Source organism: Silene latifolia, chromosome X (assembly GCF_048544455.1).
Source record: "Silene latifolia isolate original U9 population chromosome X, ASM4854445v1, whole genome shotgun sequence".
Taxonomy (NCBI): Eukaryota; Viridiplantae; Streptophyta; class Magnoliopsida; order Caryophyllales; family Caryophyllaceae; genus Silene; species Silene latifolia.
In genome coordinates this window covers 126,592,308-126,664,396 of record NC_133537.1, presented here as the reverse complement: position 1 = coordinate 126,664,396, position 72,089 = coordinate 126,592,308, and the positions used below count along the sequence as shown (strand labels likewise).

Sequence of the window (72,089 nt, the reverse complement as noted above, 5' to 3'; positions counted from 1 at the left end):
AAAAGATAGGTGATGGGTAAAAAAATGCAAGGATTCATAGGCTCGCATTTCATCAAACATAACAGTGCATAAGTTGAAATCACAACAAGCAAGCAATTTAATTATGAAAACATATTAGATTAAGCATGAATCATTCCCCATGTTTGTTTCCCCTAATTTCCCATTAATCCTAGCTAAATGACTACTCACTCATGATCAAGTTTAACATGTTAATAAGGTTGTCAATCATACTAACAGAGCAAAACATGATGAATACATGATGTGATTAACAATAATAATTAAACAAGAGTAAAAGAGATTATACCTACTTGAGATGATCCAAATAATAAAGCAAAGAATAAAAGAAGAGAACTTGATTGATTGATGAAGAGTTGTCAATTCTCCAATAATAACCCAATAATCTTCAGTTACCCAATAATAATAAACTTGAACAATGATTAAGGAAAGATTAATATGTAATTTTGTGGAATAATTGAGATTAATCTATTCTAATCTACTCCTAATGAAAGCTTAATCTAATCTAAGAGAACTTGGTCCTTTGATTATTACAAATGGAGTATATATAGTGGTACATCATTAGGTAAAGCAAGGGTAGATTAGTAAATAACAATGCTAAGTGTTGAGTACGGAATTGCAACTCCCGAGGGATATGCGCGGATCACGTAGCAAGGAAAAGCATTCTGTCAAGCAATCCGCTCATCTCGATTGAAAAACGCGCAACCTGAGCCTCAACCCGAGCGGGTTGAGCTGTATCCCGCTCTACTTGAGCTTGACCCGCGCGGGTTGAGCTGCTGTTTCCCTTTTTCTTGCATTTACGCTTATGATGCTTCTATATATTCTTTATTCCTACTTCCTTGGTCATCATTCTTGCCTCCTCTTCATACTTAGTCCATCCAAGACCGTCAACAAGCTTCCGAATATGCGCGAGAGACAGGAATTCCGCCTCATTATCTCCTTTCCTATAAGACATATAAAATGCACTAGGTAAGCAAAATAGAAAGGATTTGACGGATAAAATGGCCATGAAATGTTATAATAGTATGCAAAATAGGTTCAAATAAGGGACTAAATATGCGCAATTAAGAGTCACATCACTTTCTTTAGCATAAAATGTGTAAGAAATAAATAAATAAATAAGGGAATGACAAGTTGAAGGCTTACCATGCTCCTCGCCGTCCTATACGACAGGTGGCTCTCCGCCTTCCAAATGAGATGTCTACCATCCCATTTCTCGGCCCACTCAGGCGCTCCTGCGAGCTGACGGCCGCCTCGTCCTACATTGGCCCTCCGCGGGACCTCCTCCTCCATCTCCTGGGTCGCTCCCGTATGCACTAGGAGAGCGGTAGAAGGGTCAAAGTCAGTGTCCATGGGGCCTCTCCCCAACGTGGAAGGAATATCCTCTGCAAAATCGAAGTAACAAACAATGTTAAACACATTTTCAAGCATTTTCAAGCAAAACATATATTTAAAAACGGCCTTTCTAGCCATCTTTGGCCAGATTTTCCAAGCCCGACCACACATGTGGTAGGTTAAGTTAAGATGACTCTAAATTCAAGCCTAGTTGCGGGTTTGAGTCGAAAATTCGGCAGCATTTCGCTACAATAGCAATTATGCCATACAAAAGTGTCCCGGAGAAGCTGTCACAAATTGAAAATCCGGCATAACAGCAAGTTTACCCATTACTCAAGGGTTCCAAAACGTCAAGCTTCATCAAAAATGGACAAGTATAGGCCATTTTCGAAGGGTTTTGCGGTTTAGCAAGAAACCGTCACATTTCGCGCTCAAATCCTTAATACTTGACGAAAATTCGAAAGAGATACATGGTTATGTTCCTAACATGTTCAATTACTCATTTCTATATCAATTTCATGAGACGAATTCATTTGGGACGAAATCCCCAAATTTTCGAACGAAATGGGTATATAAACCCTAATTTTTCGACCCAAATCAAAGCTCAAATGCAAAATAAAGCAAATACAAGACACATACCTCGATTAGTCATGATTTATGGCAAGTTTTGATCAAGTTTTGATGGAATTTGGTTGATTTTTGTGAATAAAACAAAATAGGTTTGTGTTTTTGAAATAAAACCAAACACGGCATAAGTCGAGTTTTACCCAGACACGGGTGAGCTCGGGAGAAGACGCAGCACTTCATGCGCCTCTTCCAAGGGTCGCAGTTTTTGCTGCGCCTCTTCCTCAGCGAGTTTCCAGCCGAGATTCGTTAAAATTCGTTATAAGTTCATTATATGTGGGCCCGGGCTTCATGCGCCTCTTCCCCGACATCTTATCTTCAACATATGGCTCCTTTTTTGGCGTTCTCTTCGTCCGAATCGGCATTTTCTCATCAACAGACTATAGACAACCACGACATTTTGTTCCCCGATGAGAATTCATGATCACTAAATACAGTTCATGGGCTTCTCCTCTTTATCAGAATTTCGCTTGCGACGACCCGAATAGATTTTCTCCTCAGTGGTGCCAAGGACGCGCCATTGTCGATCAAACACCTTTATCTTCCTCAGCGATGCCAAGGACGCGTCATTGTCGATCTATTTTTTTCTCCTCAGCGGTGCCAAGGACGCGCCATTGTCGACTCAACATATAATTCTTCCCCACAGAGTTTAAGATAAAATTCTCCGAAGAGTATTTGTACCTTCGAATCCTTCACCCAGGGGTGTCTCAGGTATGGTTTCTTCTTATGGATGGCGAGCTTCCTTACCTAGTCTAATAGACTTTAAACGACCCTCCGCGATAGTCGACAGACTCTAAAATGTTCCCGACAATAGGTCATTGGTTCAGACCCCTTGAGCCGCCTCGCGTCGCCATAGTCGTCAGGTTGTAATCTTCGATTGACCTGATGGCTATACTTTGACTTTTGCCTTGTCCAAGCCTCAGTCAAAGTGGGGGCTCTGTAGATACCTCATTTCTACACCTCTCGCCAACCACCCCGTGATGATTGGGCCACATGTTTGATACGCGAAATGATTTATGATAGTCCGTAACTTCATCGTCAAGTGATAGCTCAAAAACTTAAGTCAACCCCTGGGTCGTCATCTACGCACCGATACAGTTGTTTTGACAGTAATTAGAGTTAATTTGGAGTCCGGGTCAAAACCGCTTCATTTTCTAAAAACCGTTTAAATCCCGAGTCGAAATATTTCGGAATGTTCTAGAATTCTCTAGATATTTATTCCTAATTAGAATTAATATTTTAAGTAAATATCTACCACAATATTGTGTTTCATGAAATAAGGAAGTGTAAATATACCTAAATTCTATAATAAAATGCGGAAATCTTTATTGCCAAGGAGGAAACCGCTGGAGAAAACAAGCAGCAAATGCTGCGCCTCTTCGAAGAAACGCAGTAGTTACTGCGCCTCTTCTTCAGTCCTTTTTTCGCATTTTCAAGAATATTTTCGAGATTTGTTTCTAAATCCGTGTCATTCCAAAACTCTTCCATATGTTTAGTATAAATAGAGGCCTTCGGCCTCCATATTTGGCACGCAAGTGTTCCGCCCTTTCTTTCTCTCTCTTGGCATTCTAGACTACGCTATTGCCTTTCGACGCTTGCGTGCTTGATCAATCGACCATGTAAGCTCAGATCATTCCGAGTCCCAGTCACGTTGCATAGACCGACCAACTTGACCAACTCCACCTTTAATCAACCTAATCAATCTACTAATCCTATAACGAGGGCACTTTCCACATATATTCGAGTCGAGCAATCACTAAATAATAACTTTAGTCAATCTCGTTTCGTCAAACATGTAAGTCTGAGGGTGTAAATCCCATTTTATTATTGTACTTTTATTTTGTATCAATTAATGTAAATCTATATCAAGAGCACGTTCGAAAACCGATTTAAAATCCACCTTTTAAAGCCATTTTTACGAAACAGAAGAGGTCAGACGACGAGAAGAAACGCAACAGCAGTTGCGCCTTCAGGAAGGATCGCACTCTTGTTGCGCCTCTTCCAGAGGCTGCCTGCTGCTTCTGCTCTTCTTCTTCTTCCTCAACTTCCTGCAAATTTCCTCCTTTTCTTATTCTTTCATTTTACTTCGTTCTCTTTGTTATTTCAGTATATAAATCATATTTTAACAACTCCCTTTTAATAACAATGCTTAATTCGTCCTTAATCCCGAGTAATTCAATACTTGCGGGTTTTCGCCGTTTTAATTCAAATCGATTCTTCGAAGTTTTGACTTGTTCATGTCGAGGTTCTGGAGTCCCAATTTGATACATAAGTTTTTTCCAAATCTTATTTGTCCAGTTTCGTCTTAATCTAACCTCAAGTTCCGCCTTTTTGTATTTTCAACACGAGTTCATCGTATAATCATAATCATGTAAACCGCTGTAATTTCTCATCTTAATTCGTTTTATGACTTACCCAGATACATATGATCGGTTAAAACACTTCAATTCGAGTGTAATATCGACAATCCAACTTAAATCTACCAACGAACAATAACAGTGTTGCGATTCTGACTTCACAACCAGAATCCAGCTCGAGAACAGACGCATGAAGTGCTGTGCCTCTTCCAGAGGACGCAGCAGATGCTGCGCCTGTTCTGGGTTGGTTTCCGCCTCAAAACTCTTCCTTGCTTTGACGTAGCTCCTAATTACGGTTTAAATCAACTATTATTCATATTATCACCTCTAATCTGACATATTTTCATATTTTAATTCTAATTTTATTTTCCTTTTATTTTATTCTTCGAAATCCCGTCTTTGAGCGTGCTTTTGACGTAGATCAAATAAAGCTTGTAATTTTTGTAATTTTAATTATTGTAATTTATTTATCGTAATTATTATTATGTATGATTTAATTGTATGGCATTCACATGTATTGAATCTAACATTTACTTCGACCAAATTGTTTGCTAAAACACGTGTTAACCAACATAGTCTAATTTCACATGCTAGGATTAATCCATGTTTATTGCATTGCATGCATTACATCGACGACATATCAAATATGAACGACTTCCCTAATCATTAGTAGAGGCCGCTATCGAGGCGGGCGGGATTAGGTGTTCGAATTAAAGAACTTCCTGATACGGACCATCACCCCTTACTCCAATTATCTCTGGACATCCGTGTCCATTGGCATCTCGAGAGTCATTCTAGACATAGAATGCTATGGGTAACGAGTTCTTAGTGTTCATGTCATTACTATGTGTCTTGACATGACACGAGGTATTCGAACGGTTTCCAATTTTCCACAATAAATTGGTGGCGACTTCACAAATGCAGGCTTATTCAACCTTTCACCGGTTTCAATACCTCACAAATCGGTAACGGCCCATGACGTGCTTTGGCAAACCAAGGTTCCGTTGGAGAAGTGTCGCCGCTTCAAAACTAAAATGCGCGGGTGCGCGCGGTGCGGGTGGCTTGTCCACACCTACCCTCCATAATCACTATGACACCACCAACCTCACACCGCACCAATCTTTAGCACCACTGCCGCACACCACGCCACACATCTAACATTCTAAATAACCGCGCACTGCCACTCTCTCTCCTCCCTTATCTCTCGCATCGCCCTTAACAAGTCTCATGGCAACACTCTCCATGTCTCCCTCTTTAACTGCCGCGATGTTGGAGAAGTTGTTCAAGTGCGCCTTGGCGGCGGCGGCAATGACGGTGTTGCTGATGATGATGCGCAGTGCGGGAGAATCGCTTCGTACCTATTTGCGGGTATGAGATTTTGCATATTACCCGGAGCTTTGTCTCACGCAGACGGGTTGATGGTGGTTTGGATTGACGGTGGTTTGAGCTGAGTATGGTGATTGCAGCGGGTTGATGGTTATTCGGGTTTTGGGGGTGAGATTATATGGGGGTAGGTAGGTAATTTTGTTGATTTTCTTAATTCACTCCCCTCAAAACAAAGGGAAGAAAATAGTGGATTGGAGGAAGTAGCATTTAGTCTATTTATACCCGAAACAAGTAGGTATGAGATCATTGTGCTTAATAGGATCGAACAACTAACTAAATTGACTTGATGGTCCACCTTATTCTGTTTTTTTTTTTTTCGATCTTTGCCACCAAAACCGCTTCAAATCACATCTTAATTGACTTTAAACAACATAATTTCTAATCTAATATCAACCTAACAACGAGTACTACTCTACATTATTTTAACAAATTAAAACTAACTAATTACAAATTAAGAACAATAAACATGCCATATATTCTTGTTAGTGTTCAATGACTTGTTATTCTTTATTTCTATAAATAATTTAAATTTCTTTTTGTTTTTGTTGTTGTTGAAATTGTATTTGGAAAATAGGTTTGAAAAAATAAGAGAAAAAATTTAGATTTCGAGCAAAGTAAGGAAAGGGAGATAAGTGATAGTGTGGGAGGAAATTAGGTTTTATTTTACTAAGAGCAAAAAGGTAACTTATAAGAGCGTGATATAACAATTTTGTTTTTATGTTTGCTGTTTGAATTTTCTTTACACTTGGCATTTTCACTTATTTATTTACTAGTATAGCTAGTATCTAAGCTTCTATAAAAAGAAAAATATTTTTCGCGTTTATGACGTTGTTGTTGCCTTCTAAGTCGCCCACTTTAAAGGTAAAGGTAATGTCTCACAATTTTATTTTATTTTTGTCAGATTGAAAAAGGGTACCTTAAAATACCCGCTTTAAAGGTAAAGGTAATGTCTCACAATTTTATTTTTGACTGTCTCACAATCCACAATACATGGACAATGATCAAAGTATCCTTCAGGAGAAAAATAAGCATAGTAGTCAGGCCACTCTATCAACCATTCAGTGTTCACAAATACTCTATCTATTCTGCTATATACCCTGGTTACAAGGCAACAACAGCGTCATAAAACGCGAAAAACATTTTTCTGATGTGGAGATGAATACAGAGATAGCTTATGCAGCTCTGCTGGAATGTCAGAAGAATCTGTAATCTGATCCAGGGAACAGAGTACTTATGAATGTGGAGTATCAATCTAGGGAAAGCTACCTAATGCTAACCCAAGGACTATTTGAGGCAAAAAGCCAAGGTTTAATGAGCTAAAGATGGGGATGATAATACTGTTATATTTCATAGAATCATTCAACATAGGCAAATTCAGAATAAGGTGATTAGAATTGAGGATGCTGCGGGGAAATGTTGTTCTACCCCTGATGATATTTTACAAGGTTTTGTGAATTATTACAAGGATCTTCTGGGGACTCATGCAGACACAACTGGCTTTTAGAATCAGATAGTTGAGAAGGGTGAGAGGGTACATAGTGAGGATTGGGAGAAATTGTGTCAACTGCCTACTAATGATGAAATTAAAAAATTTGTGTTTTCTATTCCTGATGAGAAGAGTCCTAGTCCTGATGGATACTCTAGCTGTTTTTCTAAAGCCAGTTGGGACATTATTAAGGAGGACATTTGTAGGGCAGTCAAAGATTTCTTTTACTTTGGGAGATTATTGAAGCAACTCAATTGTACTTATCTGGTGCTGATCCCTAAGACTGAGAATCCCACTTTTGTCAAAGAGTTTAGGCTACAGCCTGTTGCAATACTTTATACAAGGTGATATCAAAACTTCTTTGCAACATATTATCTATGATACTACCTTATATAATCACTCTTACTCAGTCTGTCTTTATTAAAGTGAGGAGCATTATGAAAAATATTCTTATCAGTCAAGACCTAGTAAGACTCTATACTAGGAAGACTATTTCCCGAAGATATATGATGAAGGTGAACTTGAGGAAAGCATATGACACTATTGAATGGAGGTTTGTGAGGCAAATGATGACTAGCCTTTATTTCCCAGTGAAAGTTATTGAATGGATCATGCAATGTGTGACTACTACTTTATTTTCAATTGTGCTAAATTGTCAGACTCGTGGATTTTTCAATGGACAAAGAGGCCTCAGACAAGGAGACCCTTTGTCACCTCTATTGTTTACATTGTGTATGGAGTATTTGAGCAGGCTGTTGACAGAGGCTAGTGGTTTCCCTGGCTTTAAATTTCATCCTTTATGTAGAGGCATCAAGCTTACCCACCTTATATTTGCTGATGACCTGCTTCTTTTTTGTAGAGGGGAATTTAAGCATGTATTCATAATGCTGGAAGTGTTTCATTGCTTTTCTGGAGCCTCTGGTTTGAATATAAGTAGTGAGAAATCTGACATAATACTGAATGGCATAGATTCAGACATTGCAGCTGTTATTCTGGAGCACGCTGGTTTCAAAAAGGGTACTCTACCTTTTAAGTATTTGGGTGTGAAGATTTCTCATAAAAGACTATCAAAAATTGATTGCAATGTTCTAGTGGATAGAATGGTGCAGAGGATAAGAGGGTAGAATAAAAAGAAAATCTCGTACTCAGGAAGATTGGTTCTGGTCAAAGCTGTTTTGTCAACAATCCATAATTATTGGTCACAAATTTTTGTTCTTCCTGTTGGAGTCATGGACAGGATCCAAGCCCTTTGTAGGAAATTCCTTTGGGAGGGGGTTGAGGAGTACACCAAAGCTCCCTTGGTTGCCTGAAATGTACTTTGCATGGGGGAAACAATCTGGAGGATTGGGACTAATTGATACAAAATTATGGAATGTGGCAGCTATTGGGAAACTTGTATGGTGGATTGTAAAAAAGAAAGATAATTTGTGGATCCAATGGATAGACAAGATATATATGAAAGGTAAACCATGGATAGATTATCAACCAACTGCTTCTAGTTCTTAGGCATGGAGGAAAATATGTGAGGTTAAAGGAAAATTCAAGAATGCATATATTCAGTGGAAATGGATGGAAGATGGTGATGAGTATTCAATAGCTAAAGGATACTCTTGGCTTGCACAGATTTTACCCACTCTACAGTGGCATAAGAGTGTTTGGAATCGCTTTAATATCAACAGGCATTGCTTTAACCAGTGGCTGATTAAGCATGAAAGGCTGCTCGCCCTTGACAGGTTGAACAAGATGGGGATTACTCAGCTGACTTGCTGTTACTTGTGTGGGGAGAAAGATGAGAGTCATCAACATATCTTTCAGGATTGTGTTTATGCGTAAAGTTGTTACCAGGAGTTGTATGATTGGTTAGGTATTCAAGGTCAGATGAGGGGTGTGGTTCATGCTGAGCAAATGTTAAAGCAAAGAGGATGCTCAGGTTTTACTAGGTTGGTACTGAGTTCACTGATTGTAGCAGTGCAGTATAATATATGGTAGACCAGTAACACTTGCAGAATTAAGGGCTATGTTATACAACCTATCAGCCAGATAAAGAAGATTCAGAGAGAGTGCATAATGCGCCTGCTGTCAATGGCCATGGGAAATCTAAAAATTCATGATGTAATTTGGTGTAAACAACGGGGTCTCTTGTAAAAGCAGGTGTTGTAGGATAGGTGTTGAGTTATATCTCATTTATCTGTTGGATGGAAGGAATAGGTTGTAATGGTGCCTAATTTTTGCCCTTGAAGGGATGAGCTATAATATCACTTACATTTCCACAAAAAAATAAAATACCCCAAAAATTTCAGGACAAGCTAGTCGACTAAATTGCACTAGAAACCTGACTAGCAAATGGAGTACAACAAAGCCAAACTTACATATTACATAAACATTTATTAAATTACAACAAAGCAAACTGGAGTAACGAGGGCAAGATGAGGAAGAATAGATTGACAATGAGCAACCTCGTCCAAGTCATCAGTAGTACTAACAATTCCCATAGGCGAACGGGACTGATCAGGTGCACTTACGCTACAAGAGCGTAGAAAGAAAAGAGGAAGAACGAGTTGAAACACCTTATCTTCAGTGGAGAAGAATCTCTTACACCGTGGTGATCAATCCCAACAGTCCAAAGAACAACAAACCAAGGAATCGAGTAATCTGATAAGAAAGACTATATAGCTCCCCCAAGACAAAAACCTTGGCGGAGGATTAAAGGTGAACCCACCACCAGCACATACCATGCTCAAAGTCACGTCCAATGACACCTTTGAGAGGCCATTATTCGATAGCATATAACTAATCCTATCAAAGAGTTTCCCATTGAGGGAGATTATTAGTAAAAACATGACAAAAATTAAGCTAAAAGACGGCATTGAATTTGGGGGAGAACCACCGCATCCAACCCTCCCAACACCACAAACTAACCCGTAACAATGCAATCCAAACCAACATAACCACACCGATTAACACAAAGAAACAAATAGGAGTCCCAAACGACCAGGGTAGAGAAAAATCTTCTGAACGCAAGACAAACTTCTCACCAGAAAGACATCCGACTTCACTGTCTACACTCAAAAGTCGTGAGCAAAACCATAAAACTGACATAACAAAGACAACCAGTCAAATCACATAAGCCATCCATGCCACAACTTTACCCCGGACTGTGACACCCCCATATACCAAGGAGCCTTCAGAAGACCTTCCCTAGCATATAAGGGAATAACCATCTCGGTTGCCCGAGGTAAGTAATCATCAAAAGTCGATAAAAGAACAATTACAGTTATGTTACAAGTGTTACATCTAAACTATTAAAACAAGGGTACAACTCGCCAAAGCTATAGAACTACTTCTGACATTACTCGTGAGGACTCATCCCAACCCGAACTCCAGCTAGCATCCAAGTCAGCACCTGCTAAGACGGACTGCTCACTATAAGGGATCACGGCAGACACACAAGACAAACAAGACAACCACACAAGGTCAGTAACTACGGTAAGACACGACAATCAATCGTCACAAAATACAAACACAACCAAACACACACCCACAGTTACACCCACTCCAATCAATCTCCGTCACCGACTGTCCACTGGACCAGCCCTGCCAGTGAGGGACCGCAGCCGTACCCACCAAATCCCCGCTCATCATACCGAGCGATAACCCTGTCCCATTAATGTGCACATCCCCTCCCGTGGCGGGTTCCACGGAGGGCAAAACTAGGGCGTGAAGCCACTCCCGAAAGTGACTCCACTCAGCCGAGGATGCACCTCGAGAACCACAGACAATCAGTCACAAACAGCTGTATCACAACAACGACGATCACAACGACAACAACAACAACCACAGCAACGACAACAATAATCAATAACAACAACCGACACTCAAAACAATCAACAGAGACTGAGTAGGCGAACCTACCTTTAACCAAAAGCAGCGATTCCTCGATCAACCATACAACATAAACCAAGCAAGCAATCCCTAAACAAACAGTATACAAGCCTATTACTACCAACACAACCCTACAAAGAACAACAAAGACAAAGATGATGATGATGACATACCTACGCATCCTAGATCGGCGCTAAGACCGCTACCCGACTCAAGCAACTCATCCACAAGGCACTAGCATCCTCAAAGGCTCCCATGGAAGGAATTAAGGTGAAGGGAAAGGAAGGAGGCGACATCTAGGTCTGAAGGAAGGAGGCGGAAATAATTCACAATTTCTCGAAACACGATTATAAACCCTCGCTGAAAAGACGCTACTCGATCGAGTAACCCACTTACTCGATCGAGTGGCCCCTACTCGACCGAGTACCCAAGCTACTCTATAGAAGCATTACCCCACTATGTCATCATCATCATGTCCGACACACCACATACACCGACTTCTACAACCCACAACTTGAATTACCAACTCACAACATGTCCCAACACGACCAACGACTATACTATTACTCCAAGCTTTTAACCACTCAACTACGAAATTATACTTTCACTAGCACACAACTACCAGCATTAAAACATGCCACACAACGATGCTATTAACCGCGTGATTCAAAAACTTCGTTACCATTCCCGATATACTTATCTCTTTATGACTATCTTTTCATTGTAATTTACTCAACTTTTACTTAAAACATACAAATTACTCATCAAATGATTAAAACAATTATAACTTCATGCTAGAATTATAACAGAGACAATAGAGAGCATTACAAACAACCAACGAAATTAGTATAGTATACAACAAAATTATTATAATATCGGCCTTTTTATTTCTCGACATTACACTTCCCCTCTAAAAAGGAACTTCGTCCCCGAAGTTCACCATCAAGCAATTGTCCTACACGTAAAGCACCTTGTCGACATTACTCACCAATCACGACGAACATAATCTTATATATGTATATACATATGCTACCATACGAGAATAATTATCAAGAACCATAAAAGACATGCACATATCAATTGTATATAATGTAGTTATAGAAATTCTGCGCAAAAAGTAACAAGTCTTTTCGATAATAAATAAGTTAGGCTTGCTTGTGAAAGCAATAAAAGAAACCTTTGTGTGACATCAATTCCCACAAAATATCATTTATAAGTCAAGCATGGACCCCAATCATAACTAATAAGTCGACCCAGACATGTTCCTAACCTTCAACAACCATTAGAAGTATCCAAATATGCAAAAATAGAAATAATCAAACAATTTATCTTCGAAAAGTTTCTGTAACAGTGCTACTCGATCGAGTGGGTTAGGCACTCGGTCGAGCTGGCCCTACTCGATCGAGTATCTTAGCTACTCGATCGAGTAGCCCGAAATCAGATTACTCTTTAGCCTGCCATACCTGCAGCTACTCGATCGAGTGCGGGGAACTCTGTCGAGTGGCCACAGGTCAAAATGCCTCGAAAACTCCCTTAACACTACACAAACTATATAAATATATGATTGCATAACCGTGAGTCGGATGGTAACCCGACCATAAATCCTGCAACAAGTCTAGGAAAACAAATACGGCCTTATGGCCACCAATACAAACTGAACATAAAAAGGTACAAAATGGAATAACTAATATCCAACATAACCAACCACCATAATCAAAAGAGAAAGAAAGGAGTATCACTCCTGCTGCTGCTGCTGCTCATCCATAACATAATCCTCTGCTCCGTCACCACCTGAGGTACCTGCCCCTGAAGTCCCAAGACCCGCATCAGCCCTTGTTCCAACCTCTGGACTCACGTACCATGGGGTCAAACCGCCGTAAGGATAAGTCTGTGGTGCTCCCCATGTGGACATATCCACCCCGTAAGAGTGGAAAACCCCGCTGTAATCCCCAACTCCCCTCCACCAGACTGGATGAGGTCCCGAGGTCCCAATACCCTGAGTGAATGCCATCTCGTGCATGTTCCGGAGCGTTAAGGTAGAGGACACTCTCTCTGCCAGATAGCTGTCACGTGTCGCCGGGGTATCAAGGTAAGGGTAACAAGGAAACGAGGGCTGTGGTGGTGCTGCCGGCTGTGGCTGGGTCTCAGCCATCCTCTCCCTCACTTGGCGAGGCCCTCTCCCTAGTCTAGGACGATCCTCCTCAACCCTCACGTTCTCCCCCTTCTTCGGCTCAGGCATGACTTGGAGAAGCTCCGAGTCAATGAAGTATGTCTGCCACGCAGGACGTGCCTCCTCATCAGACTCTGCAGCTACTACTGTCGCAGGTAAAGGCTCTGTCGGTGGAAGATGCTCAGGATCGGGTATCTTCATCTAGCTCATGCCCCCATACTCTCAACGCCAAACTGCCATCCCCCAAGGTTCTCAACCATTTCAGGTCGAGGAAATAAGCTCTGTCCAAGGTAGGTACCGGGGTAGCTAGAGGGGTGTACTCCGAAGAAGCCTCAAAAGAAGTCAGCTTCTCGGCTAGACGGGTGGCAATCGCACCACAACTCAGAATCCTAGTACTAGAAGAGGCCATCAAAGCAAGACTGGCACAAACCATAGCGGGAGCATTAAAGACCACTCTCTCCGTCCTCTCAGGGTTAAGGTAAGCCATCAGAAGCAACAACTCATGGGAGTTTAACTTACTCATATCAGACCTCTCATAAAGGAGACACGACACAGCACGAAGAAAGATCCTCAAGGTAACATGTTGTACATCGTTGATCAACATGTTACTAGCAGTGGGAGCAGATTTCCCGGTAATGCAGAGCATAAAGCGGCAAACCCCGCACTCAGACGGTATGTCACGGAGGGCATCCTTGGGAGGCTTAGCCAAACCAAGGTGGGAAGCAAACAGGTCCATGGTTAACATAAAACTGGTGTTCATAAAACGAAACTGCATAGTCTGCTCAACCGGCTCGTATTTAAACGAGCTCATGAACTCAAGGGTCAGAAAAGCATAGGAATGTTTACGTAAACGGTATAACCCTGTGAACCCCAAAGTCTCAAATATGTGACGGACATCCGTCTCAATACCCAGGTCCTCTAAGATAGTCGTGTCAACACAACGGGTCGGCCTCATCTTGCGAGACTGTAAAGCTACAAACCTCTTACGTTGGTTAAAGTCTATAAACATCACTGATGGGTACTCGGGTACCGCTGGGACTACTGGTTCACTCCCCTCTCCAACCACAAGTTCAGCAGCCCTACCCCTCTTACTCTGACGGGTTCCTATGTTCAGCCTCGGCATCTGTTTTAACATATAATTTAAATACACCACATATATGCACCAAAACGTACAAAGGACACATATTTACTCATGAAAGGATCATCTAAGTATACACTTTCACCAACAATTCCCAATTGACAAGTAAAAATTCCAATTTTCAAAGTTCAGACGGTCTTTACAGCTGTGAAAATTTGGCATGATTAACATAAATTAACTCAACTATTACAACTTTTAGGACTCAAATCTTCAAATTACATTCATGTACTACTCAAATTTCCAATTATATGAGGCGAATTTCAGGTTAAGGCACTTTTAAGACGGAGTTTTAAGATAAATTTTGAGGTGAAAATCACAAAAATCAACTTTCCACATACAACATAAATTACTCAAATTTCATCCTTTAACATGTAAAAGACAACCAAAAATCAATTCAATTTCTCAAACCCTAGAAAATTCGGTATCTACATATGCAATTTCTATTTGAGTTTTTTATTATAAACAACAATATCCATAAAAGGGAAGCATCTAAATCATATTACAACAATTATAAACGAATTTTATCACATATAAATCGAATTTTCAGATTTTTCTAGCATCCTAATTGTTTCTAATTGATGAAAAACATTAAAATAGGAGGAAAATTCATACCTTGATCAAATAGGAAGTAAAAGAACAATTATAAGCAAAAGGAATCACCCGATAAATCACCACAAGTACAAGATTTGGAAGCAAGATGAGAGATATGGAGGTTAGGGTTTGCGAAGATGTGAAAAAGAATAAGAAGAATGAGGAAGAAAAAGGGTTTATGAATCCCGCGGAAGTTCCTGTACTGTAGCTTACTCGATCGAGTATGTTGGGTACTCGATCGAGTATGCGCTATTTAATCGAGTATCCGTAGGAAATTCCTACACCCTCGACGTCATAGCTTCTTAACTAGATCGAATGAGGTCTACTCGGTCTAGCGGGCACTCATACTCGATCAAGTAAGGTTGGGTACACGGTTAAAGTTACGAGATTAACTGAAGATTCCTGCAAAACAACATCACGTGTCGATTCCAAACCAAGTTCGGAAGTCGTCACTTATTATCATATTCATTCACATTATACCCTTACTACTCAATTGTATCGCAACGGTTTCACCAACTAGGACTCATATCATATTATTCTATAACGAACTTCACACGACATTGTTTACCACATTATTAAATCGTTCATGTATATATATATAATGTATTACCTCATAATTAAACCTTTGTCTACCATTCCGCTAATAAACTTATAAACACATTACTCTAATCGCTCCTTTAACATCAAATTTACAGGCATCATTCAAGTGTACTAGAAACATGATTATGCTTCAACCTAAGCAACTAATCTACTCAAATTAATCATATCATATGCGGAAGCTTTCAGCCATACATGTATCACATTCATCCATTAACATTTGGTACTTCTCATTACAATTCTACAACTCTTTAACTATCATCCTTAGCACTATTATAAAACTTATAAATCCGTATAGAAACTATCATGACTAACGACTTCAAACGAACACAGTCATTACCACATTTCATATCGCATCACACGTTTCTACTCTTGTCACATACTTCTATCGTATAAAACCTTTCACATTCCTCATCATCATCACACACACACATACTAACTCCATCAAAACTTTACCAGGTAGGATTCTAACTTAACTATTACGCACATGCTGACTTCAACAGAGACTCGACCACAACCAATTCCAACATAATCACCATACACATAAGGTACATAGTTGCCGACTCAACATTCCCATACCCAGTGACTGGATTAAGCACAATGGGGCCAAGATTTTGAAATGAGGGCGCCTACTCACCCAAAATCTAGCATCAGCTGAGGCTCCCATTATACATACACCAGGTTCATTTTATTAGACTCACTACGTTCATTAGATTCATTTGTTACAGGTTCCAAAATCGTCGCTCTGATACCACTTTGTGACACCCCCATATACCAAGGAGCCTTCAAAAGACCTTCCCTAGCATATAAGGGCATCACCACCTCGGTTGTCCGAGGTAAGTAATCATCAAAAGTCGATAAAAGAACAATTACAGTTATGTTACAAGTGTTACATCTAAACTATTAAAACAAAGGTACAACTCGCCAAAGCTATAGAACTACTTCTGACATTACTCGTGAGGACTCATCCCAACCCGGACTCCAGCTAGCATCCAAGTCAGCACCTGCTAAGACGGACTGCTCACCATAAGGGATCACGGCAGACACACAAGACAAACAAGACAACCACACAAGGTCAATAACTGCGGTAAGACACAACAATCAACTGTCACATAATACAAACACAACCAAACACACACCCACAGTTACACCCACTCCAATCAATCTCCGTCACCGACTGTCCACTGGACCAGCCCTGCCAGTAGGGGACCGCAGTCGTACCCACCAAATCCCCGCTCATCATACCGAGCGATAACCCTGTCCCATTAATGTGAACATCCCCTCCCGTGGCGGGTTCCACGGAGGGCGAAACTAGGGCGTGAAGTCACTCCCGCAAGTGACTCCACTCAGCCGAGGACGCACCTCGAGAACCACAGACAATCAGTCACAAACAGTTGTATCGCAACAACGACGATCACAACGACAACAACAACAACAACCACAGCAACGACAACAACAACAACCACAGCAACGACAACAACAATCAATAACAACAACCGACACTCTAAACAATCAACAGAGACTGAGTAGGCGAACCTACCTTTAACCAAAAGCAGCGATTCCTCGATCAACCATACGACATCAACCAAGCAAGCAATCCCTAAACAAACAGTATACAAGCCTATTACTACCAACACAACCCTACAAGGAACAACAAAGACAAAGATGATGATGATGACATACCTACGCATCCTAGATCGGCGCTAAGACCGCTACCCGACTCAAGTAACCCATCCACAAGGCACTAGCATCCTCATAGGCTCCCATGGAAGGAATTAAGGTGAAGGGAAAGGAAGGAGGCGACATCTAGGTCTTAAGGAAGGAGGCGGAAATGATTCACGGTTTCTCGAAACACGATTATAAACCCTCGCTGAAAAGACGCTACTCGATCGAGTAACCCACTTACTCGATCGAGTGGCCCCTACTCGACCGAGTACCCAAGCTACTCGATCGAGTAGCCTCTACTCTATCGAGTACCACTCACTTCTAAAGGCAATCAAGGCACAAGGTAACTCCGGCACGCATCACTAAGGGCTATTGCCTGCCCCCAAAGGTCGGTCAACGTTGGTCAACGGGTCCCTAAAAGGACGGGTATTACACGGACATACCAACGAAGCCACAAAAGACCACAAAGACGACATGCAACGAACAATCAGCCCCAAATAGACATGCATAGACCAAGCAGCCCAAATAGACATGCAAAAACTAATCGATGGGGGAAGGGTCAAGGGGAGGGGGAACACCGATTTAAATACATGCACAACCACCGTGAGGAAGACAGGCCCCAAAAACACAATAAACAAACCAGACCGACCGACACGGAGACAGACCACCCGAGTTAAAAGATAAAACTTACCATAGGAGGTGGGGGAAGGGGTGAGGGGAAGGAGAACACCTCGTAGGTAAAGTTCCAAACAATGACACTCGAAACCCATCGGCGGTGGCGGCGACGGAGGGGCAGACGACGATTGATTAGAAAACCAACAACTGAAACAGCAACTCATAACAAGAACGAGGTGAAATAGTAAAGTCGGATTAAACATTGATGAGAAAAAGGCGATTGGAACAAAAAAGAGACCACATCCCGGAAGACAAAAGGACAGAAATTGGACGAAAGAAGGCGTTAATCGAGAGGAGCGTGAAGGTTCGCCTGAGATGGGCTTAAGCACAGCCACATCTCCGACGAAAGGATGTGATGTAAGGGGAGTGAGATGGGTGGGAGGGAGATACGGTGGTACACAGGGAGAAAATGTTAGAGTTTAGAGGTTTTTTATTTAGAGAGAATTTTCTCTCTCCAAGATTAGAGAGAAAAGCGGTGTGAGTAGATTGTAATGTTTCATAATTGATCATTATCTAATTTAAGAATATGTTTCAACATCTTAATATTTTTTAATGACGGCGTATTTTTATTTCAATTATCAATGGAGTATTAAGTTAACAAATTAACAAAATTAAGAATGAACACCCTATAGTACACGGACATTTGGACTAATTGCTCGCTATTGGCTAGTCGTACCATAAGACGGTTTTATAAAACAATTTGTGATGTTCATATACTTCTTATCCCTTTTGAACAACCACCCACCCACCCACCTTACCTCAACCTTGTGACCTCCACCATGGATAACAACGGAATTTTGATCCAGAACCGCAATACTCAGTACCGACGGATGAGATTGAATTTCAAACTTTTAAAATCCATAAGATCTAGGAATTAGCGAATTTGGATTTGGATCCATTCACTCAAACCTAGACATAGTTCGTTCCGAGGAGAACAACAACAACAACAACAACAACAACAACAACAACAACAACAACAACAACAACAACAACAACAACAACAACAACAACAACAACAACAACAACAACAACAACAACAACAACAACAACAACAACAACAACAACAACAACAACAACAACAACAACAACAACAACAACAACAACAACAACAACAACAACAACAACAACAACAACAACAACAACAACAACAACAACAACAACAACAACAACAACAACAACAACAACAACAACAACAACAACAACAACAACAACAACAACAACAACAACAACAACAACAACAACAACAACAACAACAACAACAACAACAACAACAACAACAACAACAACAACAACAACAACAACAACAACAACAACAACAACAACAACAACAACAACAACAACAACAACAACAACAACAACAACAACAACAACAACAACAACAACAACAACAACAACAACAACAACAACAACAACAACAACAACAACAACAACAACAACAACAACAACAACAACAACAACAACAACAACAACAACAACAACAACAACAACAACAACAACAACAACAACAACAACAACAACAACAACAACAACAACAACAACAACAACAACAACAACAACAACAACAACAACAACAACAACAACAACAACAACAACAGAGCCTTAATCCCAAAATAATTTGGGGTCGGCTGATATGAATCATCCTTTGGAACCGTCCATGGATGAACGCACACCTCAATGCGAAAAAAATAGAAAAGAAAAGGTGAAAAACAAAAAAGGAGTGAAACATAATACAAAAGCCAGGTAAACTTAAAAGTTTTAAAATCGAAATCCGAATTTCTTTTATAAGAACTTAGAATTTAAATCGAGAATAAAGATTAAAACGATTTTGAAAACCGAAGTAAGACTTAAGGGTCCGGAAATACCTTAAAAGTGAACCAAGTATTAATATATAAGAAAGTTGTTGGTAAAAAGGTATAATAGATCCGAAAAGAACAAATAATTTTTTTTAAAATTAAAAACTATCAAAAACGTCAAATACTAAAAATCCACATGTATCCTTGCCCTCCATTGTGCGGTTGTGCCTCTCCGTCACCATTCCCTCATCCAACCCGAGAAATCTCATATCATGCTGTATCACTCTCAGTCATGTCTGTTTTGGTCTCCCTCTACCCCTAGCAACCTTTTCTGTTGCCCAGGTCTCCAGCCTCCTAACTGGTGCGTCCATAGGTCTCCTTCTCACATGGCCAAACCACCGAAGTTGATGACAATCAAACTTGGAACAAAATTGAGGAAATGGCGGTCCATAACTCACAATATAGTAGACCTCGCAAGGCTACTAGAGGAGGAAAGCATGAAGTGGACTCCATTACTCAATTGGGTGCTCAACTTAGTGCTCACATTGATACCATCAATTTGAAGTTTGAAAAAGCTATGGCTAGACTTGAAGAAGCCTCTAAATCACCAAAGCATCATGTTAATGCCATGACGGCATCTTCATCAATCCCAAGTGGGATATGTGAGAATTGTGGAACTTTGGGACATGACCAAGGTGAATGTAGGGGAACAAATGAACAAGTGAATGCTTTCCAAGCATACAAGAGTGGTACCTCTTATTCAAACTATTACAATGAAAACACCAAATTCCATCCAAATCTCTCACACAAAAGCCAAAATGTTCAAAACCCTCAACCAACATACACCCCACCTCCCATGAGAAACCAAAATCAAAGACCCTTTTACAACCAAAACCAAGGTTACCAAAATCAAACTCCATACAATCAACAAAATGATAAATGTTTTGATGTTAAAAAAGCGGTCCTCCAAATGCAAAAGAATTAACAAGAGTTTTTCACTCAAATGCAAAAGGATAGTCAAGCAAAGGAAATCACCATCAACAACATCCTAGCTCACACCAAAATGTTGGAAACCCAATTGACTCAACTAGCATCTTCAAGCTCACAAAGACAAAAGGGGCAATTACCACCTCAAAGTAATCCCCCAAGACATGAAACGGTTAGTGCCATTCACTTGAGGAGTGGTACAAGGTATAAAGCACCGAAGAAGCAAGTTGAGGATGAAGTTGTGGAAGCTAGTGACAAAGATGAAATTGTGCAAACTCCAAGGATGGAGAACCATCAAAAGAAGAAATTTCAAAGAAAAATAAAGACAAGGTCAAGGAGAAGGAGCCCATTGTGATTAGACTTCCTTTTCCGCGTCGTCAAGCCAAGCCCAAATTTGATAACCAACTTGGAAAATTTATGGAAATTGTAAAGAATTTGGAAGTCTCAATTCCTTTCACGGAATTAATCAATCACGTGCCGGCCTATGCAAAATACATGAAAGACATCCTCACAAAGAAGAAGTCGATCCTAAGCTTGAGACTATCGCCTTCACTAAGGTGAGTAGCGCGACTTCAAGGGAGTTCACCTCCAAAACTCAAAGAGCCTGGAAGCTTCTCAATACCGTGTACCATTGGCGACACCACAATCAACAAAGCCTTATGTGATCTAGGGGCTAGTGTGAGTGTTATGTCGTACTCGGTGAGTAAAGGTTGGGGATGGGAGAGCTTAAATGCACCAATATCACACTCCAAATGGCCGATAGATCGATGAAGACACCATTAGGGATATGGGAAGATGTTCCCGTAAGAATTGGGAAATTTTTCATCCCGGTGGACTTTGTCATTGTTGACATGGAAGAAGACTCCAACATTCCAATCATTCTAGGAAGACCTTTCTTACACACCGCGGGTGCGGTGATTGATGTGAAGCATGGAGAGCTCACTCTAGAAGTGGGAGATGAGAGCATTACTTTCAATCTTGACAAGACCATGAGAGCTCCCCGTTTGCATGAACCATGTTTTATGGTTGATCATTATAGCCTGAAGGATGATAGGAAGAAGTCGGAATTCCAATGGAAGAAGAAAATTGAAGATGCTCCATTCAAAGAGGAAGTAAATTGTAACAAAGAGAGCTTGAAAAGCTCACCAAAGTAAAGCAATGAAGAGGATGGCCTCATTGGCCAAGATAAGAAAGTGGGAGAGTTGTCTCTATCAACTCAAGAGATCTTTCGTGATCAAGTAGATGAAGTTTGTGGTCTTTGGGACGATGAGTTTGAAGGGATTTTCAATCCCTATATTGGTAATGCTATCGATCAAGACCGACAATAAGGGCAAAGGTCTATCGAAGACCTTTATCATGATAATGAACAAGCTTTTGATTACTTCTTCAAGGTGTTGAGCAACATCAACAACACCTTGGACATGCCCCCATGACATCTCACTAAGGATGAGAGTTTGGTGGAGTCCTCCCTAAACCACCATTTGTAAATATTTCTAACTCCCTAACTCGCATTTTAATTCTTACATTACATTTTTTTGTCATTTTTGGATTTTTATGCCTTGATAAAGATAATTATCATTTTTGAGAGAAGTGAGGGAGGGATTAATGATTCAATTGATGTGTAGTGCTTTAGCTTAGTGTGGGGATAGCAATTGCCTAGGCTATTCATGCCGTAGTAGTGCCCCTACAATGAAGAACACGGGATTTGAAGAATGGAAAATGATAAGGGATATGCAAGTGCACGGATGGAACTGAATCCGGGTAAAAGGGGCAGAATCCGAGCGTCTTTGCTGAAAGACGCCCTTCTTCAGGCAATCCGGGCGTCTTTGTCGAAATCCGCCCGTCCTTCTGAGCTGAAAATTTAAATTTTGGGACTGTTGAAGAATCCGAGCGTCCTGGTCTAGAAGACGCTCGTCTTCAGAAATCTGCCCGTCCTGAAAGGAAAGTCGCCCGTCTTTTTGCCTGTGAAAAACAAGTAATCTCACTGTCTGAGAATCTGCCCAGCTTCAGCAGAAGACGCTCGTCCCGCAGTCGATAAATCCGAGCGTCTTTGCTGAAAGACGCCCGTCTTTAGCTGAGAATTCTCAAACCAAAACAGGCAGAATCCGAGCGTCCCGAAAGAAAGACGCCCGTCTTCCCCTGCTATGTCAAATTTTTCGGGTATTCTGCGGACCAATTTCGAAAACAAAATCGAGAATTTTTTTTATAAAAGAGTACACAAAGACAAACTCGATCGACCAATTTACTAATGTCAAAATAATTTTGGTTGTTAATTTGTCAACAGATCTAAATCGGATTATGATTTCACGTGAATCTAGATATAGATCTTATAAAACCGATTTAGATCCAGCTTGTTACCATCCTTAGGCTCCACCATCGGACTCATCGCAGGTTGGCAATTCACCCCACTCGTTTCCCTTTGACCACCCCTTCCCCACCAGTATGAAAACCACACCAAGACCGTGCACCGTCGCCTTACTAGTACCAACCTCGCCCGTAATTAACAAGCTAGTTATTTTCTAGACATATGCGATGTGACAAATGATCAGTCAATCACATTCTCATTCATAAATAAAATCAGCAATATCCGTACAAACTAAATAATTAATCAAAGTCATTTACATGAAAATAACATGGCAACTCCTTGATGCAATTTGTTTACGTACAAAACAGTAAAAAACAAGTTGAAGGGGAGACGGGATTCATGGGCGACGAGGAAATTTGGAGAAGTCGGGTCGCCTTCGCTCATTATATGCAGTCTTCCCTTCATTACCTTCCTCAGTTCCATAGAATAGAAGTGTAGCATCACCTCCTATTTGCTGTAAGATAGATCAAGATTGAGATCATTTGTCTCAAGTTGTTTGTATGAAATATGATCGGATTTTCTATAGTGTACCCAGTCTGGACACACCATAAAGATCCCAAAACGGACATATTGGCTAAGAATTGAATGTCCAAAACTGGAGGATTGTAAACAACGGTACACGAGTCGACATGACCATCATCAACAAAAGATTAAGAGCGATTTGAGTACCACGATTCTTTGTGACGTTTCCTTAACATCTCCCTGCACCATTTTACCGTCTCTTTCTCCAAATTCTCCAGCTGAACAACACCAGAAATCATTAAGAACCGCATTATAAAACCAAGTTTCAACTGAACTACCCGTGTCTAACATTAGGCGCTCGAGAAGAGTATGACCCTTGGACACTTCATTCCAAGCCAATACAGTTTTAACACTTGGATGCAAACCCGCATTAGATACTTACTAACATCCCAAATGTATATCTGAATTTTAATGTAAAATGGCTGGTGAAGGAAACTCACAGGTACAACTGTGTTAATGAGCCCCATTTTTGCTGCTTCTGATGCTGTGTAGAACCTGGTAAGAAACCACATTTCACGCGCCTTTTTGGGTCCGATCTGCATGATCATAATTTTAGATGAGAATCACATTAAAAAAATGTTTGCTCCTTGATTTCATAGATATACATGTTGATCAGACAATGAGTTTGAGTTTGTAATCTAACCAAACGAGACATAATGGAGCTTCCGTAGCCAGCATCAAAACTGCCCACCTGCCAATATTTCAACAATGCACATACATTATCAGCAAAAGGATTAACGCTCCTGAAGTCGGAATGACAAGAGATCCTAGAAGTTTCCCAAATCCGTTGGACCCCATATTGGCGAATTCGAATCTAGATTTGAGAAACTCCCAACTTTATGGACCTAAATCCATCATGATTTAATTTCACTTCGGCCATTTCCGTCTAATGATTTCAAGACTATGAAAGTCAAAGAGAGCAGAAAATAAAAAAAATGATTTGGAAATGAAACCTTAATAACTTGCAATTATGCTGGCAGATACTGCTACGAAGAAAGGGATAAAAAGATGGAGATGAACAACCTTAGGACCTGTCTGACCGAAAATGGCATTATCAGCAGCGATTGTTAGATCGCAGACCATATGTAATATATGTCCTCCTCCAACAGCATAACCAGCAACCTGGGCTTCATACAACATACGAGAACATAGCATAAATTTCACTTAAAAATATTCCCCTAGAATCTGAATGATTGCCTACTTGTTTTATTTTGTCGTCCCAAATTTAGTTATCCTCTAATGAAACTAAAGACGTAACTTTTTTACTGTTTTGAGTAAATTTGTGAAATGTCGAAGAGGATAATAATTCAGAGACAGAGAGATTATCAATGAATGACGCAAGGAACTATATTAAAAAGTATTACCATTGCTATGACAGGTTTTGGAAGCATCCTTATCTGAATCTGCAATCGACATCATTCAAACAGGTAATGTGTGAGGTGATTCACCATGAAAAGTAACAAGCCCAACAACAACAACAACAACAACAACAACAACAACAACAACAACAACAACAACAACAGTAACCCAAATGCTTGAAAGGCTCTCGCCTATAGCATGATAGGAGGGTCGTCTGTTTCCACATGCGACATAATAAGGAATTTTGTTGAGAATTGCAATAAGTTTAATGACTGCTTACATTCAGTCAATAACCTCTCCCTATGGCCCCAATTAGTCATAGGCTGGAGTCAATTAAGGCACACGCGTAATCTTGTGTGGTATTACAAAGAGAGAATAGCAACAACTCGACCTCAACAAAACTGTTAAAGAGTACAATTCTTTGCAGCTATAAGAACACAACCAACCTGTAAATCTAAAACATTAAGACGTCCGATATCATTAGGATCAGCATAACCATCCTTACTTCTCAACGCTTGATCACCACCGCTACAAAAGGCCTTGCTCCCCTACAACCACAACTTTCTTTCATTCAGGCATTACAATGGAAAAACTATGGATTGCAGCTCAGCCTAACTAACATATTAGCAGCATGACATGACTATTATAAAAACTAGTCATTATCAAACTATAAATAAAATAAACTGATAAAAGGCAGATTAATTTCTGATGATGAACACTTTGTATTAAGTTACCTTGCCGGTGAGAATGATAACACCAATAGAAGTATCGTCCCTTGCATCGTTGAATGCCCTAATCATCTCCTTAACTGTAAGTGGCCTAAATGCATTCCTTCTCTCTGGTCTGTTTATTGTAATCTATCCACCCATACACAGTGATTTCCAAAAAAAAGAAAACAAAATGTTAATCAAGATTACCATAATATAATCCTGTGAAGTAGAAAGTGATGTTAGTCACCTTAGCAATGCCTTCTCCAACAGCTTTTTCATAAATAATGTCAATGAATTCTTTACCAGAATCATCAGAAGACGTCCTCCAAACTACGTCTTTGGAGGAAACTTCCCCATGAACGCGATGGTAGGTATCGTTCATAGTAGGTGATAAGCCAACAATGGATGAGCTCTGAACAGGGTGGGAGTTTGTGATGTTAAGATGGCTGGCTATGTTTGAGAGTCTTCTTCTTACAACTTCCATATGTTTGTCATCATCAAGTCTACTCATCATCTTATGCCTTTCCTTTTTCCCGGGGTTTTTGAAATTAAGAGAAGAGAGTTGTAACTTGTAAGTGTAAGAACTAAGAAGGGTTGGGTTTCTTCTAGTTTTTTGTTTGTTCAAAATATTTGGATTGGATAAGATGAGATAATCCTTATGAGAAAATTATGCCCTTTAGTTTTATAAAATAATCTCATGTACTATTCCAATATAGCTGCAATTGTCGAACATCAGTGTCGGAGTACTGGACGTTGTTCTGTAGAAACTTTAATCTTTTACCTCAAAATGAATGTCCCGAGCTTCGTTTCAAACACGAAACATACCGTGTCAAGTTACTTCAGTAATCTCTACATTCTACAAAGAAGCGGCAGTACGATGTCTACCCTTGTCTTTATTTACGTTTTAAGACCGATATGCATGTCCTAAATAATAATTTGTGATTTAACGCCATGAGTCACGCACGGTACATGAAATGAAAAAAAGTGGATTTCATATAATACAATCATAAGAGGCACGGGACGGGACGGGACACACAACCCATACTCCTAGCTCACAAGCAATGCAATCAAACAAGAGATTAAGCATTGCACAATACGTACCATGTATTCACCGAAAAAACAAATTTGGTATTATAAAAAAAAAAAAAAAAAAAAAAAAAAGTAAACTAATTCACAGAATTTAAATTTTAATGAAAACATGACATTCCCAAAATCACTATCAATCCTAGCCCCTAGGGACATCATTTATCACACATTGGTAATTACATGGCTTTACAAATTTCACCGTCGGTCACTTAAGAAAATGGGATAAAGACGAAAGAAAAATAGAACCAAAACAAGGCGTGCAAATCCTGGTTGTTTATGAATTCCTTGTTCTTTCATCAACTGGTCAATCCTGCAAGATTTCTTGCAATTTTACAGCTTCTTAACCCTGGAAATAGAGGGAAGACAGGAAGAACGAAAACTTTCAGGCTCTGCAGAAGGCGGAATTCTCTTATCATAAAATTGCATCAGTCTTTTCAAATTCTACTGAAAGAGTTACTTACCAGTTAATATCTAAAACAGGAAGTAGTTCCGCGATAGTGGAACAGTCGAAGCAGGAGCACATGTGAGAACCTCACCATCTGCCGTTACTGTGTAATGTTCAGGGTCGACTGTGATCGTCGGGAGGGCATTGTTAAGTTTCATATCATCTTTTGTTACATTCCTCACACCACTTACAGCCTCTACTCTCTTGTTAAGTCCATACTGTTCCTTTATTCCCTTCTCCAGAGCAGCCTGTTGAAGAAAGAAAGTTAAAAGGACACATTTTTTGGGCAAAAATAAAAGGAAATCATACATTTTTCATAGTAGTAAACTATTAACACATAAAGAGAGAGGGGTAAACGTGTTTTACTAGACGGAGTGCACGGACAAACGTCGGGGATACTAAACCATCCCTTTTCCTGGCATCTTCTTTCAACTTGTACTTCATCATCATCGTTTTCTTATTCGCTCATCTCGCCATTTCCACAATAGACTTCTCTTCTTTTCCTCCTCTTTCCTCTTCTTCTTCCGCACTTTGCCTTTCCATATTCTTTCTATTCTGCTCTACCAGAGCGACACTTACTAGAGGAAACCAGACATAACTCCTTTTACATCATGAGTCTTAGGAAGAGAAGAACGAGACACAATCATACTACAGGAGCGAGGAGCTTGAAGACCAAACCGTAAACAATCAAAGAGAAAGCAGTTCTCACCACCATCAAATTAACCCATTCAACAAACATCGTCTCCAGTTTCACTAGGATTTGTAATTACCTAATTGTAATGAGCAATCACACGTCAAATCCGACAAAGATGGTTACAAATTACCCTCAATAAGAGATGGACACACAACACCACGATCTAAGGAACTTTTATAGAAAACTGATCACGCCCCACCATACCGTCACCACAAACGCAATCCACCACCATAAATTGTGAAAAATTCCATGGATCGTCACATGCATGTCGGCAGATGCCACATGCAATCAAGAAGAGAAGGCCAATAAACAAAAAAATCTCAATTAAAATGAAATTGGCGATGAGCTCGGTTAAGGAGGTGCATTGCCAGCGAGGTGAGGGTTTGGTTTTATTAGCGAATATAAACCTTGACATTGGACAAACCATCAAATTTTAGTATGCAGCCCAGAATTGCACCGTTAGTACGATCGTGACCAATATCGCTATTTAATACATGTTGACTACTTAGACTACTAAAAATTGACGTCAAAGATCAAGGACATTTACTAAATAAATAATTAACGAGAGCAATGCAATAGTGCAATAATTACACACTGTCAAAAGTTCATAAAAGTTTCAAATTCAAAGGATCTTCCATCTTGGATAGAACCATAGTAAAAAGAAATGCAACAAGTTATGCACTAAATTATTCTAGGATAACCCAAAGTCCCATATTTCACTTAATCCACTTGTTGGTGATCGCCACGTAGGGATGACAATGGATCCCGGATCCTGTCCAAATCCTGAACGGGTCGGGTCTGGATCTCAATATTTTGGATCCAGTGGATAGGGATATGGATCGGATCCATATGCATAAAAAGGGATCCGGATATGGATCCATATGGTCGAGATCCAGATCCTACCCTAGATCCATTTTTATTCTATTTTAAAATAAAAATTTTAAAAATGAGTTAAAGAAATAGTAAAATTATATTCTTTTCTTAAAGTTTTTTCATATACTAAGCTATGATTTCTTTCTCATTAACATTTTTCAATTGCAAAAATTTATTTGTTATCGCTACTGTATTTTATGAAACTTTATTTTGATATCTTCGCAACTTTATTTTTAACATTTGTAGTTTCATATAAAAAATAGTATCGTAAATTGTAGTATAACCCAAAAAGTAATATTTTAATATTTGAAAAATGATGATTTTTTACGATAAAATGGATACGGGATAGATCTAGATCCAGTCCATATTCTGCGAATATGGATATGGATCTGAGTATTTCAGACCTGGTAGGACATAAGGATTTGGATCTGGATCTGGATCCTATCAAGATCCTATCCATTGCCATCCGTATCGCCAAGTCAACAATTTTTTTTTTAATTCAGTTCGCTAGCCACTGGATACATGTAGAATTTCTAAGGGGAATATAATTGGAGAGAAAAGGGAGAAGTTTTATAATCATAAACTTGCTCAAATAGTATTAATGATATCTCAACCTATGAATAGGCTAACAAACTACTACTTCAACTGAAGTCTAGGAAGCCACAATTTCCACAACTAACACATTAGCACTAAGCATGGTAACATGATTTTGACCCACTAAAACAGTGCTCACATTAATAGGAAACTAATTAACCACTAACTAAAACAGAGATGACTTCTAGGTCCAATTAAATTTTCAATCTATCTTTGACATATTTGATGAGTAAAAGTATATAAATGCATGCACACATAATAGTCAAATAGAAAAGGGGTACTGCATACAAAAATTATGCACACCTTACTGACAAAAGCAATGGAGTTGGCACTTCCAGCTTTCCCAAATGCTCCAAACATTGGCCTCATCATCACCTGGAACAAATCTATTATAGATGAGAACAGGATGCCCTACTAAAACCTCATAAACCTGCTTAGAAAATGCAAAAACCAGTGAAGTGAGCTCCCAACAATCAGTGATTCTAGTGCACGACGGTCTTTTCCGTGTAAATTGGCAAAATGTGACCACTTTTGGGTAAATAGTGACTACTTTTGGGTAAATAGTGACCACTTTTATGACTTAAAAAAGTGGTCACTATTTACCCAAAAGTGGTCACATTTTTTTCGTCGCACGCTAGAATTTGCGCCCTACAATTGATTCTGTTTCTATATAATCAAATATTTGAGCCAACCAACCCAAATCCTTTTATATTCCTCATTTAATTATAGGGTAAAATAGATTCAGTGGCGGATCCAAAAAAAAATTTAAGGGGTCCCGATGAAAATATAAAGGCTATTGTTACATAAAAAGTATAAATTTTATTTATTTTGACCTAAAAATTGGACTAAATACACACACAAAAAATCGTTTTCCGATGTCTCGGGCCCTGAATCCATACTCATATCTCCGTCACTGGGTAAATGGGTTGGAGCTTGGTGGTTAGTCTAACATGTAAAACCGTATAAGTTTTTGTTTCATCAAAATTGTACAAAGAGTGTATATTGTTGTTTCAATTTTCAAGCTATTAGTTTGTAATTTAGCAATATACATGGAAACTTGGTAGAGATGTAACCACTCATAATAGAGGTCTTTTGGCCAATTTGGGTGCTCGATCTATTGGCAACCAGAAGAGATAAAACCAGAAAGCACAAATGCAGAAGGGAAAAAAAATATGCATCACCGGCTCGGGTGTGGGTATGCTAGCATTAGGGTCACCCATGTTTGCCCAAGCAATTTCGCCCCCTTTGATGACCAGTTCTGGTTTTGCTCCGAAGAAAGCAGGGTTCCACAAAACAAGATCAGCCAATTTTCCAACCTGCACATAAAGAATCAAATGGGAGAAAAATAATTAAAAAGACTGTTTGAACATCTTTCAAAGCAATAAATACATAAAGGTGACCCATGACCATACAGATAAAAAGAACATAGAGAGCAGTGGATCTCAAATAAACAAAATAAGAATCGACTGGAATTTTCAGGATTAGTAAGTGGCCTCTCTTCCGGAGGACAATTGAGATAAGGACTGCATAACGGGTAATATACACAGAGATGAACTCAAATAAAAATTGCAACATAATTTCAAAAGAAGACATACCTCAATAGATCCAACATACTTGGAAAAACCATTAGCTATTGCAGGATTTATGGTGTATTTTGCTACATAACGTCTGATTCTTAAGTTGTCGTTCTCAGTGTCACCAGGCGGTAGCTTCTCTCTCTGAATCTTCATCTTGTGTGCGGTTTGCCAAGTTCTTGTTATAACCTGCACATAACATTTTTCATGAGAGAAAAAGACAGAGTGCTTGAGGTCTTGAGTACATGGTGTCACAGCCTGAATAACTAGCTAGTGAACCCAATTAGCTAGCTAGTGCGTTGCTCGGTTTCCCGTTTGCTTCTTTGAATAAATTAGAGAGTTGGAAGTGCATAGCTGTGACAGATGGGATCAGACATTCTGATCAAGTAGATCGGTCATGAACATAACGGTTAAAATGCCACCGTCAATAATGAGGTTCTACACATATAGTCCTATTTCTGTAGAAATACAAGGCGTGGAAGCTTGCGGGGCCCATTTAACAGACTCGTTTGAGACAGACAAGGTTTTATAGCTTGGCTGTGATGTCCAGTGCCCACATTGCTGGACTCATAGTAGTTCTATGTTAATTACAGTCTTCGACACCTGACTCTTGCCACGACCCACACTTTGGCCTTCCGACACGATATGACACATCCAGTGGCAGGCGCGGACAAATTAGTTTCCAGGTTCTGGAATATTTTTGAAAAAATAAATCCCTCCGTCTTGATCAATTCTTTATGTTTTCGTTATTTGGGTGTGTTAGTCATTTATGTACGTTTCCACTTCCCACGTGCAAGTTGCTTTTTCACTTTTGTATTTTTTTTAAAGCACGTCTCTCTCATATCCTTGGCCTTTGTGCCAAAAGCAAACATAAAGAAGTAAAGAACTGATCGGGATGGAGAGAATATATTTTAAAAATGTTATCCAAAATAACAGCTTTCTGGTATCCCAGGACCCCTGGTTCTATAAGGCGTGTCTGCCCTTGGACGCGCCAACACTTTACTTCAGTCCAAAAGATGAACTTTTTCATCAAATAGCCGTGTGCCTGTGACCAAACCATTGCAGCCGAGTCGATGCAGCCTAAACTAAAACTCGTGGTTCATGTCAAAGGGTTAGCCCTAAAATTCAATTGTAAAAAGTTATACAACCGATATCCTTGACATCATCAGCAAACAAGAAAAATAACCATAATTGCACAATGCACACGGCACACTGCACACATCACATTGATAATTGACCAGAAAAATATCCATAATTGCAAACTGCACAGAGCACACTGATAATTGATAAAAACATGTAAGTGGTAAGGTTAACAACTTGACGGACCTCTCCAATGCGACCCATGGCCTGAGAGTCGGAAGATATGATACTAATGGCTCCAATGTCATGCATTATATCTTCTGCAGCTATTGTTTCTGCACGTATTCGTGATTCAGCAAACTGCACATCTTCTTTAATGTTCTTGTCAAGGTGGTGGCAGACCATCTGCATATAAATAGCGGAAAGAGTCAGAGTAGGTAATCCCTCAGCCCATAAATAAACTCCCTTATATTTATTATGGTGTCACCAACAAACACACAATACATAATAAGGAAAGAGGGGTGGGGAGTGGGGGAGACAGAGAGAAAGAGGGTACACACCAACATGTCAAGGTGCTCATCCACTGTATTTGAAGTGAAAGGTTTTGTCGGGTTTGTTGACGATGGCAAAACATTTCTAACACCACAGACTTTTATTATATCAGGGGCATGACCACCGCCTGCACCTTCACTGCTCAGAAAATACCACAGCTATTAACTAAATGGAGTATGAGAAGATAAGTTCACAGATAAGGTAGTTCACGGCCAAACAGGGTTCAATATCTAAAAGGAGGAAGCCAAGAAAATTGGCCTGACAGAAGCCTGGAGATTATTCAGGTATTCCTTCCATCCCCAATTTATATCCATTTGATTTGTTGGCCAAATACATTGACTTTGACTTCGATAACATTTTATCACAATACAAAATAGTTGGCGATCCTCTACGTCATACCCCTGAGTTTTTGGATTTTCTAAGTTATACTTGTACCCTATGTCACTCCGATACTTCACTTAGTTGCCGTATTCCGTATCCGATACGAATTTCGTCGGATACGATATGACACTTTGATACTTCATTTTAGACCAAAATATTGAAAATTTCGCACAAAATAGCCGTATAAGATACTCCGATACGTATATTGTCGGATACGAGTAGACGAGTCTGAGTAGCATAACTTATACCTGTGAATCTTTGAAATTCTATGTTGTACCTCCTTAACTCTATATTATAGATTTATAGTCTATATCATGACCTTATTGGTTGTCTTCGTTAATTGATTGATTAATCCAATCATTCAGCTAACCAATTACCCCTTAACCCACCCATGTACAAACGATCAATTAACCTTCCCAACAATCCATAAAACCGTCATTACTATTTCATGCTTCATGGAAGAGGTATTATATGTAATTTGTGGTTGGTTAAAGGAGGTTTGTTATGATTCTCATAAAAGAAGATGATATGATGTTAATGAGTGAGATTTGAGGTTACATGAAGGTTGTTGGAAAGGTAGCGTTTTAACGGAGAGTTGAAGAAGGTCATCACAGAAACCAAGTATAAAGTGCAAGGGTTAGACTGCGGAATATAAAAAAGGCAGGGGTACAATCTGGAATACCCAAAAACTCAGGGGTGCCTGTCTAGGAATTTACTCGCTACGTGTGACGATCTGCACACTTGAACCCTTAGATTTATTTATGCTTATGTAATTTCATTTCCTTTGTACATTTGTAGTAAGTATTTTCTTAGTAGTTTTAGAATAGGTTTCCATAAATAGGTATATCGCTATTCTGAACTAAACTTGTAAAATCAATGTTTCCTGCTACCAGGATGTAACTATCATATTTCCCTCTTTAGGGAGTACTAGTGAATGAAAATCTACTTCCTACCTTGTGCCTTCGTATTGCTTGTTGTTGCTTTGTTGTGAACGACTCTTAGCCTTCACTTTACTAACAAGCCGTGTTTGTGGGATCGACACTAGGATCCCGACTCACACCCCGAGACCCGAGTATCGTGCTAGTGGGCGATCCCTCACTAGTACGAAGATCCTTGTCGCTTGCATCTTGCCTTGAGACGGGCAAAGGTGCGCGCCACGGTCCGGCAAAAGTAGCGGACCGTGACACTACGCACCTGAAGACAGGTAAATGCTACGAGTTCCTTCGAAACAAAAATTGCCATTAATGATCTCACAAGCAATGGTACACTACACAACAGAAGCTACTGTCTACTGTCGATTGAGAGCTGTCAAGGATGAAGTTTGTCATTAACAGCAACCCATAGATAACTCACAAATCGTTGCGGAGTGTTTAATTCTCATTGCCAAAAGAAAGTAACAAAGAATTTCCCGAATTGTTATTCTACACGATGAGAATACTAGGGCAAGCACTTCTATATTAAGGCTTTCTTTGACCATCGTGGAAAGAGCCAAGATAGACATTTCCAAACCGATGGCTCCTGATAACTGTTAACAATATCACCTGGTGTCTCTAAAAACTGTAAAGATGCTCTAACCTAGGCCATGAGTCTGGAAGTATGCAGACTTACTTCTCTGTCCAAAACAGAGCGTTTCCCGGATGTGGAGCGAGGTAGCCACACAAACGACACCAAAAGAAATTTACATTGTGCTATGGTTTGATTGGAGTTATAAATGAGTATCAGATTACATCAGAACCAAAGAAACGTCTGTTTCTTGGTCCTATGTACAGTAAAACTTAAATTATATCATAAGTAGCTTTTAGACAATCAAATAAAAAAATAGCACATTATCATAATAAGTGACAAATGAGAGAGAAAACCACATAAGTAATAGGTCCACATAGGAATGATAATTAAGGTCGAAACTGAACCGAAGGAAAAAAAACTGATCCAACGCGAACTTTTAAAAACCCATACCCGATCCACTATTTTAAAACCCATATGAAAGAAATCCATTACCAATGCAATCACACCCGAACCCAATCTAATCAACATGTTTCGAAAATTTAGCCTTTACTGAACTTGAAATTTCAATTTCTGCCATATAAGATGAATTTTTACATAATTGGTCTTTCATGTACATGTTTTACTCAAATCATGTAAAATTTCACTCAAGTTGTGTTTTTTCTCTCAAAATTACCCAAATATAATCAAACATTTGGAGCCTGTTATAATCAAAAGTGAAAATAAAATTCTCTCCTTTTCTCTTTCGCTCGGAATATAATCAAACTATTCCCAATTCTTCAATTATGAATTTTAAATTTCATATCAAACAAGTTATATGTTTTGCAATTAAGCACTTTCTTATCAGGAATATTTTGGAAGATGTAAAGCAAATACCAAGTAGAACACCATCGCTTTGAAACCAAAACTTAGATAACAAGATCACCGATTAAACATATTTATCTATAAAACCTATTTTACTTCATAATTACTTCTCGTAGTCCCGATTGAAACAAACTGTTTCAAAGACAAATTGAAAGCAACTAATTCTACAAAAGATGACGAAATCAAAACCCTAATTGAATTACCAATCAAGGTAAGGTGACGATTCAGAGGTGAATTACGAGATCAGCAGCTTCCTCAAAATCTTCAGCAATATCGTCGGCATTACGCTCGTTAGGGCTTTCAGTCATTGAGTATTGACACCAACGACAATTTAATTCATAACTCTCGGTGGGGGAGGGGGCAGGGGAGGGGTTTGCCGGTGAGGAAGGGCGGCAAAGGTGGGGGTTGAAAAGTTAAGGGGAAGGGGATGGGAGGAGGGGAAAACATGTAAACATAAAAAAAATAAGATGGGTAAAAGATTGAGAAAACCATGTACAGAGCAACACCCATATTTTCTACAGTCAAATTAAGTTTCGAAATCAGATTTTGGAGTATATTGTGGATTGGGTATGGTTTTGGAAAAAATATATTGGATCGGGTATGGATTTTAAAGTTTTGGATATGGATATGGATCAGTGATCCTATAAGTAAGTGGATCGGGTTTGGATCTCGCAGAATACAGAAGCCCAAAGGGTCATTTAGTACCATTACGTTGACTAAGAACACCATGGCAAAGGCTAGAGATACTGCTCCAAAACAAGGTTGGACATCAGTGGTCTTCGAATACACAAAAATAAGGCATAAGTCATCCCATTTTTTGCTTTTGTTCCTCACAAGAATATACTACTGCTCACCTATGTTACTCCGATACTTCACTCAACTGCCGTGTCGAGTGTCAGACACGTGTCGGTGTCCCACACGACACGACACTTCGACACTTCAATTTAGACCACAAAACAGGAAAATTCACCCCAAATAGCCGTGTCCGACACGCCGACACGTGTTGGACACCGACACGTGTCAGCGTGTCTGAGTAACACAGCTGCTCACTACATCACGATTAACCAAATCAATATAATCTTATAGGCCCTTTGACAAATATGTCAGAATGCTACATGCATTGACTAAATATTTTATCACATTGCCAACTGGAAACCCAGGTCTCAAATGTTTCACTAGGCCTATGTTACGTATAGCCCTAGATACTGAGGTTTGCAAATAAACAGTTGAGCACCATAGTGATTGCGCTATTCTACGTATCTTTGCCCTAAAACATGGGAAACTCAGATACTGAAGATAAATTGAAATGTGACTCACACCTGTGGTAAGTATGTATTGTCCTTCCTTTAAATGCAGCTATCGTTTGTTCAACAAATCCAGATTCATTCAAAGTATCAGTGTGGATATTGACCTGCCATCAAGTCGGGAGAGAATTTCATAAATCTGAATATTGAGCTACAGCAATACAAGCATCGTAAATTGGGGTTGGAATAAACATCAAGCCTCATGTGACATGTCAAGGTATTCTCATAAACTTTCTATTATATAACGACGAAGATTAACTTAGTCCCTGATAAAAATACGAATTCAAGTAGCTAAAAAACTGTTAGGTGCACGATTGAGATTGACTTAAAAGTTTGAGAATAGTCAACAAGAACATTATCATTGATGGCAATTGGCAAATTGGCAATACCTGAATGTCGTGTTCTTCGGCAACACTAAGACAGCAATCGATCGCAGCTGGAGTGGTACCCCAATCCTCATGCAATTTCAGTCCCATTGCTCCAGCTGCTATTATTTCATGCAGTCCTTCAGGCTTAGAGCTATTTTCCTATTCCAAGCATTTCCCCAGTATTAGATTCACAAGAATAGAGCTTGATGTGAAATTACGTCCATGCAAAAAATATCAGCGACACAGAACAATTATTTGAAAGAATGATCTAATGATGTATGATAAGATAGTAATTAAGGCAGTCGAAATAACCTAGGGCATAAGAGATCCTATAAGGATAAGCATACCTTTCCAGTGAAACCAAAGTTCAAAGGAAAATCATCGGTAGATTGGAGCATTAGTTTCATGTGCGATGGTGCAGGCGTGCACGTAGTAGCACGTGTTCCATCAGCAGGTCCAGTCCCACCTCCTACCATAGTTGTAATACCTACATACCCAACACTAGATTAAGAGGAAAGTGGAAAAAGACAAACTCATAGCCAGACGAAAATACTGTGCCATCAAATAATTTATTTTGAGAACCCTTGCTGAAGTCATAGTTCATACAGGACATGGAAGCCATCGTATGGGTTTAAATAGAGAAATACAACATCAGCAACATAACCCCAAAACTTCAAAGGTTCTCAATCTTGACCTTCCCGCCTAAGGTGCGGTAATCAGATGAGAGTCATCAGAGCTTTAGCCTTGTAATGGAAATAGTACAAACAGACTATTTTAGTATTTCCGGATGACCCAAATTGAAATTACATTGAAAATTGCATCAATCGACTGAGATATAACAACATAGATTCTGGTGGAAATGTAACGAAGAAAAACGACTGCAACGAACACTTTGACTAAAAGGGAATTGTCTCAGCTCGGATGTTGAAATGTGCAAGGTGAAACAAATGAACCCAAAACATTGGCTAGTTGAACAATTCATACAGGAGTCTAGAACATTCAGACAATACACTCCAAAAAGTTTGATTGAAGCTGTTGATAACTCTGAGCTGTCACCACTTATCCAGCTCAGTAAGCATCAATCTTATTAAATTGTGTCGCATTAAAGCCACAATCTTCATTCATACAATGTCCAATTAATGGTTAAATTAAATCATAAATGCCAGAATCTCACCACTCGATATAGCTTCATAAACTAACTGAGGACATATGAAGTGCACGTGGCAGTCTATAGCCCCAGCAGTAACAATCATTCCTTCTCCAGCAATCACCTCAGTGTTGACCTAATATATATGACACTGTGTCAAATGCATTTAGTAACTGCCAGTCAATCTAAGTAATGATCAAAAGCTGTAACCATTACCCCAACAATCATGTTAGCCGAAACACCGTCCATTGTATCAGGATTACCCGCTTTTCCCAGGGCAATAATATGACCTCCCTTGATGCCAATATCTGCCTTAAAGATTCCGATATAATCAATTATTACAGCATTAGTGATAACAGTGTCCAGACAAACATTTGGCGGATATCCAGCTGCCTGGCCCATTCCATCCCTTAGAACTTTTCCACCTCCAAAGACACATTCATCGCCATAAACAGAAAAGTCCCTTTCAATTTCCGCAAACAAATCGGTATCACCAAGACGGATTCTATCACCAGTTGTGGGGCCATACATGTTAGCATAATCCTCTCGAGACATTTTTCTAGTGAAACTTGAATCTTCTCCAGTGACTCCTTCACTGTACAATCAGTTATTGGCAACAGTTTATTCTTTTTTCGGTCAAGTGCCTTAAAATGTAAAAACAAGTTAGGACCATGCGGAAATTATTGACCTAGCATTTCGTTCTTCTGAATGCCCAAATACTCTAGTCCGTATAGTTTCCATGATAGCTTCAATATTGGCATCATCAACAGGGCCATCAGCAATGTTGCTTCCCCCTCTAATGCATCTTCTACCTCCAATACTTACAAGTGTGACACTTTTACGATCCCCTGGCTAGCAAGAAAGACAGAATTATTAGAACATCAACGAGCTTACACAGATATTTTGTGAAAGTCTCCACTTTCCAGTATGTGGACAAAAATGAAGAGTTGAAGTGTCGTGCTATGTCGGAAAATTGGAGTTTAGACATGCATAAATTAAAAGAACATTCACTAAAGTAACAATCTGGAAACTTTTAAGCTGAAGCTGGCTGAATACTGAATAGTAGTCATCATTGTAAATAGCTAAATTAGCATGCTCGAGTCACAAGCATACTTTTATTACTTAAGAACGCCAGAATTCAATACATTTGAACATTAGCAGTCATGTGCTCTAGAGCAGAGTGGACGTACGAGAGTTTAAAAAACAGCAACTAAATTTCAGAAAGAGAGTATGGTTACTGTAAGAACAAAAATAAACAGAATCCAACCTCAAAACGAGTTGCTGTTCCGGCAGGTATATTCAAACGCATCCCATACGCTTTTCTTCTATCAAATGTCAAGGAAGGATTGGTTTCAATGAAATGATAGTGACTGCCAACCTGAAGTCAAGATGAAGTCTGTTTAAGTATATAGCTAAGGGAGATGCCAAATGACATTTAAACATTAAAAGAGCTGCAGAGTTGACATTACTCCTATAATGAAAAAAAATTACGAGAAACGGTGAAAGTAAGATCGATTAGTTTGTCCGAGGAATGATAGTCAAGAAAATAGAATTATGCATCTGGAATAGGGTTCGACTATTCAAGAGAAGGGAGGTATTCACATTTATTAGGTACATCAAAAGAAAATTATCCATTTCATGACCCCCAAGAAACTTTTACCAGCCGCCAGCTAAATCAAGGTGCGAGTTTTTTGGGAGTAACTTGGATGGCAAGAAGGAAATACCAGCCGCCAGCTAGATCATGATAGCATTCTCTTGCTGACATCAGAATCAATAGAAGTAAACAGCACTGACCTAAAGTGCAGAAACCCCAATTCTTCAAAAACGAAAAAGAGTCCGTACACAAACTCAGGACACATGGAAACATATTCAAGTGAAATCTCATCAAATTGTTTATATGAAACAAATGCTCAAGTGCAATGCAGCTAAGAAGCTAAGATTCACCTGAACAGGCCGATCTCCATTGTTGACAACATCAAGAATTACTGCTCTTCTTCCACAATTGAGAGAAATATGGCTATCCCCAAGTCTAAATTCACCTGGGATATTATAATCTTCTATCTCTGGAAATCTGTCCACTGAAGGAACTGCAAAAGCAAAGTTCTTAGGCTGAATTGCTGAAATGCTGAAGAGCAAATAAGAGTTCATTAAGCAGGTGATGAGATAGCAACAACAATAATAACAAAGCCTAACCCCCAAGCCGGCGAAAATGAATTGGCGTAGAAACCATCAATGTGAGGTGGTAAAATAATAAAAAGCTTGAGAAAAAGGAAAACTGACAGTTGCAAGAAGCACGATAGGCGAAGAAATAAGTGTGAAGTAAAGAAAGGGACGCGCTATGAAAAAAATGAGGAGAATCTTTTGAATGTGAGTCAAGAAGATACCTAGATAAGACTTAAGAGAAATAACTGCAAAAAAGTTGAGAGACAAAAAGTAAAACGAAACCTTGGGATTTGAGAATTATAACAAAGAAGAGACTGAAAATAAAAGGATTTGAAAAATAAACAAATAAAGTAAAAGGAAACATATAAGAGTGAGATTGTTTCTGTTTCCAAAAGAACCAGAATGAAATTTGTGTCGTGAGACGTGAACTACACACAATGGCTGTTAATTCAAAATAAAAACTTAAAAAGAGGCACACACACTTTAGTGATCCATTTTGCTTCATTCCATCATAACTGTTAGACTCTTTCCAACACAAATCAAAATTTATAGACATGAAGCGATCATTACCTGGAAGAAAGGAACCTTCAAGAGCTAGTACCAAATTTCCATTTTCACAAGCAATAGGATCATGGACTGTGATCAGCTTCGTCCCATCCATAAAAGTCCCTTCAACCTATATATGAGAACAAAATGAATTGTGATTTCTGGCAATGAATTCCAAGTAGAATAGTAGTAACACTAGTATTTCATTATCTTTAACGATATGCTTAACTTGAACATCTTTACCGTTCAGATGAAACCAGAAATTCAGAGCTTTAAGTATTTCATGGTATCCAATACAAGGATGTCAGCCTTGCAGTACGAGGACTCATAGTCACGCACGTTGTTCCAAGAAGACTCACAGTCACAACTCACAACCATTGATACAAGGTCGACTTTGACCGGTTTTTATCTCACAATATATAAAAGAGTTTTTTGTCAAAAACTACCTTATATTTAGGTGTATTTGTAAAAATACTACCTTATATTATTTTTTTTGTTTTCAACTACCTTTGTTTTCTTTATTTTTGGTCAATAACTACCTACGCTAAGAATCTAGACAAATTTGGTCTATTTTCCGGCTTTAACATATCTCACATGACTCTTTTATGTTTTAATCTTACTAAGGCCCGATTTTGGGAAGTCATAAAGTACTTACGCTAAACTTTAGTAGATGTTTGTAGTTATTATTGAAATGTGAAATTTATTAATTTTGCTTATCTGAAGTTAAATTTTGGTTTGGACGCAGTTGATCATTGTTGTTTGATGTTAAGAAAGTCATGTGAGATAGGTAATGTCACTAAATCGACCAAATCTCGCCATATTTTCAGCGTAGATAGTTTTTGACCAAAAAATGAGAAAACAAAGGTAGTCTAAAACAAGAAAAATAATATAAGGTAGTTTTTTTACAAATACCCCTAAATATAAGGTAGTTTTTGACAAAAAAAACCCTATATAAAAGCAAGTTTTTGGAAAAAAAATATTGTAAAATAGTGGTTTTTGATAAACAGACCAAGATAATTTTCACATTGCATCTTAAATTTGGAGAAATCATTGGTCAACATTGACATTGGTTGATTACCAAGGTCAAATGGAAACAATATATTTGGGATGGAAGTAGTACATATTAGCTCAAAAATCTCAGATCAATCAATTCTATGACTTACTAAATGATTTATCAATGTCACCGCAGAACAAATAAAAATAAATGAACAGAAAAGGGGAGAGAAAATCGGAGTAAGAGTCTACCTGGACCGTATGCAAAAGGTGAGAAACTGCTGGAAGGACCTGCCGCCTGTCAATACAACAAAGAGAAACAACAAATGTTTAGCATCTTACAAGGAAGCAAGAGGAATGCTATCTGTCAGAGAGGTAGCAATGAAAGCCACGACATCCTCATACGCCCCCCTCGCAACTGCTAAGAGTTCAAGATTCAAGTAGACTGCAGCATGCCTGAAGGAATGCTACACACTACACAGGCGCATCAAGAAACTGGTGACAGTAGGCCTAAGTTTGCGAAAGTTAAAGGGTAATTTTCACAGTATTCATTTTTAGCTTAGACAGTAGATGCCAAATGGCCACAACAATCTCATATTTCCACTCACTTGAGCAAAATAATAATCTGTGTACAAGGTGTACAAGAATGGGCTTATATACTAATTACATAGAAGCAATAACTAACCTAATACAATATAATTGCCGTAATTCATGGCCTGAGATTAGGAAACAAAATAAACCTAATATAATATACAATATATATGTCAACTATTATGATCACAAGAATATACTAGAATATCTTTAGATAATATTCTCAATATGCCCCCGCAAGACGGACTGTCGTAAGAGAGGCCGATCTTGGAGAGAAGTAAAAAAGAACGAGTCCAAGCAGAGGGGTTTGTAGTGCGTCCGCAAGCTGATGGTGGTGCTGCATCCAGACGTTGAAGTGAGAGCTCAAGTGGATTGGTATAGAGATGAGTGGCAAGGAAGTGGGCTCGTTGAATGTGTGACGAGAAACAGAGGATAACAAAGATGGTGCGTCGAACGGGGCCAAGGATGAAGTGTGCGGGGAGATATCAGATATGGACTGGCAGAGGCCGGGGAAAGAGTGTGACATTTTTTTTTTTGTTTGTTTGTTTGTCAGATTTGACAAAAGAGGAGGTGGGAATTGGTGTTGCCGCATCGAGGCAGTTGGGTTGTAAAGGACAGTGGTGGTTCAATCTCAATGTCGCAACAACGCTGTGCAAGTGGAGGGTGGTTGCTTTTGTATGTATGGTTGCCGACGCAGGAGAGCAAGGGAAGAAGCACTTGCTTCTGTTTTGTCGAAGGTGACTGATGTGGGATTGGGTGGTTCACTTGTAGGTGGTGGCGGTGGTGTTGATTGTAATGAACACAATACAAGGTTAATTGGTGGTACGATAATTGGCTATGTATTTGGGCTAAACGTGTGTGATGATGTATGTATTATTAATGAGTTGATTGGCCATTAATCGGGTTTGCTGAGAATTAATTTTTTTTTTTGTTTTTTACAAAGGTGTTTTGAGTGTGGTACGGTTTTGTAATGAACACAATACAATTTTTTTTTATTTTTTTTTTTTTTTTTTTTAGAAATAGTGAGAGAAATTTGAGAGCGAGTAAGAAAAAAAAAGTTGAGGAATTCCATAGAAGTAGGGAAGGTAAGAATTTGGTGAGTTTGTATGGGTTTTGCCATGATAAAGAATATGAGATAAGGGGTTTTAGACATAAAACTAACGAATTCTGGTTTTGATGACGAATTCGGGGTTTTGGATATAAGCCAAATTTGGGTTTTGATGACGAATTCGGGCTTTTGGATATAAGCCAAATTCGGGTTTTGATGACGGTTGTGGCCATAATATTGGTGTATCACGGGTTTGGTTTAAGGGTTCTGGTGTGGGATGGATCCCTTCTTTGATATTTACCAAGATAAAAAATCATGAGTAGGGCTAGTTTTTACGTTAAAGTAGGAAAAAAAATATTGTGTGGGTTTGAATAAGCAAAGCTCAAGACGGGTTTTTTTTTTTTGGTTTTTGGTTGTGATGTTGGTTTGTACCAAGAGGTTGTTAGTTTTGTGACAATAGATGGTGAATGTGAGTTTTTTTTCAACGGTTGTGAAAAAAAAGGTACTGGCCATAGTTTTCGGAGTGGTGGCTAAAAGGGTGGTAGCCAAAATATAGATGATGGGTTTGATGCAATTCTAGGGTTGGTGGCAGCGGAAAGGGGTGTAGGTGTAGGCCAAGCGAAATTCGGTTTTGGGCATGTGGTTTTGGCCTAAGGATCTACTCCGAGGTGTTACCCTCTATCTAGAGCACGAGGCTCTGATACCATGTGAGAATTATGATAAAGGTTTGAATATCATTAGAATTGCATAGATTACAAGGTGTACAAGAATGGGCTTATATACTAATTACATAGAAGCAATAACTAACCTAATACAATATAATTGCCGTAATTCATGGCCTGAGATTAGGAAACAAAATAAACCTAATATAATATACAATATATATGTCAACTATTATGATCACAAGAATATACTAGAATATCTTTAGATAATATTCTCAATACATAGTAGGAGCTGCAGCATATTTAAACATTGACTCAATGAAAACACATACACTGATTTGTCAAGGAAGCGGAGTTATTGAGGAAAATGTAACAGCTAAGACAAGCAAAGCATAAAAGAGGCCTGGTAGAATGTTCAATAAAAATTATGTCAAAAAATTTCTGATTGTCAAAAATATTCTCCATGAACACTGAGATCCGAACGCTGTGCACACCCTTTAACTCCAACATTGCAGACCACATAAAATCGGAATTTAGGGGAGCCTTTGAAGCACGGAGTAAAATGTTGCGGCTGTTGTTGTATACACAATTTTGCAGTGAGAAGACACCAGTGGCATCACCCATTATATATGGACAAGGAAAAAAGGTCACCATTTGCTCATGTGAATGAATCATGCATGACTCTATCTAAGATACCCATTGAAATAGATGATGTCAAAAACGAGAGAAATCAACAAACTACCTCCCAAGAAGCTGCTTCCCAATGTCCATGAGTTCTGCCACGCTCTTATTTCCAACACGGACAAAATTCAAAATCTAGAGAAACACCAAAGTTGAAAAGATATCAACATCTGGTGTTGAGTGGCGAGCAAATTGCAGTTGCATCAATCACCGGACTAGGGATGCCATTGAAAAAGGTAATATTGGGTGGTAGGGAGGGCATATTGTACCTATCATGAGTGGTGCGGTTGCATCATACCGCCTATCCGCTATTTATTGGCATACTACTTAATATCGGAAAGTTTGACCTTTTTTGTCAACTAAATCATGGAAATTGGCATGAACAAAACAAGTAAGCTCTGAAGGAATAACAAAGTATAACGAGTTAGAGATAAGATGAGTGAAACAAGAAAATAAATGTTTGGCACCTGAGTTGCAATGAGTGCGACAGCTTCAGTATAATTAAGCCTTAGTCCAGTAGCAAGACGCTTTTGCGCAAGAAAACCAGCATTATGAAGTGCTAATTTCTCAACTTCTCTAGGAGTCAACTTCATTTTTCCACTGTTTTCCTATCTGATTACAACAAGCTTTAGTGTTGATAAATAAAGTCGAGATCATAAACCCATAAATACAAAATTAATCTAATCATCAAACTTCACAATTTTTCTAAGAATCAAGTCCATTATTTTGTTTGGCAGATTAAGATACCATTAAAATCAAAAGCAAAAGATAACCAAAAACCAATATACATACAATACTGCATATATTATTGAATTGAAAATTGAAAAAAAAAGAGATGAATCCAGGAAAAATAAGAGAGAAGAAAAGTACCTTTTAAAGTGTGCAGGTCGGTTGTGGGATTCAAATATTCAATCAACTTCAGGTACGTTTTCCTCCCGGGTGACGGGTGTATACTGCATATAGTCTATAATAATACTCGCGCGTTGACTTGGATACTTCTTTTTTTTTTTTTTTTTTTGTGGGCCTAGAACACTTACCCATCGGCCCTTAGAGATGGCACAAATTCTTGTTTGTGACGGCACATATCCGTCACTCTTGAGTGACGGATACCATTTTACCTCACAAAGTATCCACTTTTTCTCTCTCTGCAATACTATTCATGTGGTCCCCTTTCTCCACTAACCCATTTTGTTACCATTTTATCTCACAAAATATCCGCCACAAATGGTAACTCGTCACAAGGGAGACCAATTGTAGAGATGGATGTGGACACGTGGGCTGGCACGCCGCAGCACCGCCCACGGCCCATTTTAGCACGACACGGATTTGGCACAACTTGGCATGACACGGCACGTCATGGGAGGACATGAGTCGTGTCTGGGCTGAAATTTGAGAAAAAAGACCATGCTTAGGCACGCTCAAAATACAAAGAAATTGAGTTAAATTGAAAGAATTGGTAAGGCACGCTCAAGCACGGCACGGCACGACGCGCAGGGGCCGTGGGCCGTGCCTGAACCGCCATTGTCATTTGTCTTGCACGACACAAAGTCCACCTTCATGGTTGGGCCGTGTTATTTTCTTCTCTAGATATGGTGGGCCGGCATGAACCATGGCCCACTTCCATCTCTATGGGGCCATAGACCTTGAGAAGGGAAGGAATAGACAATCACAAATTGTTCAATGAGACGGTCTCTTAGTATAAGACAAGCCCCTTAATTAATCCATCTGTTAAACGGTGTCGATAAATTACTAAATAGCGTCGACAATTTGTAATGACTTTCCTAATCTACCCCTCGCTCTAAACCCCTCATATGTTAACTTATTTTTTTCAAGTACGACATTTCCGTCACCACCACTTCAATTCCGCCACCAAATTCAATGAATCGACGACGCAAGTAATCTAAACTAGTTTAATTTTTTAAAATTTGTAATTAGTTAGTAGATTCAGGTGGTTTAGAATAGAATCATTATTTTTAGAACGGATTAGCGATTATCGATTACCGCGCACAAAATTAATCTAAGTCGGAAGATGATTTTTTTTAAAAAAAAAAAATTCCTGGACCAAATTTTTTTTTCATCCAGACGAAAAAAATTTCGGCCGGGGAAAAAAAATCTCCCAGGTCCCAGGTCTGGACCTAGGTCCGGCCGAAAAAAATTTTGGTCTAGACGAAAAATTTCTCCGTCTACGCCCTTCTTTGACATATCTCTTGAACATAATTAAAACGTAAACATAAACTTGAAACGTAATTAAAACGTAAACATATTTCTTGAACATCGTTACTAACTTGATCGTTGTTACCGTCATTAGTTGTAATACCTCATATTTTATAATTATATAAATAATATTATACTAGTATAGACCCCGTGCAATATATGCACGGTATATATAGTTTTTTACTTTGTTTAGAGTATTATTATTTATAGATTTTAAATTGACAATTTATTTTTCATGTTTCTTTTCATCATATTTTAATTCGAAAAATTAAAATTAAAATCGTAAGAAGTCATGAATTGAATATTTTCATTGAAAATTTTTCTTTTACCGAGAAAGTAATGATGTTATTTTGTAATTTTTTACTAATAACATTTAGCCGCAACTTCTTAAAATGTCAATGATGTTTTTTGGTAAAAAAAAATTTAAAAAAAAAAATTATCATAAAAGGACTGGAGATAAATTTGTGGGGAATGTAAAATATTGAATCTTATAAATATTTATATTTAAAAAACTATGCCTATTTTATAACTCATCATACCTATAGTATATGCCAAAAATACTAAACCCAATTTTAGGAAATATTTTTAGGCGGGAAAAATAGGAGTTTCACCTATTCTTTTAGTAAATAGGGGATTGTATTTTACGAGTTAAGTATGAGACGGAATAATAATAATATACGATACGTGTATATGTATATGTATACTACACTCACCTCATATACTATTCTACCCTTATCCACCCATCACCCATATCCTTTCATAATCCAACAAAATCTACCAAAACATGAGAGAAGAAAGAAAGAGAAGAAAAGATGAGATTTTGTCCCTCCGCCTCGAGATGGTAAGGTAAAACCGTCTCACACTAGTTTATATATTATTTTAATTAACCTACCTCGACCTTGACCCGCCATAGAACCGTCGTTGACCACCCCTTGACCCCTGTTGACCACCCAAATCTAGTTTGACCGAGGCTTTATAGTCGTTTTTGGTTGTTGTTATGTGACCGTCTTAAGACGGATTTTTGACCCCTATTTCATGACTGACTTGGGCTGGTTTTAGGGTGGTTGTGTCGAGGATTGAGAGAAAGGTCTAGTGGTAGTATTGGGTGGTGGAATTGGGGGGGGGGGTGATGTATCACTTTCATATATACTTTTATAGCTCCCTTTATACCGTTTTACATACCGTTTCGTGCCTATTATATCATTTATATGCTTTATTTCAATGAATTGTCGATACTGCCGCTATTTTGTATTTTGATGCAGAAATGACTCGTTATGAGTATGATCAAGCTAAGATTAGCATGGCGGAGACGGCATAGAAGAATACACGAAGCATGGCACGGGAAACGAGGAATCATGAAGACTAGAAGTCAAAGAAGAGAAGAAGAACCTGTGAGCTAGTTCCTCGATCGAGTCACTGCTGACTCGATCGAGCAGCCGTCCTCGATCGAGTCACCTCTGACTCGATCGAGGATCCTTTCTGGCGGGTTTATTTCCGGAATTTCCTAAAACGTTAATCTTTTGTTATAAATTAAAGACTCGGGTTTTATTGTTAACCTACGTTATATTTTGCTAAGTATTGCTGGAAAACTCTCTTAAGAACCCTAATCTTCCTTTTGTATGGTACTAATCTTTCCTCTTTAATTAAATCATTGTTTTATGTTCTTCAATTATTGTTTTCATCTTGCAATTATGTTTTCATCTTTAATCATGTTTGTTGTTGTTATTATAATCATGAGTAGCTAATCCCCTCATCTAGGATGAAGGGGATCTAGGTTAATTAAGAAGGGAAAATCAATTAGTTGCTATTGATATATCATTAAAGTTGTTGTTTGATTGTTGTAATTCTTCTAGTTAATCACTTGAGGTCTGAGTTATTAATTAGTGTAGCGAATCGATCCTATCGCCGACCGGGTTAGAATTGATATAGGCTGCGATAATCAAATAGAAAGTATCTAATCATAGCGACCGCATGTTAGAATCGATCTAAAGGGCATAATGGAGTCGACCGATCTTATGACCTTAAACAACTTGATAGATTTAGTAATTGATTGATAATCCCCGACTGATTGACCTAGTGAACCTAATTCCTAGACTTTTAATAATATTGTTGTTCATCCTTTATTTATTGCAATTAGTTTGTTAGAATCAACTCAAAACAAAACCCCCGAAATTGGTTACTTATAGACAGTTTAAATACTCTTAGACTTAGCTTTTACCGCCTCCCTGTGGATTCGATACCTGTCTTATCACTAGCTATTCTTGTTAGTCCTGAGATAGTTTTACTTTGATTTGGTAATACGACTTTAGCCACATCAAATTTGGCGCCGTTCTTGGGGAGGCAACAATTGTTTAGTCTTTTTGTGTTTATTTTGTCTTTTTGTCTCAGGGAACCCGGTTCCTTGAGACCGTTCTCACACTTTCTTGTTAGTTCTGTTTATGCCCGTGTCTAATAGGTCCGAGATTATTCCTTTTGATCCTGAACCAGAGAAGACTTTTCGCTACAGACGGAAATTTAATCAAGAAGTGAGTCAAGTAGAAGACTTGAGTATACTTGACGTCGAAACGGCGAGCCCTACGAGACAAAAGTGATCGGTCCTACGAAGAGGAAGAGGAAGAAATTCCTATCTCTCGATATTCCTATTCCCGAAACTCCCGTTCTCGAAAATATCATCATGTCTACCCTAGCCACCACTCGAGCCAACCTTAGATTCTATTCCACAAGGTTTCAAGTTGCCCACTTCTACCAATGGAACATTCGAGATTCGGCCATCTTACATTAATTTGGTGGAACGAAACATGTTTGGAGGGACAATGAGAGGACCCCCGCAACGCATATGGAAAAGTTTGTCACTTACTGCTGTTCAATCCCATTAACAGTTGGAGTGACACAAGATCAAGTTAAGCGGTGTGCTCTTTCCTTTCTCTCTCGAAAGATGGAGTCGCCGGAGTGGTTAAGAGATATGGATATGGATACAGAAGGAGTTACAGACTGGAATTCCTTGGCTCTTGCTTTCTACAAGAGGTACTTCCCGCCTCAGAAGACTAATGCTTTGAGGAATCAAATTACTAGTTTCAAGCAAGCGGCCACTGAAGATTTGAACGAAGCTTGGACTTGCTTCAAGCGTTTAGTTCGATCAGTTCCCCATCATGGTTTCCCAAAGTGGTTCCTTTGCAACCAGTTTTATAACGGGTTGTTTGACGATCATCGTGCCCTTTTGGATTCATCTGCTAATGGGAGGTTTCAAGATAACACACTAGATGGTGACGCGTGGAAGTTGATTGATCAGATTGCTACCCATACCGCGAGGTATGGAAATCCTAGGGGAAGCACGCGAGGTACGGGGTTGATAGTGCTTTGACAAATGGAGGCTATTTCTGCCCAGATTGCTGAGATGAAGACTACCCAATCATTAGGTAGTAAAGAGAGAGTTCATGCTATGAGTCGCAAGTAGAGGAGACTTGTCTTTAGATGCGGTTTAGATGGTCATGGTGCGGTGATTGTATGAGCACATTTGAGCGGTTTAACGCCTTTCAAGGCTTACAAACAAGGTGCACAAGGTACACCTTTCTCTAATTTCTACAATGAAAGAACGAAGGAGCATCCATTCCTTCAATGGTCTAGCCGAGAATGTGCAAAACCCGCAGCGATCCACAACCGCAAAAGAATCCTTATATCCCTCCTAACAATCGCGGTAATCAACAACAAGGGGGATATCAAAGGCAAAATCAAGGAGGCCAGCAGTTCAACAATCAATATCAGCACCTCCTCAAAGAAACTCCTCAACAAATTCCTCAACAAGCTCCGAATAATGATATGGCGAGTTGCGCATCTTTTGCAACAAACTTTGTCAATGCAAACAGGCTGCACGGCTCGTTTCGAGTTGATTGCCCATAACAAGATGCTAGATAATCAAGTGGCTCAGATGGCACTTCAAAACCCATCAAAACAGGTCGTAGGTCTTCCTCCTCAAGGTAAGCAAGCTCATGAGCAAGCTAATGTTATTCAAATTGAGGAGCGGTACTTCTTATACGAATCCCGACCCGCAAAGTCTTGAGAGCGAAGTGCCCATTACACGTTGATGAAGTCCCTTACATGCATCCCAAAGGATTGGGTAATTTGGAGCTTAGTGATGATGAGAAAGAGCCTGACGAAGTTGAAACACGAGCCGACGATAAAAGTACGAAAGACGAAAAAGTCGAACTCGTAAAGGTTCCTCGGCCGAGTCACAAAGACTCGATCGAGGATCCACCCACTCGATCGAGTCACCCCCGACTCGATCGAGGATCCCAAATTGTCGTGAGACGGTGTTTCAAAAGTTATTTCTAAAGAGAATCAAGCCGAGCCCATAACCATTGCACTACCTTTTCCTCACCGACAACAAAAATCCAAGCTGGATAAGCAGTTCGGTAAGTTTATGGAGGTCGTGAAGAATCTACAGGTAAGTGTCCCTTTTACTGAACTAATTACTCAAGTGTCGGCTTATGCAAAGTTCATGAAGGAGATTTTGACAAGGAAGAGATCCTTTGACGCGGTAGAAACTATTGCTTACACTCAGAAGTGCAGTGCCATGTTGCCAATTAACTCACCACCGAAATTAAAGGATCCAGGAAGTTTTTCTATCCCTTGTCAAATTGGTCATCTTTCTATTAGTAAAGCTCTTTGTGATTTGGGAGCTAGTGTCAGTGTTATGCCGTATTCTATCTGTAAAAAGTTAAATATGGGTCCGTTGACAGTTACTAATATGACACTGCAGATGGCCGATAGAATCGTTAAACACCCCCGGGAGTGTTAGAGGATGTTTCCGTTCGAATAGGGAAGTTTTTCATCCCCGTTGATTTTGTTGTCATGGACATGGCTGAAGACAACCAAATCCCTATCATCTTGGGCGGACCGTTCTTACATCTCTTGGGGCGGTCATAGATGTTAGGCAAGGGAGATTGACCTTAGCTGTGGGGGATGACACGATTATTTTCAACTTAGAAAAAGCATTGAAAAACCCCATGATAGAAGAGACTTGTCATAGTATAGATGTTGTTGATTTTACTATTGATGAGTGTCTTCCTATGTGTTTTGACAGGATCCTCCGGAGATTGCCCTGGTTTCGATCCACCGATCGACGGGTTCATGGAGTCCATAAGTTCATCGAATTGAGAAGCTTCTAACTGGAGAGGAATGCCCACATCGAAGGTATACATTTGGGTGTCACACCTAAGGTAACTGAGGTAAAGAAACCTGAATTGAAACCCCTTCCCTCTCATCTCAAATATGAATTTCTTGATGACTGTGAGATGAATCCAGTGATTGTCAATGCTAACCTAACTGAAGGTCAACTATCTGCTTTGTTGACTATTTTGAGAACTCATAAAAAGGCAATTGGGTATAGCATTGACGATCTCAAAGGTATTAGTCCTGACTTTTGTATGCATAGAATTCACTTGGAAGAAGGCCACAAGCCTAGTGCACAAGGTCAGAGACGACTAAATCCTCCTATGCAGGAGGTGGTAAGAAAAGAGGTACAGAAATTACTTGATGCTGGTATTATTTTCTCTATTTCGATTCTAAATGGGTCGATCTGTCCAAGTTGTACCTAAGAAGGGAGGTACTAAAGTAGTAAAGAATGATAAAAATGAATTGATTGCTACTAGACTTGTCACAGGATGGAGGATGTGCATTGACTATAGGAAGTTGAACACGGCCACTAAAAAGGACCATTTCCCACTTCCTTACATTGACCAAATGTTAGAGAGATTAGCATGTCATAGTTATTTCTGTTACCTAGATGGCTACTCCGGTTTCTTTCAGATACCCATTCATCCTGAGGATCAGGAAAAGACCACTTTCACTTGTCCATATGGTGTATTTGCTTATAGGAGGATGCCCTTTGGTTTATGTAATGCTCTGCTACCTTTCGGCGTTGTATGATGGCCATATTTTCCGATTACATAGAGTCTATCATGGAAGTCTTTATGGATGATTTCGGTGTATATGGTACGATTTTGATGTTTGCTTGAGAAACTTGACTAAGGTTTTGCAGTGCGCGTGAGGAGAGCAACCTTGTTCTCAATCGGGAAAAGTGCCACTTCATGGTTACTTGAAGGAGTGGTACTCGGTCATTTGGTGTCGAGTAAGGGCATTCAAGTGGATAAAGCTAAGGTTGAGGTAATTGAGCAACTCCCGTACCCGGTTAATGTTAAAAGTGTGCGTAGTTTTCTTGGTCATGCAAGGTTCTATCGCCGCTTTATAAAGGATTTTTCTAAAATTGCTCAACCTCTAACTCGCTTCTTCATAAAGATGCTCCTTTTGTGTTTACCGACAAGTGTGTTCAAGTCTTTGACAGATCAAACAAGCACTTATCTCAGCTCCTATTATCCGATCTCCGGATTGGAGCCTTCCTTTTGAGATTATGTGCGATGCCGTGACTATGCGATTGGAGCTGTTTTGGGGCAGCGAAAGGACAAGGTGTTACATGCCATTTATTATGCAAGCAAGACTCTCGACGATGCACAAATCAACTATGCTACTACAGAGAAGGAGCTTCTTGCAATTGTCTATTCTTTAGACAAATTTAGAGCTTATCTTGTTGGTTCTAAAGTTATTGTACACACGACCATGCACTTTAAAATATCTTTTAACCAAACAAGAGGCTAAACCTAGACTTATTAGATGGATTTTATTATTGCAAGAATTTGATTTGGAAATCCGTGATAAGTCCGTCTTTGAAAAATGTTGTTGCAGATCATTTGTCCAGATTGAGATTCTCGGGAAGAGAGATTTTGCCCATCGATGATTCTTTTCCAGACGACCATCTTCTAGCCGTAGCTGCAAATACCCCATGGTTTGCAGATTATGCCAATTATTTGGTAGGAGGTACGCTTCCTCTTGACTTATCTTATCGGCGAAGAAGAGGTTCATGCATGATGTGAAGAGGTACTTCAGGGACGATCCCTATCCTGTTCCGAGAGTGTCTTGATGGTATATACAGACGATGTATCCCAGATGGTGAGGTACGTGCCATCCTTTCTCATTGTCACTCTTCTTCATATGGTGGTCATCATGGTCCTTCTAGGACATTTGCTAAGGTAATGCAATCGGGTTTTTATTGGCCTACTATCCTTAAGGATGCTACTAACTTTGTCCGTTCTTGTGATGCTTGTCAAAGAACTGGCAATATATCGCAAAGGCATGAGATGCCTCAAACTGGAATCTCCGAAGTAGAGATTTTTGACGTTTGGGGCATTGATTACCAAGGGCCGTTCCCTACATCTTTTGGGAACCAATACATATTAGTAGTCAGAGATTATGTTTCTAAATGGGTGGAGGCAATTGCCACCCCCACTTGTGATGCTAAATCTGTTGTTAAGTTGTTTCAAGACTATCTTTCCACGGTTTGGAGTGCCTCGCGCGATGATCGATGATGGAGGCACGCACTTCAATGAGCGTCATCTCAATTCTCTCATGAAGAAGTATGGCGTTACACACCGAAGAGGACTGGCTTATCATCCACAAACCAGTGGACAGGTAGAAGTTTCCAACAGAGAGCTGAAACAGATCTTGGAAAAGGTGGTAAGCAAGAATAGAAAGGATTGGAGTCGGAAGCTCGATGATACTTTGTGGGCTTACCGTCTTCGCCTTCAAAACGCCGATTGGCACCTCACCTTACCGACTTGTCTATGGCAAGTCCCGCCATTTACCCGTGGAGCTTGAGTATAGGGCTATGTGGGCCATTAAGGAGCTGAATATGGATCCCTCACTCGGCGGGTGAGAAACGACGATGCGATTGAATGAGCTAGATGAATTTCGACTGCATGCCTATGATAGTGCTCAAGTATACAAGGAGCGAACGAAGAAGTGGCATGACAAGCATATCTTGCAAAGAGAATTTCATGTTGGTGAGAAAGTTCTCTTGTTTAACTCTCGTTTGCGCTTGTTTCCGGTAAATTGAAGAGTAGATGGTCCGGACCGTTCACACATTCGATGTGAACAAATTTGGGTCAGTTACACTGCATTCTGACACAGGAAAGACCTTCAAAGTGAATGGGCAACGCTTGAAAACGTACTATGAAGGTGCTTTCGTGGGGATCATAGAGGCTCTTGACCTCTTCCCCATTGATTCTTCTCATCGATGAAGAATTACGGTCGTGCGGGGACCGCAAAAAACCAACCGCTACCGAGAGGCGGCTCGGATTTTGTAAATCATTAGTTTGTAATTAGGATTTAAATTCGCGTATTGCTTTTGTTTTTATGTTTCTTTGAACTTTGAGAGGCGAGGAGAGGGTACTTGATATGCTTTCAAGTGTCTTTTGCAGGAATTTTGACGGGATTTGAAGCTATGAGTAACAAACGACGAAGAAATGAGCCCCAGACTACTTCCTCGATCGAGTCAGCAGCGACTCGATCGAGGAACCTATCAGCTCGATCGAGTCAGCTGCGACTCGATCGAGGAACCTGTGCTGAATTTAAAAAAGTTTAAAACGAGAGTTGGGTAGTCCTGAAATTGGATCCTCGATCGAGTCAGCTGCGACTCGATCGAGGAACCAAAATAAACCCGGTTCCGCGTTTTGTTTTTGCTTGCGGTTTGTGTTTAATTGCTCTTATTTCCTTCACTTTCCTTCTTCCTTTTTCGACATAATCCCTGCATACTTCCTCCTCTACTACTCATTCTCTCTATTTTCTTCATCAATCATCATCAAAACTCACTTACAATTTGTGCTTTCTTGCTTATTACTTGATTGAATCATTCTCTTGTGCTTATTTTCTCCATTCTATTGCTTAAACTACCAAGGTAAGTCGCGATTTGGTCTTTGTATGTCTCGAAAATTTGGATTTTTCTTGCTTAAATCTTGAGTTTATTGTATTAAATCTTCCATTGCTAGTATACAATTGCTATTTCCTTGCTTTCTAGCCCCTTACTTGTCGAAATTCATGCCTAATTTGCTAATTTGGGAATTAGGGTTCTTCAAAATCCGGGTAGAAATTTTGCATTAAATTGGTTAGAATTGTATTTTATTGCTTGGAATCTTCAATATTTGATACATACTTATGTTCCCCTAAGTTTTTGGATGCTTTCATTGTCATTTGGAGTCTTAAAAATTGATTTTTCGGACCCATAAGTGCCAAAACCGGGACTGTTTTCTGACATTGTTGGAGTTTAATTTTCTACTTGCTCTTATGTAGATAATGTCGACTTCCAGGCAAGGAAATAAGCGGACTAGAGAAAGGAGAGCACCGGTTCAACAACCCGAAGTAATTCCTGAGGAGGTTGTGTCTTCAGAGGATGATTTGTCTCCCTTAGACGATTATCCGTTTATCGAATTTCGTGACAAAGTGCGAAGGACAGTTTGTGTATCTCGTTATCCAAGTCTATGAGTGCCACTCGATGTGTTGATAGGAAAATTTTGCGCACTTTGAAGATAGACGACATTATGTTTGGCATGTTTAATGAAATCGGGTTGCAGGGTCTTTTCACGCTCCACGAGTTATCTTACCCTGCCCTAACTCTTGAATTTCTGAGCTCTTATACTTATTTCCCCAGTGATCACCTAATCAGATTTCGTTTGCTTAATGTTGAACGGTCTTTAACCTTTGGCCGTATTTCTGAAATCTTGGAGTTGGATAAGCATACTGAAGGGGACTTGTATGGTGTTGGTAGGTTGTCTGCCGTTCGTTATTTTCCATTGTTTACTGGTTATATGGATGCGGACGTCGGTCTTGTATGGCTTTGTTAGATGTCCAACACGTTTGCCTTCGTATGTTTTTGAGGTATCCGAGTTATTTCTTTGTATGGTCGGGTGATAAGAGCAAGACCTCCACTATTGAGGTCTTAATACTTGCTAGTTACCTGAATCCTTTTAGGGAGGAGACATTCCAATTCTCTCCCCCGCTCTTGTCTCGGCGATTTGATAGGGCGATTGGGCGGTACGGGAACCTTGACTGTGGTGCTCTTATCACCAAGATTGCTAGGGTTGTTTGTGACTTTGAGGGTGATGACCCGTATGAGCCCATGGCTGACTATGAGCCACTTGTTGATGATGACCACCTTCGCTATGACATTTCCTATATTGATATTAAGAATGGGAAGGACCATTCTTTGGAGGGTCCGAGGTGAGTCGTACATGCTTCTTCCTTGCGCCCGTTTGCCTCCGTTGACCCCTCGAGGAGAGTACTACCGTGTGGTGCGACCCCCACACCGTTACTTATCCGATCCCCGAGGATCTTTTGGTTACTTTTCCCGGTCTAGTACTACCACCACCACCGGCGGGCGCCGAGACGTCGTGCACCCACTACCCATCTCGCTGGGTTCCTACCACCCGCTCCTCCTCCACCTCCTTCAGCCTATCCCACTTCAGGCTATGCTCCAGGTTACCATTTTGATCCCGTCGTTGAACGGGAAGTGAGGATGCACACTGGCATCAACACTGCTTTGACAGAGAGGAGGATGTGGGAACAGATGGAGGCTATGACTTTAGCTTCGGGAGACAAGATGGCGGTGTGTCACCTTCTTACTACACTACTCCGGTGACGACGATGTGTGTTTTCATCTTTACGGAGTGACTCCTACTGAGTTTGGACAGTTTAGCACCGAGTTTGGTGCATTAGGCCGTCCCTTCTACACTCCATCCGCCCCTCTCGGCCTACTACTGCTTTTTCGGGAGGACACCGGCATCTCTTGTTCCCGAGAGAGGCCCATTCGGCCGCTTCTTTCGCTTCTACTTCCACCGCTCGCTCATCGGAGGCACTCGTGGTCGCAGCCGTGTTCGGAGACCCACTCGTGGTAGAGGTCGTGGCCGCAGCGCCGTTCCTGATCCTGAGCTTATGTCCTTATATGCTGATATTGATGGTTTTGATGATGGTTCTGGAGCCCAGTAGTGACAGCTGGTCACTACATCCCTCTTTTTTCCAGCTGGTTTGGGGGAGGCTACTGCATTACAGCTGGTATTATCTTTCTTTTTATTTTTATTGCATTTCCTTTTTACCCTCTTTCCTTTATTAGTAGTGTCCTATAGGTTGCTGGTTTTCTGTGTGATTGCTATGCTGTAGGCGTCACAATGAGGACACTGTGACATTTAGGTTTGGGGGAGTGTGTTTATTCCCGTTGTGTGCTTTTATTTATTGTTGTGTGAAAAAAAAATCAAAAATTCAAAAAAATTGAAAAATTAAAAAAATCCAAAAACATGTCTTTTATTTATTTTTTGTTTATTTTAAGTCGAGTCAAGGTGAATTGTATAGCAATGATGATAACTTGCTTTGTCTTTGCATTTGAGTCTCATTTAGTTGTCCATGTACGTTGTTTTGACCTGTTAGCTATGATGAACAAAGCTCTTTACTCAAGTCTTGACCGTCACAATATGCCTTATGCCGAGTAGACTTGACTTTATTTTGTTGGTAAACCACTTAAATTTCTGAGGTCTTTAGAGCTTCCTAGGCCGGGAACATTAATAAACCGGTCTCATTGTTATTTAGGCTAATGAGTGTGGTCTCCTTGTGGTATATGTAATATCAAACTGCATAAGTGTGACATTAGTTTCTTAGCTTTTGCGCGTTCATTTGATTAAGTACATGTGGATAAGCGATTCTCATTGTTCAAATAAGCCTTACATTACCCAGTTCTGTTAGCCCGTTTGAACCATGTAGCCATTTTATATCCTATTTCTTAGCTACATTCCAGAATTTGCCTACCTTTTTCGGGACAGTCGCAGTTGTTTGAGCCTTATTGTTATAGCTACTTTGGTTGGGTTGGGACTTTATTTGTCATATGGGTAGTAGCTATCTTTTTGTAACAATTGTGTGACCTCTTATGTTGAAAAAGAGAAGTATTATGAAGCGGCTAGAAAAAAAAATGAAAGTCTCGAAAGAAAGAAAAGAGAAAAAAAAAAAGAAAAAGAAAAGAGAAAAAAAAGAAGAAGAAAAAGTTTCGGAAAAAAAAGAAAAGATTCAAAAGAGAAAAGAAGAGAAAAAATGTATGCTTCATTCAGTTTTGTTAGGAGGTCGTGTGTGGTAATTACTGGAGTCTAATGCACATTTGGAGAGCCTTTACATTTCTCTCATATGTTGTCAAAGTTGAGATTATTTCTCCAGTTGGATGTTTGATTTATTACTTATTAGTTTTGGCTATTGGTGTCTAGAGCTGCGACTACCGTCTGAGCCTCACATACCCATACGTGCTTTTGCACAAGCCACTTCTATACCCATGCCACTTTACCACCATTCTGTCCTTGATACATGTACTTGGTCTGTTTCGTGAATGCGTATTAGTTGGAGAATTTCTTATCACATTAGATTGCATGCATATCTCATAAGTTGAGTGAGAGTCTAATTCTTTCTATCTTACATAAATCACCCGTTATGAGTGCATGAGTGAAACCGCGAGAATCCGACAGAATGGTCTTGCAAGGTTGAAAAGTGTTTGGTTGAGTCTCGGTATCATGTCACATCTTGAGTAAGAGCTGCGTGAGTCTATTACCCGTGCTTTTTGAATTTGTTTTATTAGCACAACTTCGGTCATTACTTTGTTATAGATATGGACAGCTGAGTCTTGTATGTGCCTAGACATTTGCTCTGAGTTATTCATTCACCATATGTTTGTTGTTCTTTGTTTGGTCTGACTGCTTTGCTTGAGGACAAGCAAATGTTTGGTTTGGGGGAGTTTGATGTATCACTTTCATATATACTTTTATAGCTCCCTTTATACCGTTTTACATACCGTTTCGTGCCTATTATATCATTTATATGCTTTATTTCAATGAATTGTCGAATCTTTAGCTATTTTGTGTTTTGATGCAGAAATGACTCGTTATGAGTATGATCAAGCTAAGATTAGCATGGCGGAGACGGCATAGAAGAATACACGAAGCATGGCACGGGAAACGAGGAATCATGAAGACTAGAAGTCAAAGAAGAGAAGAAGAACCTGTGAGCTAGTTCCTCGATCGAGTCACTGCTGACTCGATCGAGCAGCCGTCCTCGATCGAGTCACCTCTGACTCGATCGAGGATCCTTTCTGGCGGGTTTATTTCCGGAATTTCCTAAAACGTTAATCTTTTGTTATAAATTAAAGACTCGGGTTTTATTGTTAACCTACGTTATATTTTGCTAAGTATTCTTTGGAAAACTCTCTTAAGAACCCTAATCTTCCTTTTGTATGGTACTAATCTTTCCTCTTTAATTAAATCATTGTTTTATGTTCTTCAATTATTGTTTTCATCTTGCAATTATGTTTTCATCTTTAATCATGTTTGTTGTTGTTATTATAATCATGAGTAGCTAATCCCCTCATCTAGGATGAAGGGGATCTAGGTTAATTAAGAAGGGAAAATCAATTAGTTGCTATTGATATATCATTAAAGTTGTTGTTTGATTGTTGTAATTCTTCTAGTTAATCACTTGAGGCCTGAGTTATTAATTAGTGTAGCGAATCGATCCTATCGCCGACCGGGTTAGAATTGATATAGGCTGCGATAATCAAATAGAAAGTATCTAATCATAGCGACCGCATGTTAGAATCGATCTAAAGGGCATAATGGAGTCGACCGATCTTATGACCTTAAACAACTTGATAGATTTAGTAATTGATTGATAATCCCCGACTGATTGACCTAGTGAACCTAATTCCTAGACTTTTAATAATATTGTTGTTCATCCTTTATTTATTGCAATTAGTTTGTTAGAATCAACTCAAAACAAAACCCCCGAAATTGGTTACTTATAGACAGTTTAAATACTCTTAGACTTAGCTTTTACCGCCTCCCTGTGGATTCGATACCTATCTTATCACTAGCTATTCTTGTTAGTCCTGAGATAGTTTTACTTTGATTTGGTAATACGACTTTAGCCACATCAGGGGGGTTAGGTGGTCGAAAATGGGACATTTAGGGAGGGTGTCGGGTTGATAGTGTTAGTCGTGTTTGTTGTTGTTGTTGTGCTTGTCAACTGTTTTGGTTGTTGTGGTCGTGGTTGTGGGCTGGTGACTGGGTCCACCGTGGTCAGGGGAGACCACGTTGGTGGCCGGCGCCGGCGAGGGGTGATGATGGTGGCTGGCGCAGACGAGGGGTGGCGGTGTTGGTTGGGTTGTGCGTGTGTGTGTGTGTCGTGTTATGGTGGGGCTGTCGTGGTGGTTATTGCCGCCACTGTTTGGGTTGCTGGTCGTGGACCACCATGGCCGGTGGTGGTGGTCCACGGTGGCAGCGGGGTGTGGTGGTTGTCGAAGCTAAGGAGGGAATTCGGGTGTGAGTAATTGAGACGGGATTTGAATAGCTTAAGACGGGTTTATATTTAATCAATTGAATTCGTATTTAATTAGATTAGATTAGTTAGTAATTAATTATTTTTAATTATTATATTTAGGTGACGGTTTTTGTGGAAGATTATTATTATTTAGATGTTTACGGAGTATACTAAAAGGTAGGTTAATCCTACTCAGTTTTAATATATTTGAATGGTAATGTGAGTCGTGTTTTAGTGGTTATTGCATTATAACATGTTGTCGTATTCATATGGTACGGGAGATGCATTATAACATAATATTGGTTAAGATAACTTGATGAGTCGGTAATTGGCATATTGTGTGGTATCTTGCATTTATTGTGTTGTCATGTATATTGGAGGGTATGAAGGTTTATGTTGGTTACTTGTTGTTGAGGAGACGTGAGGCGGTCGGGAGACCGTCTCACACTCGGGTCGCCTCTTGGAGCTTCCCACTCCAAGAGAGATGTGCATATTAATGACTTGAGTTTGGAGGGACTCATCTAGTTGAGACACGACGTCTGGCAGGAGATCTGGTTTGCTTCCAGACCCGATACGTCTGGGTGTGTCCTGGTACCTATTTGTGGTTGTCGGTATGTCTGGGCGTGTCCCGGTACCGTGGTGGTTGTGGGTACGTCTGGGCGTGTCCCGGTACCAGTGTGGTGGTTGTTTGATAACGTCTCATTCATATTATAGTCATGTTGCATACTCACACACTTTGAGTTGTGTCACACTTTATTTATTGAAACTGACGTTTGTGTGTCTGTGTAATTGTCACCTATTTCCGGGATGGCCTCTGTCGATCCATATGATATTTCCGATCATATGGGGAGAAGGTTAAGTACAGGTTTTGCTTGTTAACGTGATCGGGATTTGGGCCGCGCCTTGGACTCGGAGTCGAGTAGCATAGCATAGATGACATAGATGGTAGTCGACTTGTAATTTGTATAGTTTGCATTTATCATTTGTTTACGTTTATGGTTTGTAATCACTAAACTTATTTATTTATAATAAATGTTTCTTAATTGTATCTCCGATTTACCGCCTCGGGAAACCGAGATGGCAACATCTCCCAATTACCTTTGCCGGGTAAGAATTACCTTTGCCGGGTAAGAAGGGGGTGTTACAAAGTGGTATCAGAGCGACGATTTTGGAACCTAAACCAATTAACCAAAATGAATCTAGGAGTGTCTAATAAAATGAACCCGACATGAGTACAATAGGAGGTCGATTTTTGGTGAGTAGGATCCCTCATTTCAAAACTAGATCCTATTGTTTCGGTTGGTCACTACGTGGATGGTTATGAGTCGGGAAACGTGAAGTGAAATATTGCATGATTATACTTGTGTTATAGTTTTGCATGATATAGAGGTTGTGTGTTAAATGGTAACATGTGATAGTTGAAACGACGAAATTGAAATGTTTACTTGAGTAAGATATATTTGATGTGAGTAGAGGATTGTTTCATATGAAATGCACTTATTTGTATGAGCATTGGATGTATGAATACGGTGAGTTTTGAAGCCATAATTTGCATGTGTGTTGTAGCCAGTTGATAGGAATCTTGTATGATATACTTGTTTATATGGTATGTGATAGCATGTAGAAATTGGATAAAAAGAGTAATGTGTATACTGTGTTTTGAGAATGATTGTTACGTGTTCGTGTGTGTAACAGCCCAAGGTAACCTGCTAGCGTGATATTGTCCGCTCTGGGAGACACAACTCCCTCACGGCTTTAAAACGCGTCACTGTGTTAGAGTAGCGCAGCGGCTGGCCCTAACCCACAGGATATTGTCCGCTTTGGGCAAGGGCACACCTTGCACCCTCACGGATTTGTTAGCAGGGCACACCTTGCACCAGACGCGTCACACTAGGAAGAGGTAGCCACATGATTATAAACCATGCTTCGTTCCCCTCTTCTACCGATGTGGGAAGGTCACCTTCCCTAAGGGAAGGTGACCTTCCCACATCGGTAGAAGAGGGGAACGAAGCATGGTTTATAATCATGTGGCTACCTCTTCCTAGTGTGACGCGGCGTCCGGTGCAAGGTGTGCCCTCGCGTAACAAACCGTGAGGGTGCAAGGTGTGCCCTTGCCCAAAGCGGACAATATCCTGTGGGTTAGGGAAGGTGACCTTCCCACATCGGTAGAAGAGGGGAACGAAGCATGGTTTATAATCATGTGGCTACCTCTTCCTAGTGTGACGCGTCTGGTGCAAGGTGTGCCCTTGCCAGAACAAATCCGTGAGGGTGCAAGGTGTGCCCTTGCCCAAAGCGGACAATATCCTGTGGGTTAGGGCCAGCCGCTGCGCTACTCTAACACAGTGACGCGTTTTAAAGCCGTGAGGGAGTTGTGTCTCCCAGAGCGGACAATATCACGCTAGCAGGTTACCTTGTCTGCCTTCTCCTCTGGGGAGGAGGGAAGGTGACCTTCCCACATCGGTAGAAGAGGGGAACGAAGCATGGTTTATAATCATGTGGCTACCTCTTCCTAGTGTGACGCGTCTGGTGCAAGGTGTGCCCTTGCGGAACAAATCCGTGAGGGTGCAAGGTGTGCCCTTGCCCAAAGCGGACAATATCCTGTGGGTTAGGGCCAGCCGCTGCGCTACTCTAACACAGTGACGCGTTTTAAAGCCGTGAGGGAGTTGTGTCTCCCAGAGCGGACAATATCACGCTAGCAGGTTACCTTGGGCTGTTACAAATGGTATAGGGAAGGTGACCTTCCCACATCGGTAGAAGAGGGGAACGAAGCATGGTTTATAATCATGTGGCTACCTCTTCCTAGTGTGACGCGTCTGGTGCAAGGTGTGCCCTTGCCAGAACAAATCCGTGAGGGTGCAAGGTGTGCCCTTGCCCAAAGCGGACAATATCCTGTGGGTTAGGGCCAGCCGCTGCGCTACTCTAACACAGTGACGCGTTTTAAAGCCGTGAGGGAGTTGTGTCTCCCAGAGCGGACAATATCACGCTAGCAGGTTACCTTGGGCTGTTACAAAATGGTATCAGAGCCGGGGCCTGTGCCGGTGGGCAGCGAGGACGCTGCCTTCTCCTCTGGGGAGGAGGGAAGGTGACCTTCCCACATCGGTAGAAGAGGGGAACGAAGCATGGTTTATAATCATGTGGCTACCTCTTCCTAGTGTGACGCGTCTGGTGCAAGGTGTGCCCTTGCCAGAACAAATCCGTGAGGGTGCAAGGTGTGCCCTTGCCCAAAGCGGACAATATCCTGTGGGTTAGGGCCAGCCGCTGCGCTACTCTAACACAGTGACGCGTTTTAAAGCCGTGAGGGAGTTGTGTCTCCCAGAGCGGACAATATCACGCTAGCAGGTTACCTTGGGCTGTTACAGTGTGTGAGGGGCAATAGCCCCGTCCTTTAACATTTCAATACCGCATATATGTTTGGATTTCACTAGTGCTATAGTAGAGTGTGACTAGTAATAATTGTTAGTAAAGTAATCGCTAGTATAAGAATAGTAATTCTTAGTCGGAAATTGAAAACCATAGAGAGGCACCCAACCGAGTGCGAGCTAGTACTCGACCGAGTACCAGTCACTCGACCGAGTGAACCCTACCACTCGGCCGAGTGGACCAATTTCCAGAAACTTGAAAATTTCTGGAAGTGAGTCACTCGACCGAGTGGAGAGGGCACTCGACCGAGTGAACGGGCACTCGACCGAGTGGACTCAGCACTCGACCGAGTGCCATTTTGTGGGTTGTGAAATCCTTGAGATTTCTGTTATTACCTTGTTTCTTGCATTTCTTCATCATTTTTCATAACAAAAATACCAAAATCTTTTTAAATCTTTTTCTAAAACTCCATTGTGGATGATTGTTGCTTGGACTTAAGTTTTCTACTCCATTTTATCCTCTTAATTCTTGCTAATTAAACAATGTAAATGGTTTTCTCCTCGCCTTTATTTTTCCCAATTTGGTTGCATTTAAATCCACGCTATTCCCTTCAAATTTTGCCAATTAATTCCATGTTTTGTTTAATTCATGACATTAATCATCTTTTTACATCATTTATGATGTCAAGTATAAAATTTTCATGTTGAATTTTGCCCGAAAATTTATGAATCCGAAAATATGCATTCTCGAGTCAATAATTTGATTTGGTGTTTGTTGCATGGTTGATTGTTTAACAAGGACTAAAGTTTGGGTATTATTGCTTACTCTTGTTATATGTTTGAAATCTTGTCTTGAAAATTTTGTGTAACATTCCGTTTGATGTCTATGAGTGTCTTGATTTTGGATTTGCGAGTGGATGATATATCACGGAGCTAGCAGCGTTTGTAGACGGTAGTTGGTAGTGTATGGAGTTAGTGTCGAGAGAGATATAATGTAGTTGATACGATATCGTGAGACATGTTGTGGAGGTATGCATAATTGGTGGAGTTGGTGTTAAGAGTTCATGTGTTATAGGGTGAGGTTTTGTTTTGAGTTTTTAGTTGCGTTGTTCTATCTTAATCGAGTAGGTAGGTTTGTTGTTATGTATGGGTTGAACTTCGGGGACGAAGTTCTTTTTAAGGAGGGAAGACTGTAATACTACGGTTTTATGAGTCTTTGGGTACTCTATCGTGTAGGGCTTACTCTGTCGAGTAAGTAGTTTTTGACGCAAATCAGTAGTCTGCCTGTAGGGTACTCGATCGAGTAGGGGGCACTCGATCGAGTAAGTCACTTACTCGATCGAGTAAGTGTGTTTTACGGGTTTGTTTTGACGGGTTTTGCTAATAACGCGAGATTAATATAAAAGGCTTTCGTCTTTTTTTTTTAATCACTTTTCACCTAGTTGGAAGCAAAAATCATCACATTCAAAGCATGGGAACTAACCCTGACTCGTTGACCCGTTTGCGGGGGATTAAACCCGAATGAGCTGTATGCGTGGTGAGTGGTGGACGTGGACCGTGGTGATGGTATATCACACTGTACATGGATGATAGAACCCAAATAGTTGCTTGAAAATGAAGGACACTCCCCCAGAAAGCACAACAGTGTCTTCTTCCTCTTCTTGTACACACAGATCATGTCCGCCGAGCTGAGAGAGCTCCGCCACTCCTCCTCCATCGGCAGCCGCCCTTCCTCTTCCCCACGCAAATACCCTCAACAACAACAACAACAAAACGACGACGTTTCCCCGCTCATCTCCTCCGACGATGGCGACGACATGTCTCACGTGCGATACCCACGTGATAACCGCCCATTCTATTGGCATCATTTATTCTACGAAGATCCTAGAACTTCATCTACTTCTCCTACTAAACTCTCCCTTGTCTTGATCATCGCCCTCGTCGTTGCTGCTTTTGTTTCTGTTTCTTCTCTTATTAGTCGTCTGGTAATTCTATTTTCATTTTTCAGGCTATCGTATTTTGATCAATGCTTTGTCGCAATTTTCCACATTTTCCGTTGTTGTTGAGATCCGAAACTAGTCATCAAATGTAGATTATAATTAATGGGTTATGATTATATTCTGATTTTAGTTAGTGAGTCAATTTACAAGGCTGAGCTGTTGCTGATAGTAGAATTCTTAAATTCCTTATGTTGAATGTTGAAAACTACTCCCTCCATCCCTATTTCATTTCCCCTTTTAATTTATCCCTAATTAATTGCCCCTTTATATTTTGAGGGAGAAAAGAGGAAATCATTTGACGGGTTTTTGAACTTCCCAATTTTTGCAACAACAACAACATTACCTTAGTGCCTCAATCGCCCCCCCAAATTGCGGGGTAGGGGGTCGGATTTATGTAGTCTTACCCCTATGTTAACAATACAAAAAGAAAATTGTTTCCCAATGACCCAAGTCGAGAATTGCACCGCGGCTACTTCACAGTAAAAAGAAGCACAACCACTTTAGTGAGCCATTTTTTGCTTTTTTCCTCGTCATAATCCAGAACCAAAGAGTAATGAGTCTTTGGCTCCATTGGAAATGGAATGAACTTCTGACTTTTGCCATTGATGTAAATATTAAAGTTAGATTAGTCAGTAGTTTGTTTTAGGAGATTTGGGTGCTTATAATTGATTATGTTGGTTTAGCTGTATGTAGTGCATAATGAAGTAATTTTTGAGAAATTAGAAATCCTTATATGCTTTACATTGCAAAGTTTGAGGCAATATTTTACTGGTTTTTGTCAGAATGCACCTTACTTGTGCAAGAAGGACGGCATCACTCTACATTGTCCGCGGGTAAGCTTGTGTGGGATCTCAAATATGATGCAGTTTTCTTATGTATTTTTTCTGTTATCTGGCAAACTGTAAACATAATTTTTTTCTATTCAGGTCAAAGAAACACCTTCGCTTTGGGAGAATCCGCATGCAGCCTTCACATCTTGGAAACCTTGTGCTGAGCGTCCTAGTAATGGCATGTCAGGTTAACAATAGAAAATGGATACAGCACGCCAGTGTCATTTTTTTTCTGTTTGGTGTTTACCTTTTTCTGATACATTCGAAGTTTGGAAAGTTAATTTGTAAATTGTTACATTATGGCAGTCTGCATCATGTATATTATTTATCGTCCTATATGTGTTTCTGTCCAATCTAATATTCTGTATGTCTTTTAATGCTCTCAGATATTCCTGGTGAGAACGAAACAAATGGGTACATATTTATTCACGCTGAAGGTGGTCTAAATCAGCAAAGAATTGCCGTATGGCCCTTGTTTTACTTCTCTTTTATGTTTTATTACGTCAGTATTGAATTTTGGGAGGAGGATAGACAAGAAAAAGAATCAGATAGGATTCTTGTATCTAGTAATCCATCTAGAAAGCCTGCCTGAATTAAGGCATTTATTGGTTTACCCGCAGATTTGCAATGCTGTTGCTGTGGCAAAAATTCTGAATGTGACACTTATATTGCCAGTGTTGAAGCAAGACCAAATCTGGAAAGATCAAACGTGAGATTTCTTTGATTTTTAATGCTCACTGTTCTTTATATACATTACTTGCTGTTGAATGCAGTGTATACGAGCAGTGGCTTTTTTATTGTTTTTTTTGGAGGAAATGAGCACTAGCTTTTTCTCTACAGAATATTGCATCATGGTGCCCTTCTTTGAGTAATACTCCCTCCATTTCACTTTTTAACGTCACATTTCCATTTTGGGAATTATATAAGGAAAAGTGGTAAAAAGACATCTCTATGCTTTGATATAGAGTAAATGGGAACACTTTTATTGTGATGTAAGGAGGGGTAGTTTAATATCAATGGGTAATATCGGGGGTTCACCCAATTTTATTACTAAATTTTGAAAGGGACAATTATTTTGGGATTAATTAAGAGGGAAAAGGGGACAATAAAAATGAAATGAAGGGAGTACTCCGAAGTATCTACCTTCTCGTTTTGACCTTCTCCAACCTTCTCCTCTCACAAATGATTAAACTAAGGGGCTTTTGGTTGACGAATAGGTATGGGAATGGAAATAGGAAAGGGTTTCAAGGAGAGAGGAATAGGATACCCTTTGATTAACTCAATTGTTTGGTATAGAATAGGTAAGAGAATGACACTAAAATAGTCCAATCCAATTAACAACCCCACACCCACTACAAAAAACGATCAATCACCACAACCACTATCGCAAGAGCATAACCACTGCCGGCGGCTCCCTCACTTTCATTTCCCTTCTTCCTACCCCAGTCCAGCCTCTTCAAACACCGTCTTCAACCGTCAAGTGCCCACGCCCTACCCAATAAAGTTACCACCCCCCACCCTGAAACCATCACCCCACCCCCGAAACCCCCTACCCTACCCCAAACCACACCAGTGGGAGTGGGAGTGGGAGTGGGAGTGGGAGTGGGATGATGGTTTTTAGGGTGGGGGTGGTAACTTTAGTGGGCAGGGCTTGGGTTTTAAAGAAGTCAAGGTGATGGTGATGAGGAGAGACGTGGGCAACGGCTCAAATTAAAAAACCGCGCCTCATGCTCAAGGCATAGTGTGGCGCCAACCAGATTGCTTCCATTTTTTTTTAAAAATCCTTTTATTTTAACCTTCTTTTTTCCCCTTATCCTTAATTTTCACTTTTAAATACATGCTAGCCCTCTTTAAAACAAAAAAAAAGGTTAATTGATGAAAATAATCCAAACTATACCCCGTCTTCTCAGATTAATCCAAACAATACTTTAACTCAGAATAATCTGACTTACGCACTCATTTTTCTCATAATACACCGGGTAACCGGCTACCTAGTCATCAGGTCACAATTTTTTTTGGGTCCTGATTTTCGCAGTACATATTTTACTCATTGCAGTACACGATTGTCAATTATACCCCTCTCATTTCCCCCTCCTATTTCCCCTTTGTAATTTCTCCCTAATTTATTATCTCTAATTTCACCCACCTCATGGGCTATGGGCTATGGCGACTGTTGCCGATATATGGTCGCCGGCGTAGGAAGGAGTTTGCCAGCCAGCCAAACTGCCGGCAGCAAGGTTGCAGGGGTGGGTGGACCAGGGTGATGTCATATGGGTTGGGGGTGTACTACATAGATATTCCTACGGTTAGTAGTACTCTTGCCAATTAATCGATGTACTACGTACGTTATTATGTTTAGTGCAATTTTTTAATTTATAAGTAGTATTCGTCTTTATCGCTGGCCACCACATACCACATGTATTCGTCCTTCTCACCGGTATCAACTACACCAATACCCCAATCTCATACCCGTAATTAATTTAACATAAACCCTAATTAAAAAAAATACAAAATCTTACAAAGAGTCAATTTAATTAGTTATATAAGAGAATAATGAATTAAATACGGATTCTATACTCGAATTATCATTCATAATTGAAGAATTTGAAGGAGGTTGGAAGAGGAGAAGGATCAACCATAGAGAGAAGTTAGAGAGAATTAAGTTCATGTTTTTTATTCAGGGGTAGACAAATGGAAAAATTAGTGTAAAAAGTACTGCAATGAGTAAAAATTGTACTGCGAAAATAAATTCCGTTTTTTTTTTTTTTAAAAAACAAACTAAAATCAATAAACCCATTATAATATTAACACATCCCCTTCACACACTTTAACTTTTCCATCGCCACCACCAAACTGCCCAAACACACCCAAAACCACCGTCACACACTCACAGCCATCTCCCTCCTTCCCCTTCCTCTTTGACTGCAACCCGTTACCGCCGCCACCAAAACTCTCCACGAAAGTGTTATTGTCCTACGTAATGCTCACCAAAAATCTTCACGGAATACTTTCAAAGCAATCAACAGTCAACACAAATCGACAAAATTCTCATATCCTTCAAATTCATCCTTTCTTCTGAACTATAAACTTATTTTAATGTATACCAAATGGAAAGAGTTAGCAACATTTTTATATCTATATCTATAGCTCTTGTCATAAAGTCTTGATTTCTGGAAAATCAATTGAACTTGTGGATAAATCAAAACTAAAGTAAGTTGCTACAAGATTTGATTATAAAATATGGATGTTTGTTTGGAAAATCAGTGCACCTTGTGTCCAAAAGGCTCGCGCCTTGGGACCCCATCGCCTGCTCCTTCTCAAACTAAGGGCAACGGAGAGGCGATGGAGATGGAGATGTGTGTGTGTGGGTGGGGGGTGGGGGGGTTCTCTAGCAGGTGGGAGGATGATCGTCCTGGCGTCAACAGCCTGTGGGTGTTTGTGATCGGTGTTGGTGGTTTACGAGAGAGATAATCAGGAAAGGGTGGGGGAATCAATTTGGGGGTATGGGAGGTAAACCTAATAGGACATATGAGTAAAGGGAATGCAATTGGTAGTAAACAAATAGAAAGGAAATAGGAAAATTTCATTCCCTTTCTTGAATACCCCTAACCAAATGCCCCCTAACTTTAGTTTTCCTTACATAAAAGTGAAACAAAAGCGGAAATATATTATTTGTGAGAGAAGGTGGAAAAGAGAAGTAGATAGTTATATAGCATACTCTGGTTACATGGGCGAGGCAGCAGTAGCCGCGTGAGGCGGCCATTGCGGCGGCAAGGGGCGACTAGTTCCTATGTTTTTCTGGCGACGGTTTTGTTAGTTATTCTTATTCTTTAATTAATTATTCTTATCCTTAATAATTCATAGCGTGCCTTCATATGAGGGGTATAAATATGATCAAGTTACATCATTTTAATATACACAAGAATAATCACTTCAAAAGAACCCAAGTAAAACAACTTTAGAGAAATTCTCTTGATTCAAACCTAGAGCAAGAGGTTTGTAATTGTCTTATCCCCGAAGAGATTTGGTGTAGCCCAAGGCATTTAGAAGGAAGGGTCGAAATACTCTTTAAGGAGAACGTTCCTAAAACATGATTCAATCATATATCCAAGCACTTTCGTAGTTTAGATAGTACTTGTATTGTTGTAATTGCATTGTTGTTGTATTTGTATCAATTCCCCAACATCAAACTGATCTGTGGATTAGGTTAACAAGAACATGAAGTACGCCCTTCACTATTTTTAGGCTTGATCATCGTGGTCATTTATGCTGGAGCCTAATAATTCTAAGGGATTAACTTGTATTACTTTATACAGATTGAAAAAAATTTCGTCGTTCAATCTGTTATAAATTTTGCTTTCTGCAACAGCAACAAGCCTTATCCCCTAAATGATTTGTGGTTACACGAACCACCATGTACTCATATAGTCATACGGGACCATTAATGTGAGGTGGAAAACAACCTCACAGCATAAAAGGGAAGTTGAGGAGAGTAGACACGGAAGAATGGAAGTGAGAAAAGTAAGAGGTAAAAAAGGCAAGCAAAAAATGAAAAGAAAAAGGAGCTGTAGATTGGAAATGTAATATTGAAGGCATAAACGATTAAATTTTGAAGTTATCACAAGTCCATTACTTTCGGTAAGAAGAGATGTAATGC

At 39.9% G+C, this 72,089-nt stretch overlaps 3 protein-coding genes across 6 annotated transcripts in view; 1 reads left to right on the top strand and 2 right to left on the bottom strand.

Annotated features, from left to right (window-relative positions):
• Positions 1-23,243: 23,243 nt before the first annotated feature.
• On the bottom strand, positions 23,244-26,362 carry LOC141623588 (1,4-dihydroxy-2-naphthoyl-CoA synthase, peroxisomal). Its single transcript, XM_074439686.1, has 9 exons — positions 25,905-26,362; positions 25,682-25,804; positions 25,394-25,495; positions 24,953-24,991; positions 24,612-24,710; positions 24,232-24,279; positions 24,029-24,124; positions 23,688-23,806; positions 23,244-23,520 (listed from the first exon to the last, which is right to left on the bottom strand). The coding sequence occupies exons 1-8, from the start codon at positions 26,169-26,171 to the stop codon at positions 23,717-23,719; spliced, it is 864 nt and encodes a 287-aa protein (XP_074295787.1). The 5' UTR covers positions 26,172-26,362; the 3' UTR covers positions 23,244-23,520; positions 23,688-23,716.
• Positions 26,363-26,827: 465 nt separating this feature from the next.
• LOC141623586 (urease) lies at positions 26,828-45,765 on the bottom strand. 4 transcript variants are annotated; one of them, XM_074439682.1, is made up of 20 exons: positions 45,677-45,765; positions 45,274-45,418; positions 44,868-44,941; positions 42,077-42,122; positions 40,856-40,961; positions 40,067-40,209; positions 39,390-39,500; positions 38,811-38,974; positions 38,339-38,717; positions 38,150-38,258; positions 37,323-37,462; positions 36,997-37,134; positions 36,623-36,714; positions 32,564-32,693; positions 32,250-32,408; positions 30,945-31,112; positions 30,531-30,665; positions 29,653-29,724; positions 27,205-27,436; positions 26,828-27,089 (listed from the first exon to the last, which is right to left on the bottom strand). In XM_074439682.1, the coding sequence occupies exons 2-19, from the start codon at positions 45,397-45,399 to the stop codon at positions 27,215-27,217; spliced, it is 2,514 nt and encodes an 837-aa protein (XP_074295783.1). In that variant the 5' UTR covers positions 45,400-45,418; positions 45,677-45,765; the 3' UTR covers positions 26,828-27,089; positions 27,205-27,214. The 4 variants fall into 4 exon arrangements, with proteins under 4 accessions (XP_074295783.1, XP_074295786.1, XP_074295784.1 ...); XM_074439685.1 differs by lacking the exon at positions 44,868-44,941 and having other exon boundaries at positions 45,677-45,747; XM_074439683.1 differs by lacking the exon at positions 45,677-45,765 and having other exon boundaries at positions 45,274-45,651.
• Positions 45,766-66,145: 20,380 nt separating this feature from the next.
• Positions 66,146-72,089, top strand: part of LOC141623585 (protein PECTIC ARABINOGALACTAN SYNTHESIS-RELATED-like) — a 9,000-nt gene continuing 3,056 nt past the window's right edge. The window contains exons 1-5 of the mRNA XM_074439681.1: positions 66,146-66,587; positions 67,385-67,435; positions 67,529-67,619; positions 67,819-67,895; positions 68,053-68,141. Of these exons, the coding sequence (XP_074295782.1) occupies positions 66,279-66,587; positions 67,385-67,435; positions 67,529-67,619; positions 67,819-67,895; positions 68,053-68,141 (617 nt within the window). The 5' untranslated portion in view covers positions 66,146-66,278. The remainder of the gene's footprint in view (positions 66,588-67,384; positions 67,436-67,528; positions 67,620-67,818; positions 67,896-68,052; positions 68,142-72,089) is intronic.

What these genes read in the sequence shown, in the direction of transcription:
- LOC141623588 (XM_074439686.1), bottom strand. Translation starts at nt 26,171, where the DNA reads ATGATGAGTAGACTTGATGATGACAAACATATGGAAGTTGTAAGAAGA. An exon ending in GCTCCATTATGTCTCGTTTG is followed by an intron (nt 24,125 to 24,231) that starts GTTAGATTACAA and finishes ATGATCATGCAG; the next exon opens with ATCGGACCCAAAAAGGCGCG. An exon ending in TCATTAACACAGTTGTACCT is followed by an intron (nt 23,807 to 24,028) that starts GTGAGTTTCCTT and finishes GGTGTTGTTCAG; the next exon opens with CTGGAGAATTTGGAGAAAGA.
- LOC141623586 (XM_074439682.1), bottom strand. Translation starts at nt 45,399, where the DNA reads ATGAAGTTGACTCCTAGAGAAGTTGAGAAATTAGCACTTCATAATGCT. An exon ending in ACAATACATACTTACCACAG is followed by an intron (nt 32,694 to 36,622) that starts GTGTGAGTCACA and finishes TTTTCTGAGCAG; the next exon opens with TGAAGGTGCAGGCGGTGGTC. An exon ending in CCATTGCTTTTGTCAGTAAG is followed by an intron (nt 27,437 to 29,652) that starts GTGTGCATAATT and finishes TTTCTTCAACAG; the next exon opens with GCTGCTCTGGAGAAGGGAAT.